This window comes from Propithecus coquereli, unplaced genomic scaffold, assembly GCF_000956105.1.
Source record: "Propithecus coquereli isolate 6110/MARCELLA unplaced genomic scaffold, Pcoq_1.0 Scaffold26, whole genome shotgun sequence".
Classification (NCBI taxonomy): domain Eukaryota; kingdom Metazoa; phylum Chordata; class Mammalia; order Primates; family Indriidae; genus Propithecus; species Propithecus coquereli.
The window spans coordinates 3645182-3717270 of NW_012148174.1; the positions used below are offsets into that span (position 1 = coordinate 3645182).

The window sequence follows — 72089 nt, forward strand, 5'->3', positions numbered from 1 at the left end:
TTTTAGAAAATGCCATTTTATAATACGGAAGGAAAGTAAAGGAATATTCGCTGATCACTGTTACTCGTGTTGCTTAATTCTCACAGCAGCCGCTGTGGTTGGTATCATTGGATTTGGGCTACTCATTTCGACCCTTAAAATTTCAACCCAAGTAGTGCCTTCAGCACTCCAATGCCACACATAGCGTTATAAAAAGCTGTTCGTGAAAGCATTTGTTTTAACTGCAGTTCTGGTAATTAAGTTATTTAGAAACAACAGATTTGGAGACTCTTAACGCAACTCAGAGAAATTTTCCGCTGCATTCAGGCAAAGCTTAGAGCAGCAACAGGAAGACTGAGAGCCTTGAGGCTGTGTTGACAGTCGTTGTGGCTCGTACTAAATTGAATTTTTTACTTTATCCTTTATTTTATAAAGAGCCTTTGGCTAGTTCTCTCATCCTAACAACCCCGCTTTAACCTTTCCTCCCCTTCAACCTTCTGCTCTCTCTCCTTTCCTTCAAAATCAAACTTCTGAGAAAAAACAATCTTCTCTTAGGGTCCTCCTTTCTTATCTTTCCCTCCCCAACCCGCCGCAGTCTGGCTTCTGCTGCAACACTCTAATAAACTTATTCTGACAAAAGTCACCCATAATCTCCTAAAGCAATTTTATGGCCATTTTAAAGCTTTTTAATGGATAAATTTCAACCATACGTAAGATGGAACAACTAGTACAATGTGCTGTGTGTCCCACGTCCCAACCCCCAGCTTCAGCAATCGCCGACTCCTGGTCAGGCCACTTCGTCCCCTCCCATGGTATTTTGAAGCAAATTCCAGGCATTACGTCATTTCACCTTTAGCTATTTCAGTAGTTACCTTTAAAAGATAAGAACACTTTTTAAAAAAGCATAACCACAACATTAATCGCCATTTTCTGTTTCTTCTCCCACTCAACCTCTCTGCAGCCTTGGATAACACTGACGCTTTCTTTCTTTTTCAAAGGTTCTCCTCTCTTGTCTTCCTAGTTGATTCTTCCTCCTGGTTTTCTCCTGATAGTCCTCCTTCCTCTCCGATAACGCTTCCTCTGCTGAGCAAAAGACATAGCTGATAAAGAACTGTTGTCCAAAATATATAAAGAACTCTTAAAACTCGACAGAAAGAAAGTGAAAAAAACCTGATTTAAAAATGGTCCAAAGACATTCACAGACACCTCACCAGAGAAGGTATATAGATGGCAAATAAGCATGTGAAAAGATGCTCCACGTCATACGTCATCATTAAATTAAATTAAATTAAACAACGATGAGATATCCCCCTGCACCTGTTAGAATGGCCAAAATCCAGGACATTGACCACACTGGGAATGGCTGATTGAATATGGAGTTGGATGAGGAAGTAGGAGGTGTCACAGCATACAGCCAAGGAGTTGGTCAACTCAGTTCAAAAACAGAGTCTGGTAGTCTATGTAACTATAATAAGTTATATACGAAACGTTTTCTCAAATCTTTTATGACTGTTATTATCTCTATTTTTAAAGAGAGGAAACTGAGGCTCAAAGAGTTTCTGCACTGTCTATATGGTAGCCACTAGCCATATGTGGTTATTTATTTTTAAATTTAAATTGAATTAAATAAGACAAAAATCAAGTTCATCATTTACACTAGCCCACTGCAAGTGCTTAATAGCCTCCTGTGGTTAGTGGCTGCCGTCCCAGACAGCGCTGAGTTACAGCACATGTCCATCACTGCACACTTGCTATTGGACAGCCTGGCTTAAGTAACTCAGCCTAATTCTATGGCTGGTAAGTCATGGAGCTGTGGTTTGAGAGCAAATTTGTTTGACTGCAAAGCCTGCTCTTTCCACCAGCAAGAGAATAAGCACCAAGAGTACAGCCTGATTCAGAACTAAAGGTTTCCTAGACAGGAACTCACTAAGGATGGCTTGATCTGGCCGGAACAATCTGAGAATGCACATGAATGAGCTCAAGCCCTTAGGGGCCAAGTAGGTAGGTCTGGTTAAAATGAGAGCTGATGTTGTAGGAAACAAGCCATTACTAATTCGTTGAGTTGGTACAGTGAGGATATGATTCATAGTCCACTTTTGAGAGTGAGAGGGAACACTATAAATAATTACACCAGGCCGGGTACAGTGGCTTATACCTGTAATCCCAATGTCTTGGGAGGCTGAGGCAGGAGGATTGATTGCTTGAGACCAGGAGTTTGAGACCAGCCTGGGCAACATAGCGAGATCTCGTCTCTACAAAAAAAAAAAAAATCATTTAGGCATGGTGATATAAGCCTGTAGTCCCAGCTATTCAGGAGGCTGAGGCAGGAGGATCCCTTGAGCCCAGGGGTTTGAGGCTGCAGTGAGCTATGATTGTGCAACTGCACTCTAGCCAGGGTGACAGAGTGAGACCCTGTCTCAAAAAAAAAAAATTACACCAGACAACAGGCATAAAACCAAGGCGGTACTGAGACCACACGGTCACCCCCTTAATTAAGCATCATGTGTGCCATAAATATACAGCAGTCATTTTAAATTTACCTTCATTTTGCAACTCTTATGCATTAATAATTACTCTTTTAGAATAATTAGATTCTAAGGGAGTTAAAACATACGAGTACTTTATTGTTAAATGAATAATGAATAACTTTGCAAATTAAAGGTTAACAAAAGTCTTTCCTATCATTAAGCCCAAAATCATCTTCCAAAAGTGAGCAAGAAGATGTGCCACTGATAAATGATATTAAGATGAAAAGAAAATACATTATGATCTTAACTCAGCAATACCACCTGTGAGCTGAGTGATCTTAGATAACTCACTCAGCTCTTCGGTTCCTCAGTTTTCTCATCTGTAAAATTAATTTCCTATAGCTGCATAACAAATTACCCCAAATCTCAGGTGTGGTTTAGCTGCGTAGGTCTGGCTCAGGGTGAGCGAGTGTCTGGGTCATGGGGCAGATCTCCCGTGAGTGGCTTGGTGCCATTCTCGCAGCAGTGAGTGAGCTCTTGCTCTCTTGGGAATGGTTTAGTTTCCAAGAAACTAGTTCCCTAGAAACTATTTCCCAGACAACAGGCATAAAACTGCAAAGCCTGCTCCTTCCCAGCAAATTATTTAAGAGTCCGGCTTCCTTGGTTTCACGCTCTTGCTTTCTCTCCCTCCATGTGATCTCTTTGCACACGCCCACTCCTTCTGCTTTCCACCGGGCGTGGAAGTAGCCTGAGCCGTCACCGGTTGAAGCTGCCCAATCCTGGATTTTCTAGCCACCAGAGGCCAAATAAGCCTCTTTTCTGAATAAATTACCCAGTCTCAGATATTCTGTTATAGCGACGCAAAGTGGACTGAGACAAGGATACAGGAATGAAAGGAAAGAAGTAAACCTAGATAGTACTTGAACACATTCATTTAGTTGAAAAGTTAACTGAAAAAAATACCCCCCAAAAAAGACTCAGTGAAGACTGGGCCTGTCTCCTTGGAAGGGCCACCTTTTGAGTGAGCACACCTGGTTTGCAGCAAAGGCAAGAGGAGAACATGGCCTCCCAATTCCTAGTCCAGTGTTCATGCACCTCTCACCAGCAGGACAAACTTGACCCACTTGCTTAATCTCTGCTGCCTCAGTGTCCTCATCTACCGAATGGCAATAATATGAAAGCTTACTTTGTTAAGGTTATTGTGGAGATGAAATTGGACAAGGAGTTTAACATTCAAAAAAAGTTTCTTCTTTTTATTGTAGTATCCACCATTGCAAATATAAAAAGAGCAAACAGGATTCTTTCTTAGCAAGGACGTGTTTGGCCTGGCCTATTTCTAAGCTGTTATCAGCTCCTCTGTAGGGACAGATGAGCAAAGATCTTGCCCGGGGCTCTCACATGGAGTGGAGGCTTAAAGGGGAGGGTTAAGGTCAATGCAGAAAAACAAGTCTAGTGCAGGTCTTCAACACAAAGGAGCCTAAGAGAGTATCAGCAGGCATCTGGGGAAACAAAGAAAAGAGAAGCAAATTCAAGTAGGCAAAAAGGGGGTAGATTTGTACTCATTCCTAAGATCAGGTGTTACTCTCAGGGATGGTTTTTTACATATTCCCCATTCATGTTTTGTGGTAAAGTCCTGTTTTAAATTTTATTAAATGTATATTCTTCTTATTTTTACATAAATAAATGCAATGTGTCAAGATATTGATTTTATTTTTGAGTAGTAATTTTAAGAAGTGATTTCCAATTCTAAGTAGATGACATCCTGGAAAAGACAAAACTGTGGAGACAATGAAAACATCAGTGATTGTCATGAATAGGTAGAACACAGAGGATTTTTTTTGTTTGTTTGTTTGTTTTGTTTTGTTTTGTTTTTTGAGACAGTCTCTTCTCTTGCCTGGGCTAGAGTGCCATGGCGTCAGCCTAGCTCACAGCAACCTCTAACTCCTGGGCTCAAGCGATCCTCTTGCCTCAGCCTCCCAGGTAGCTGGGACTACAGGCACGCGCCACCATGCCCGGCTAATTTTTTCTATTTTTAGTTGTTTGGCCAATTTCTTTCTATTTTTAGTAGAGACAGGGGTCTCGCTCTTGCTCAGGCTGGTCTCGAACTCCTGAGCTCAAACGATCCACCTGCCTCGGCCTCCCAGAGTGCTAGGATTACAGGTGTGAGCCACTGCACCCGGCCTATCACAGAGGATTTTAAGGGCAGTAAAACTATACTGTAGAATACTAAAATGCTGGACACATGTCATTATACATTAGTCATAACCTGTAGAATGCACAACACCAAGTGACCCCTAATGTAAACTGTGGACTTCGGGTGATAATTGTGTGTTGCTGTAGATTCGTCAGTTATAACAAGTGCACCAATGTGATGCGAGAGGTTACTACCGGGGGAGGCTGCACATGTGTGGGAGCAGAGGGAACATGGGAGCTCTGTACTTTCTGTTCAATTTTGCTCTGTACCTAAAACTGCTCTAAAAAATGAAATCTATTTTTTTTAAATGTGATTTCTCTTTATAAACTTTTATTATGAAATTTTTCAACAGTACCAGAGTAGAACAGAATGAACCCATCAAGCCAATTTAATTATTACCAACACATGGCCAATCTCGTTTAATCTGTACACCCACTCACTTGCCTCCACCACCTCCACTGGATTATTTGGATGCAAATCCATTTTATCAAACCATTTCATCGAGTCATTTTCCTTTCAAGGAGCTGAGAAAGATTGTAACCAGGCGTTAGCCAGAGACTCTCTGTGATAGGTCTCCAAAGTCCTCTCCATCATCTTCATCATGCACATCATCTAAATAATTTCAATCCATAGCCAGTCACCCAAACTAATCATGTGAATTAGTTTGACATGAATTATTTTACTGTATTTCGCCTTTAGACTTCTTCCTGTTGTGTCTAAACATTTTTGGACCGTTTTTCCCTAAGTCCATAGTATTTCCATCTTTCCCAACCTCCAGATTTAATTTTATCCATACTCTATAAGCAAAATGTGTTTGTAAAAATTGGGAAATATCGTGACCTCCAACAAATAATCTACAAAAAAAGTTCTATAAAAAATAATAAAACACTTCAAAGGTATTATCTATGACCCTTTAACAAGCGTTAAGAAGTAAAGCTCATGCTTTCTATTATCGTGTCATCCTCTGGACCAGGACTTTGCTTCCTGGGCAGGGTTCTCACTGATTACTCAGCAAGCTGTTATGAAGCACAGCTTGGCCAACAATCCTGGAATGCCGAAGTCAGTGGCCTGAGCTTCCTCGGTGACTAGCTAAGTAACTTCACATGATACGCTTAGGAACGCTGACAACAATATCACTTGACGGACAAGGGCAGGGCTGGAGATTTCCTTTTCGATAAATATTATTGTAGGTCCTATTGCAATGGGCATCCCATTTAAGCATGGTGTCTTTAATACCAGGTTATCAGCACCACCTACCAAGACTCCACTAACACTACAGTAAAGACATTTAAAAACTATAAAGCCAAAATAATAAGGAAAATGGGAGATGGAAAACAAGAGAGAAAGAAAAGTGAAGAAGAGAGCAGATGAAATGTCAATAACATTTTGGAAGCCGGCAAGCAGATGGATGAATAATAACTGATGCAGTGGACCAGAGAAAACTGAAATTGAATTGGTACCAGGGAAAAACATCCATTAAAATTAGGATATTTTTTACCACAGACCACTTCGACCTCTTATCCCTTCCACTGACAGGCTTGGAAGTGCTGGACCCATCGGCAGGTGCATTGTTAGGAGCAAGGCTACAAACTGGAGGAGTGACTGAGAGTCTATTTAAGGAGCAGATATAATATAATTATATTAGTTACATACAACCGTATACAAGGAGTTCAAGATCCCCTTGTGCACCCTATGAAGCCAGGCTGATACCACTGCCCACTCTGCGCAGAAGACAGGCTGACCCTCTTTGAACTATGGAGTCCATCGACTTGGAGACATTAAACACAGCTGAAAGCGGTGATAAGAAACTGCAAAGGTGGCAAGCAAGTGTGAGAATCTACGTCCTCCAAAGTGAGACCCCCAGATCTACTCCCCGCACCGTCAACCTCCATTTGGCTTCCAGACATGAGAGAAGACGTAAAACCATACACAGAAGATTGGAGAATTTCTCTCTGGGGAAACTGACCAAATTAAGGTAAAAAAGGATATTGATATTCAGGGGCCTCCACTTGCTCATGCAGTGAGGAAGTCTACCGGGCACAGGGATTTTCAGTAGCTTTTCAGTGGCCACGTTCCTGGCTGCAGAGTTTCGGAGGCTGGTTCTCTGACTGTCCCAGAGATTTTTTTTTTTTTTTTTTAAACACCCAATAGACGTGCACAAACTTCTCTTCTGTTTAAACCAGCCAGAGGAAATTCTGTAGTTCATAACTAAGAATTACGTACAAGGGAAAATGGAATGGTAACCAGATACTGAAATTATCAGGCGCATTCATGTGTCCTCATATGCAAATAGCTGTAAGGTATATTGTTAAATGAAAAAAAGAAAAGATGCAGAATAACGTGTGGTATTCAAAAATAAATAAAAAATATAAGAAAGGTCGTTTGGTTCACTGAAATAAGCTCACTTGATAGGTCTTTAAAATATGCCATTGCTGTATATTGGGAGTCAGATTGTCACAGTGGAGATCACAAAGCCTTAGCATATGACAGGCTTGTGTTCAAACCCTGGTTTTGTTGATTACTAGTTATTAAGTCTTTGGCAAATCTCTCATCCTTACCTTCTTTGAAGCTCAGCTTAGGCATATGTAAAATAACGACAATATCTAGTGCTGCTGAAAGTGTTAAAAGAAATGTAGGCAAAGCTCTGAGCATAGTGTCTGGCCCACAGTAGGCTCTCAGTAAGTGGTGCCCCACCTAGCTACTGATGTGCTCCCCCTCTGATCGTGTAGGTGGAAAACCGCAAACCCCGCTTTGGTTGCATTGTCTGGTGCTTGAGGGAAGTAGAGGAAGTCTAGAATAGGGGATGGGACTGGTTGTCTACCCCGTAGCAAAGCAGATCAAAGAATAATTGCCAATTACATTCTGGGTTGTGAAACCTTAGCATTATGAAAAAAGAAACTCAGCTGGCATTTCATTCCTCCACTTCCCTCATCCCCAGAAAGATCTAGCAAATGCTCTATAAAAAATTGACACCCCCTTGGCTGGGCACTGTGGCTCATACCTGTAATCCTAGCACTTTGGGAGGCTGAGGTGGGAGGATCCCTTGAGCTCGGGAGTTCAAGACCAGCCAGGGCAACAGAGCTAGTCCCTGACTTCACACACACACACACACACAAAATTAGCCAGGCATGGTGTTGGGTGTCTATAGTCCTAGCTACTCTACTGAGGAGGCAGAGGCAGGAGGATCGCTTGAGCCCAGGAGTTCAAGGTTACAGTGAGCTATGATCACACCACTGCTCTCCAGCCTGGCCAACAGAGTGAGACTCTGTCTCTAAAAAAAATAAAATAAAATATAAATTGACACTCCCAACTGGCGGGGGGAAGGGGCCACTCAGGGAATGAGGATTGAACAGTTAAGCTGCCCAGGCTTGAAGCTGTGTGAGTCTGTAAGTGTCTCCGTGGGAGGGACGATGAGTGGGAGCTGGGAAACCAGCAACAAGCAGGTGGGTCACAGACACCACCAGACTCCCCAAAGCAGTCACAGATGTGACGCAGCCAGATCAAACCGGCTGCTTGAGGAATTGCGTCATAGAAGGATAGAACTGGGAGAAAAAATCCTGCCTGTAATCCAGTCCTAAAAAGTTGTGCTTGGGAAAATGCCTATGATGTACTATTAAGTAAAGGGGGAAAAAGATTAAAATGTGGTGTATGGATACAGCGTGTGTGTATGTGTGTATAATATACATACATAGTATGTGCATATATATGTGTGTATATATGGCATGTATACCAAAAAGACTAGAAGAAAGTATGCCGAAAGATCAGCCATGGTTAATCTGAGGTCGTGAGATTTGGGGGTGACTTATTTTACTTTTTATGCTTTTCTATATTTTCCAAACATTTGCCAGTGAGCATATGTTGTTTTTATAGCCAATATTCCCTACCTTTCCCTTTTCTAAGAGTTTTCCAAGAGCTCATGGAAGTCTAAATCCTGGAAAAAGAATATAACCATCCTACAGGGTAAGCATTAATACATAAAGCCCATAAAATTCACATCAGTTTTGGCCAGGAAAAAACAAAATCAAAGTAATAATCATCCTGACAACAGGAAAACAAATAACCCTCCGGCTGTGGCGTTCCTTTCATCTCATGGCTCCTGAGGCACTTGATTTGTGGGCTTTGGTTGTTGGCTTAGATAAGGATCTTTAAAGTTGTTTCTGGGTGAGTCTGGAGATCATGAGATTGAGCCAGCAGGGTAGTGGAAGTGGAACTCCAGAGTCCAACAATCCTTGTTTTTGTTCCTCCTTTACTCAGAAAGCTGATACCCTGAGGTCAGGCTTAAAAGAAAACTTTTGCTGATGCACATATTGAAACGAGCTTGGAGAAGTTAGGCTGTTATTATCTGCTTTGAACTTCCTCCTTGAAAGAAATACTGTTTGTACTTAAGGATTTTTCAGAGCAGTAAATTATTTGTGGCATTGTGAGCAGCTTGTGAAAACAGGAACGACATGTTTAAGCGATAACATCCTACTAGATGCAATTAAAATAACACCTTCTTTTCCCCTGCTCCTTGTCTGGGCATCTATAGAATTGCACGTGTTTCATAGATAAATGTTCAAAAATGTTTATGGCCCTATTATTTTAATAATTTAAAAATCAGGGGAAATCCCTAAATGTCTGTGATAGGGGAATGTTCCAAATTATGGTACATCCACCATGCATATATAATAATTTACAAGAATAAGGAATATATTTATAAACTAACACTAAAAGTGCTTCAAGTCATAATATTAAACAAAAAGTATGTTACAGGATGTTATATAGAATGTATACATGTGCATACATACTTATATAAGCATATAAGTGCATAGAAAAAGATCTTCAAGAAAGTTCAGCAAACAGTTAACAATAGTGCTTATTTCTAGGGAAAGAAGTATGTTTCCAGGAAGATGGAAAGTGGACTTTATATTACTATATACTCTAGATAATACTGTGTTAACTTTTTAACTTCATGTGTATTCATCTATCATTTGTAGCTATCTATCTACCTATATCTCACTTAAAGTGCCTAGCACTGTGTTTTGACATTGATGGTACTCAATAAATATTTGTAACAAATGTAACATAAACAGATGAGTTTCTATTGAATGAGAATAGACGTACTTTATTACTGTGGCTAAAGTACAATTTCCAAAAGGGTAAAATCACAAATCTCATACAAATATAAAATGGACACATATCAAAGACTGTATTTAATGCATTCATTAATGAGGGAGTCAGAGTTATTAAAGTTGGTTCAAATGGGATTTTGACTTAAAATGGTTTATATCAGACAAAATTCATCTACATTGCCATGAACAAGAACTATGGGCATCATTATCAGTTTTCCACAAATTACGTTTTTTTATTCCTACAGAGTTGTAAAATAGCCTGTTGGATCAAAGACAATCAAAGATGCATCCCCCAATTGGGTGCATGGTGGCAGCTACTTGGGAGGCTGAGGCAGGTGGCTCTCTGGAGCCCAGGAGTTTGAGGCTGCAGTGCCCTATAACCGCATCTGTGAATAGTCCCTGCACTCCAGCCTGGGTTACAGTGAAACCCCATCTCTGGAAAAGAAAAAGAAAAAAAAAAGCTCCATTCCCCCTATGGATTCAGATAATGCCCTGCAGGTCCACTAGGCATGCCTGAAGCCCACTGTAAGGATAGCCAGAAATCTCTTTTGCTCACTTCCAAAACTTTGTCAATTTTTCCTGACACTGCTATGTTAATATTCATTTATGTTCTTGGTGTTTTAAAATATTTATGAATCTTTTTTTAAATATTTGTCAATGATTCCACAGTTCTGAATAATTTTTTATTCACTTCTGCTCTTGACAAGATTGCAAAGTGACAAAATGATCTAAATTCGCTTTGCAAGTAAGGTAATGCAAAGCTTTACCTTATGAAATCTCAAAGTGTCCTTGCGTAAGATGTTTTCATTGCACCATTAACCTCTTCCTCAATCAGACTGAAAATAACCTGGCAAAACCTAATTAAAGTACATCATTTTGACATTTGTTCCCTAAGCACAACAGTAGAGTAGAGCACTCACTCTGCGTGGCACGTTGCTGACAAAAACACAAAACCTTCTGAGGCACAGAGGGGTTTACCTACTTGACTAAGGCCAGTAGGTGGCAGAGCTGGGACTTGAACCGGGCTGGCTTCAGCATTTATGTGCTTGTTATAACAGATTATCCCTTCTTAGAAGTTAACTTGTTTCTGCTACTATATATTTGCACGACATGGTAGACCAGGCAGAATTTGAAGTACAAAAATTGAGGTTTCAATCCCAAATTTCTGCTGTAAACTTTTACATCTGAGCCTCAGATCCTTTTTCTTGTAAAACGGGAATAATAATGTTTGTCATGGTCACCGTATAGATTGTTGCATAGATCAAATGAAATAACGAATGCCAAAGTGCTTTGGAGAGTTTTACGTAAAGAATTGTTACTTAAGCTCTGAATCCGTGTGCCAGTTAGGATATAGCTTCAGCTGTGTATGATGAAAATGTTGCTTAAAGTCAATTAGGTCATAGTTAGAAGGCAGCGGAGCTGTGCCTTGATCCCAGGGTTGTTGGTAGATAAATCCAATACTTCTTACTACCACACTGTCTCACTACGATACTTGAGAGTACATCATTGTTTTCCTGTGCAGTTTCGTTAAAAATAAGAATGTAAACATAAATTGTCCTCCAATATTTTTTCACAAAACGTTTCTCTGGTAGGCCTAAATTGGAAATTGCTTCCTCCAACTTACAAACAGAGCTGACAGAGGGCAACAGAGAAAGACAGGCCAAGCGACGAAAGCCATACCATCAGTATCTAAGCAACCGGAAACCCTTGGCTGAGGAAGATTCCTTCTTCCCCTGGCAAGCTGGGGACATTCCAGCCAGGCGCCTTTGAGCCTCTGTTGTGGAAAGCAGCTCTGATTCCCACACAGGCGGGGCATGATTGTCAGTCAGGGAACATTCTGAGGGCACGCAGGGAAGAGTGGTAACACGTCTCTCCCCCTCATACATTACTGCTTCAAGCAACATCTCTCCATCTTATACTCTCATTACTTTGGGCAAAACAGAAGGTAAAGAGAAACAGTCTAACTAAAACAAAAAGCATATAAATAATAAATGTTAGCACTCTCTCTCTTTCATCTCCCTAGCAAATCCCTCTCTGTGAGTGAGAAATAATTCCAAAACCACTAAAGTAGAAAATCCTAGAATCAACCAAGAAGTGTTGGCTGGGTGTCCCCTCTGTGATTAGGCCCATACATGATGCCCTTCAGCAGGTTACGTTCTGGTAAAATGAACAGGGCAGGCCTTAGAAACCATCGCACACCAGATTTTGTATCACCAAACAAAAATGCAGTAACTTTAGAGAACATAAGTTCCCTGAATGAAGAAAAATGAAAGGTAACAATAAGAAAAAAGAAAAAGAAGAAAAAAAGACATTGAAAAAGGCTGAGAACATAGAGTTCAGTAAACCAGTTGTGGTTGAGTATATTGTAATCTATCTTAAACACAGAAGTCATTTCTAGAGCCCCTTTGAATGCATATTAAAATCAATCTCTTTCTCATATAAAGTGAAAAATGAAGAAAAATGGGTACATATATAAGTCTAATACAGACTTTTTAAAATTAAACTGTAAACACTACATTCATGTGCTGCATAGTGACGTTTTGGTCAACAACGGACCACATGTACAACGGTGGCCCATAGATTATAATACCATATTTCTACTGTATTTTTTCTATGTTTAGATTTGTTTAGATACACAAATACCACTGTGTAACAACTGCCTACAGTATTCAGTAATCCGCTGTACAGGTTGGTAGCCTAGCAGCAAGCGATAGGCCATACCCTACAGCCCAGGTGTGTGGTAGGCTGCGCTATCCAGGTTTGTGTGAGTGCACTCTATGATGCTTGCCAAAGGACGACATTGTCTAACAACACATTTCTCAGTATATATCCCCATCATTAAGTGACACATGACTGTATGTATCCCTTGTTACGCTGTTCCTCTGACATCCATTCATTTCTCCATTCACTTCTTCCACAAACACTGTTGACCATATGAGTGTGGGGGCTGTCATTTTTGTTATTCTCCCTATAAAGAACAAATTATGATTTCTCTACATCTTTTTGAAAATGAGGCAACCCCAACTGAACCCACGGTTGTAAAGATTTGTTTGGTGAGGTAAAACGACGTCCTTGTATCCTGCTTTTCCATGCATCCCACTTTGACTTTTGCTTTTGCTTGTTACTAAATTTTCCGAAAACACGTTGCTTATTTTCACTGTATCAGTAATGACCCTGAGTAACTTATGCTGTTGATTTATTTCTATAAGAATGCTCTCCTGAACGTCGGCCTGTTTGAGTGTTTGTGTGAAGGCTTGCTGCTTTTTCTTTTTTCATTTGTCACCTTGTCAGAAATGATCAGGTGGCAGATACATGTCAAGAAAACTAATCACCTGCTAACAGGATTTGGACTGGTATTAAGGCGGATCCGGTGCCCTTCCTGTTCCAGCTTTAGCACCCAAGGTCCACGAGTGCTCAGACACCAGCTGGTCGGCCACTGCACCCCACGACGTCTCAGGCTCTCTTTGTCCCCTAGGTAGTACATTTTGTGACACTGAATACCGAGTTTCTGGGAGGCAGCGCTGGGGTGTGCGGCTGAAACTGTTGGCCAACCCGCCCCGACGCCCAGCAAGGCAAAAGCATCTCCTGCTTTCCAGGTGATGACACAGGGCTGGAATGCCGCGGAGCCTAGGAGTCGGTCCTGCCCGACGAGTTTCTGCTTCTGGCCGACTCTGAACCTGCGACACCACGCGGTGCGTCGACCTGCGGCGGCCGGGCCGTGGAGTCGTTTGCAGGAGTGTACCGGGGGCTGAGAGTATAGACCAGCTCCGCGTCGCGTCTACACGTTCCCACTTCTCACCTCGAAGCACCGCGCGAGTCCTTCTCCCGCCCTCGCTCCGCCCCGCCCCCACCTTTCGCCACAGCCCCCACCTGTGTGCGCGCAGGGGCGGGGCGGAGTCGCGGGGCTGGTGACGTCACCTCCCCGCGAGGGGGCGGGGCCGCGGAGCCGCAGAGCAGCGCAGAGGGGCGGGGCCTGCGGCGCGTGATCCGTCTGCGGGAGGCAGGAACCCGAGCGAGGTGGCGGCGCCTGGACCTGCCGACGCCCGAGTCCGCTCCGGGAGGCGGGGCGGGGAGTGGCCGGCCCGGGCCGCCGGCGCCCCCGCAGCGCTAAAGCGGGTCACGCGTCCTCCTCCCTCCCCGCCCCTGCGCCTCCTCCCGCCTGGGCCTCGGCGTGGAGACGCGCACCTGGCAACCGGCGGCCGCGCTCCGCCGCGCGCCCCGCGCCTGCCGGGACCCCGAGCTGCCCCTCGGCCGGAGCCGCGCTCGCTGGGGGCGGCCTCGAGCGCCCGCTCGTTGATGCCGTTTTGGGGGTGACCGGGCGGGCGGCGGCTCCATGCTGCGGGAGCGCTAGTGGCCGCGGCGCTGCCGGACGCCGAGTGCGCGGCTGCGGGGTGGCCGCGGGGCCCGCCGGCGAGACCCAGCCCGCGGCTGCGGCTTCGGGGCGCTGGAGGCCGCCACGGCGGCGCGGGAGCGAGAGATGCTGGAGCTGAGGCACCGAGGAGGCGGCCCCGGGGGAGCGGGGGCGCCGCCACCCCGCGAAGGAGAGGCGGCCGGCGGCGACCACGAAACCGAGAGCACCAGCGACAAAGTGAGTAGAGCCGCGGGAGGCGCGCGCTGGCGCCCGGGTTGCTTGCTGGCTTGGGCCGGGGCACCTGAGAGCGAGGGTGCGGCCCACAGAACGTCAGGTGAGGAGGGTGCGGGCTGTCACCTTGGGAAGGGTGTTTCCTCCTTCCCGAGCGGGGTCGAGAACTCCGACCCTAGCGACGGTGCGTTTCCCAGAGTGACGGCGACCGCCGCCCGGGGCAGCTGGGTGTTCACCTTGGCTGCAGTTTAGCCTCTTCCCACTTCAGCCCCTTTTTCAGGATCTGGGACCGACTGTGGAATCGGCACGAAACCTGCCACCCTAGGAGCTGCCACCTCTCGCCTCGGCTCAGTAGAAGGGACAAAGTTAGCGAGGACTAAACTTAAGACAGGCTATTTCGAGTCTAACCTGTTATTGGATCCTGGAGGCTCGGCTTCTCTCGCCGCCCCATCAGGACTTTCATTTCCTCTGTCCTTTTTCAGTACGATAGATTTTGGAGGTTTGAGGGTGTCGTGCACGTGACACACTTGTAATCTTCCAGCTGCTTTTGAGTACGAGGCAGACAGTGCAATTCTTCTGTCTACCAGTAGATTTCATTTAACGCGATACGTTAATTCATGAGGATATTTCACGCTCTTTTGTATAGATTAGCCTTGTTTCACATTTGAGAATAATCTAGAAAAAGAGTTCAGGCATATTCGGTAATACAGTGGTGCAAGGAAGAACTTCAGAAGAAACTTAGTTTTATGACCTTATGGACTGGGTGGTTTAGGAAATTGGGCCAGAGAATGGATTGTTTTCGAAAACTTTTTGTTTATAAAATTCCATTTTATTTGAGAAGCCCAGAACACTTCCCCTGTTTCTAGAAGCTTTCTTTTTTGGAAGCAGGTGTTGCAGTTTGACTTGCACACGTGAAGCGAATTGCCCAAGGTCGAGTGAGTGCCTTTGGAAACTAGAACCTGAGTTTCCTGATTCCCTTTCTTCTGGTTTATATCATTGCTTAGACTCACTGGCAGTTTTGATTTGCGGAGGGTTCCACCGGAAAGTTAAAGCTGATTAACTGTAACCCAAGTTACAAAGCCCTAATAGGAACATACCACCTGGTAGCATGAAATAATAAACCTAACAGTGATTTCAGGACTGGAACTTTATAATCTATGGGATAATGCTTTTTTTTTTTTCCTTTTAGCAGGTGGAATGCAATGAGTCTGTGATAGAACACATGTGTCAAGGAATTACACAAATTATAACAACTTCCAGCTGCTGAAGGTTGAAGTTACAAAGCTAGAAACAGTGGGCTGAGAATAGTCTTTGTGAAAACTGCCTTGGAAACTAGACCAAAAATAGAATTAATTAGATAGGGATTTGTTTTGTTTTGAACACTGGTATAGTTTGGAATCAAGGAAATACCAGCTTCTCTATGTTAACTTCCTTAACTTGACAAAGCTAACAAGCTTTTATTAAGAGGAAACCTGTTTAGGAAGCCATGTATAAAATAACCTTTGTTTTTTTTTTTGTTGTTGTTGTTGTTGTTTTTGAGACAGAATCTCACTCTTTTGCCCGGGCTAGAGTGAGTGCCGTGGCGTCAGCCTAGCTCACAGCAACCTCAAACTCCTGGGCTCAAGCTGTCCTCCTGCCTCAGCCTCCCGAGTAGCTGGGACTACAGGCATGCGCCACCATGCCCGGCTAATTTTTTCTTAGTTGTCCAATTAATTTCTTTCTATTTTTAGTAGAGACAGGGTCTCGCTCTTGGTCAGGCTGGTTTCGAACTCCTGAGCTCAAACAATCCGCCCGCCTGGGCCTCCCAGAGAGCTAGGATTACAGGTGTGAGCCATCGCCCCCGGCCTGTTTTTTTTTTTTTTGACATCATAATGTATTTAAAATGGAAACTACTACTGTGGTGTGATTTGACTCAGAACTGTTGCCTCTAGCTCTCTGGGACTGGCTTACCTCACTGCAGGTTTATTTATTAACGCTGTACTGTATTGGTTTTCATTAATACATGTCCAGCTGTGTTTTGTTTTCTGGAAGTAGATGTTGGTATATGTAACCTGTTTTGTTGAGATTTCTTAGACAGGGATGAACATATTCAACCATTATCTAAAGTATTGCTGTGCTTTTAGAGTTTATCACAAGGACCTCTTGACTTGGCAAGCTTGGAGATGTTGAACTCTATCCTCTGTCCTTTCTTATCAGGGTGTGTATTTGAATGCACCTGTATTTCCAGGTCAAGGGCTATTTTAAAATCAGTTTGCACTTTGGAGGGTGCTTAATATTTGGTCTGTTCAAACTCTTTGAAGTGCCTTCTCTGTTCAAGTTGCCGTCAAGGCAGAACTCTTGGGGAGTTAATGAAAGAGTGGAGGAGGTGTATTACATTCTGCAGTTATAATACACTCCCATGGATTGCTGTTCTGTAGTCTTTTTATAATGCTTTTATTAACATGACATTCCCAGTGCTCTGGACTGGAGGCTTATGCTGAGAGAAGGCTCTGTGCTCCAGAGAATCAGCAAGTGAAAAAAGTGCGTCTTACCTGCAGGGCAGTGTTCCCAGTTGTTAAATGCTGGAGTGGTACTTGAAAGATGACAAGGACCACCCCCTCAAGGGACCCTCCAGGAGACATGTATGAGTTAGATTTATTAGTAGTGTGTACAGGCTCATTTTTAGCACAGAGGGCGTAATTGGACTCTACCTAGAAATTACAGGAAAAGTTATAAATTGTAGACCAGGGTTGAAGTGGGAGTTAAAATATTCCTGGGGACTCACCAGGTGGACACGGGTTGGGGAAGGGCATTCTAGGCCAAGGACCCGGGGGGCTTTTTCTTGAGTCAGCACTCCAGGTTCTGGGCTGGAGATGCAGCGGGGAGATAAATGAGGATCCTGAGAGCTGGAGGAGGAGGGATTGCTAGAGGATATTGTCAGTAGTACTTAGGAATAAGGGCTGGGACTTAGAACACCGAGTTTAGCAGAAGATCTTAGTAGAAGCCAGGTGTTAAGTGGAGGAAATTGAGAGATGAAATGCTGGTAGTTATTGTCAAAGTGGCAGTGAAAGGTAGGAAGTACAGGATGGCAGCTAGAGAGGACGGGGGAGGAAGTGGAGATTTTTCTTTTCAAGGGAGGGGATTTACGTATTTGTATGAGAGTCAAATGAGTGAAGGTGCCGACAAGGATGGGCAGGCCCTAGAAAAAAATCAAACGCAGGGTAGGGAATATCAGTTATTGGGGTGTGCAAGGAAGGAAAAGAGGCATGTATGCCCCTTCCTTAAGAAGAGAAGGAATGGAGGGTGGCTATGGAAACATTTTGAAAAGCAGAAGAGGGAAGAGCAAAGTGTTCGACTAGTGCCTTTGATTTTCTCAGTAAAGTGGTACCAATGAGCTTCGAGGAATCTTAGAAACAATTTAACCCAGTTCTTATATATGTAGTTAAGAATAATAAACTTGCTCTAAATTATAATTGTTTTGTGCAAAATGAGCCTAGAGCAAGTGGCAGAACCGTCTCTGCGCAGTCACAGGCTGGGACTGTTCTGGTACATCATACCAAGTATGACTGGCACCTGTTTGGAGTGTCATTTTTAGGGAATATAATATGAAATGAACAAGAGGCAGCCTTATAGAACTATATAGAATTATCAAACTCAGTGGAGACTCAGTTGAACATAAATTTGTTGAGTCCCAAGTTAGCATAGTTCTTAACTCAGTCATGGCCATAATAATCGATACTTGTAGAGTAACTTAGAATTCACGCGGAATACTTTTGCATCCATCTTTATTTGCTTTTCCCAATGACTGTCTGTATTAGGTCTATCCTCATTTAATAGCTGAGAAGAAAGGCGATGGGAGTGACTTAGGCCTGGTGAATGCCAGAGGTCAAGGGTGTATAAGGAGTCAGAGTGAGCTAGGCCAGGACTGACGTGGCTGACAACGGTGTAGGGTGGGCAGGGAAGTGGGGTAGCGAAGCTCTGATGGATTGAGGGGGATGAGCATTGACAGGGAAAGCTAGGACCCGACTCATGCAGAGGCCAAGCGAAAACTTCCCCTTCACCCACTGAAAGTTCACCGAAAAATCAGCTGACAATAGGAAGCGTAAGAGGGAAAATGGCATACAAATGTATTAATGTGCATGGGCGGGGGACCCCTACCTCGCAAGGGGGTAGGGAAGCTTATATGCCCTTTTGAGGTTACAGAAAGAGTGGGGGTTCTGAGCATGGCCCAAGCCAGGTTATGGTACATCTGGTTATAGTGGCACGACGAGTTATGGGAGGGAGAGGAGAGGAGGTTTGGCTCACACAGGTGGTCTTGATATGGAGACGAAACCTCACAGGTGGGAGCCCTCAGAGGGAATAGCTGTGTGAGGAAAGTAGGTCATTTAGGAAATTATGAACATATTTCCTGAGGCTTGGTTTCATTGTTTGCATTCAGTAAATGCTTGTTGGGTGTCAGTTATAAGCAAAATGCTATTTGACCAGTCACCTTTTTTGTAGCTCTTTATACTCTTTGAGAAAAGAGGTAGTACCAGGATTTGTTTGTTATTCAACTAATTGTAGAATATACTAATATCTTGAATCGTGGCCTTTCACTGCATGGAATAATGGTGATAAAGTAATTTATTATTGTAAAATAATTTGCAACTTGCAAAATACTAGCTTATACCTAATAGCAATTTGAATCTCTTAATAATTGTGTGGGCAAGGGAGATAGTCTTAGTTTACACCTGAGAAAATTAAAATTCGACGACCTTAAATGCCCTGCTCAGGATCACACAATATTTACAGCTGGGGTATACCCTAAACTTTCTGACTGAAAAATTTAAAGGATAATTTAGGTCTGTGGCCCTAAATTTATAAAATCAATTAAAACATTTACTTAAGAAATGTTTTACTCTGTTATTTGTGTGATTTTGGACTTTTTCCTTTCTGAATCTATGAAATGTTGGCATTGGACTAGAAACTTTTAGCTGAAAACCTGTAATTCCATAATTTCAGGCACCTGGATTTAAAACAAAAAATGTTTCGAGTCTTTCCTTGCCTCCTTTATGATTGATTAGGAGAAGAAATTATTAGCTTTTATTTCATTTTATAGCTGTTCACCTTTTGATTTGGTTGGGAAATGTTCCAGAACTTATTTAATGAAAATGACATCACATTTTTGAAGTAACTCCAGGAATGGAGAGGAACTAATTTTGTTACAACCAATTGGTTTTTGATCATTCCTGAGGTATGTCAGGGTCACCATCTTTCTAAACGTTTGCATATTTTCTTATCCGCAAAGAGAAGTCAGAGTTATTTTTCCTGTCATGTCATTGAATGTTTGCTTAACACTTTGTCAGAACTGCTAAGCTTTTCAACTGTCTCTTAAAATATGAAATTGAAAGGCACAGGATGGGGAAAACAAGAGTCCAGTTCAGTGCAAAGAGCTCACACCTATGGAAGTTTTTGCAAAGATGTTTTTTTTGCAGGAAAGCAGTGTTGCTTTTCTGCTTCCTGACCGTGGCCGCAATTCCCTTCATTTGCTGGGACCCGAGGCCAGATGTTTAATAGCTTTATGTAAGGCTGATCCAGGCAATCTGACTTCGTCATCTTGCTGGCCCAGGTGGAACCAAACACCTTGGCAATTAAGGTTGGGCTCACTGCCACCTTCCTGTCCCAAGCAGGTTGTTTCCAAAACTGTTGTGGGGCTGTGGGGCAGTAAATATTAAGCCTATCTGGGACTTAACGTTTTGTCTCAATGTATAAAAATCCAGATCTGGGAAACCAAATTAGACTCATGTCTCTTTCAAGGTTATGGTTTTCTTTCCACCCACTTACTGTGCTTGTACTTGAACTGTCTCGGGGTTGAGGCTTTGAACAACTCTGTGGGACACTATGTAGACTTCAACGTAGACAGTGTCCCCTGGAATTCTGCCTATGGCAGTCCTATTTATTATAATTTATACTGCTCTTAATAAATATGGAATTGCTACAAAAAGATGATACGAGGAACACCTGGGCACCTACTAGCTACTGACCTGGCTGGCTTATGCTCGAAGAGGTAATCACAACTTGTATTTTATATTTTTCATTTCCTCCTTTCTCTTGGTAAGTTTACAGCATATGTTTGTGTCCTTGAACAGTTTGTTTAGAGGAGTGAAAAATGGCTTCCGTACACCCTTCTAGGTTTTTTTGGCTGGGCTACAAATTAAATTGACATAAGATAATTAACAAGAGAAAAACCACATTTAATTATGTATCTATGCATGGGAGTCCCACAAAACATGATACTCAAAGAAGGGCCAGATGATTGGAGTTTGTATAGCATTCTGAGCTGCCGAAAGGAGGGGGGCATAGGGCTTCTGTGGGGTGGTGGCTGCAGGGAGTTATGGGAGAGTAAGGGGAGGAGGTGCATGGTGAATAAAGGTTGTCTTGTTACGCAGGTAAAATCTCTCAGGTAATAAACGTTGTCTGGAGCAGACTTCTTCCTTGTACAGATAATTTACTAATGTACATTTCCTTTGTAGATATCAATTTCTTTTACAAAAGAACAGCTTTTCAGCGATATTCCTGTGTCTGCAGTTTCTCAGAATTATAAGCTCAAAATATGCCAAAGCAGTATATTTTGGAGTGGCCTATTTGGATTTCCTACAGTCATATTTTGAGGGGGTGTGTCCTGAGCCCCAGAATTAGTTTTTAAATTTTTCCTAGCTTTTTATCATAACTTTTAAATAATATAGTAAGGTTAAAAGGTTAGCACAATGATCATCAGTATATCCAGCACTTAAATTTAACAGTTGTTGAGATTTTGGTAAATTTGCCTTATCCTACTGTGTATGTACGTTTGTCCTTCCGTAGTAGGAAATACAGAAGGAGACTGCAGGTTTGAGGTCGAAGGGAGGCAAGTCAGTTTGCTTGAATTTCAGGTGATGCCTGTGGAAAACCCACCTGGAGATGGCGTACTGGGAGCCAGGGATGCAGGTGTAGGGGGAGTCATTGGGGGGGGATGGGAAGGGAAGCTACGGGGGTGTGAGATTACCTGGCGGTGGGGGGAGAACCCAGGATGGAGATTTGAGGATCATCCTGTTTAAATTAAAAGCTTGAGAAGAAGTTCCTAATTTTTAGGTTCTCTCAAACATTTTAAATACCTTCATTCAGCATACACAATGCCACATGGCTCTTACTTGATCATTAGAAGTGTGACACGTGCTTCCTCTTTCCCCAGTCTCTCCAGTCTCTCTCCTTTGCCCTTTCAAGCCTGGCGTCTTTGTTGCAGAGTCTGTGCAGGAAATGCAGAAAAACAAGGGTCCCTTCTGATTCTGGTAGTCGCATAACATGGCTCTGAAGTGATACTATTTAGGAATTATCTTTTATTCTTTAATTATTTGAATGAAATTGAAGAAGCCTAGTAAAATTTTAAGTTTTTATTTTATATCCTTTAGAAGTTTTAGAGAAACCTCTTTATATCCTTTAGAGGTTTTAGAGAATTTCTTGCTGTGCTCAGAAACCTCTAAAGGATATAAAACAGAGATCAGAAACTTAACTAATGTAAATTAAAGCAGAACAGCTTTGTCGAGGGTGGGGTCGGAGGGAGGGTTATGACAGATCGCCATTATTGCCAAGTGGACTTTGAAGTGGCTTTCAGAAAACTTTTGTAAGCGAGGAAACTGCTGCCCGAGTTTCCTCGAAGTTAAGTGATTTGCGCTTTGTCACACTGCTAGCTAGGGCGGAGGTGGGATTAGTACTGCTGACTCCTGATTCCTCGACTCCGGCTCTCTCCGTAACACGGTGATGTCGCCTTGCAGAACCACTTCATTCGTCACCATCTCCACTGCCACCCATACCACCCCGCTCAACACTCTGGGTTATCGAAGGTGAAAAGAAAGTGGCAGGGAAAAAAAAGTGATGCATTCCATTGTTCCAGATCCGTGGTCCCCAAACCACGGGCCATGGACTGGTACCGGTCTGTAGCCTGTTAGTAATAGGGCCACACGGCAGGAGCTAAGTGGCGGGTGAGTGAGTGAAGCTTCGTCTGTATTTCCAGCCGCTCCCCGTTGCTCACATCACCGCATAAGCTCCGCCTCCTGAGTGATCAGCGGCGGCATCAGATTCTCATAGGAGCACGAACCCTGCTGTAAACTGCGCATGCAGGGATCTAGGTTGCGGCTCCACATGAGCATCTAATGCCTGATGGGAGGTGGAGCTGGGGCGGTGATGCTAGTGCTGGGGAGCGGCTGCAAATACAGATCGTCCTTAGCAGAGAGGTCTGACTGTACAATAGATTCAGTGCGCTTGAATCATCCCAATACCATCCCTCCCCCTAGCCTGTGGAAAAGTCATTTTCCATGAAACGGTTCCTGGTGCCAAAAAGGTTGGGGACCGTTGTTCCAGATGTCAAAGCCCTCTGGCATGTCAGACTGACAGCAAGTACCCTGATACTCTCTGAAGGGATGTTCTGTCTGGTGGTTTATTAGTCAACATCTATTTACACTGCTTCAGGGACAACTGACTCTCAGTGTCACAGTGGGAATTCAGCATGTCTCTTTCATTTGTCGTTTTTGGTGCAGTGACATTTAATTTCATAATTGTGTAATAAAAAAGTTATTAAACTAAAATCTATGATTTCTTTATGAAACTGAAAATGCTCCCCAAAGGATAAATTTTATTTGGTAAGCCACTTAATGAGGAATTAGAAGACTTAATTCAATCATGCTAATAGCTTACCACTTATGGAATTTACTAAGTCATTGGCCTTATATTAAATGCTTCATTTTATGAATGAAAAAACAGTTAAAAGGGGTGATGACATTTGCCAAAGTTTTGGAACTAATAAAGACTGAGTTTGGGTTGAGATTCTTCAGTATTCCAAATTCCTAGGGTTATTCCTAGCCCAGTGTTGTACTCAGTGCTTCGTCTGCTTGTATTTCTTCTATGCTGGTTCAGCTCCCTTGCTCCGGTTTCTCCTCTGTAAAACGCTCTCCTAAGGTGTCTGTGTAGCACTCTTTAGTAAAGGTTACCAGGGTGGAGTTGAGGGAATGGAGGCGAGGGGAGGACACGGGAGTAGAAACTGTTATATTACAGCAGAATGAACAATTTCAAGCTGAGCATTATTTGACATTTCTGTTCTTAAAATTGCCGTGACCACCCTTGTCTAAAAGCCTGGCGCTCCCTGCCACCCCCAGCGTACACACACAGCTCTGGGACATGCACTTTTAGAAGTCAGTTTGGGTTTTAAGTAACTTTTTAAAAAATCTCACCACCAAAGCAAATGCTTTTGATCATAGTTTACCTATTGATAAAATAGAAATATCTATTTGACCTGCTGCATTGGGATTTTCTCTCAAGGATCTACTAAAAATGATGGAAGTTCATGCTTAAAAGTATTAATATATATAAAATGCTATGTTCATGTAAGATATTACTCTTATTGATGTTTTGATAGTAAACAAATCAAAATAACGCTGTGAACAGCTGATCAGAATCTACATGGAAATAACACCATGTTGTCCCAGTTAAGTAGCAAAACAATACATAATTGATTTTTTGGGTAACTCTGATTTTGAAAATATGAGCTCCTTTTTTGTCTTTGGTTTAAAGTGATCCCTTATGTATATAACTTTTAGCAAAGATAAACTTTCCTAACAAAAGTATAACAGTGCTTGGATATTCAAGGTGAGTTAATAGTTGTTTCTTTTTTCAGATTATGTAACTGAAATTTAACACACTGAACAATAAGTAAATGCCTTGGCGAACATGTGCTTTTTTAAACAATATTTTGCAAAGTGATTTATCTCTTTTTTTCATTTCAGGAAACAGATATTGATGACAGATATGGAGATTTGGATTCCAGAACAGATTCTGATATTCCAGAAATTCCACCATCCTCAGATAGAACCCCCGAGATTCTCAAGAAAGCTCTATCTGGTTTATCTTCAAGGTATGATTGGATGAAGACGAATATACGTAGGTGCATGAGATAAGCTTTAAGGTTATCCTTGTCCATGTCATGAATTTGACTTTTTATAAGTTTTAGAATTGTGGGAGAGAAGGCTTTCAATTTTTGACCACCTAACATATGAGTCACAGTCCTAAGTGCTTGATATGTCTTCTTCTGAATCTTTAAAACCTTGTGCAGTTTGAGAAAACCAAGTCTGGGAGGTTAACTGGTGAAAGTTGCAGAGCTAGTGAGATACGGACCTGGGATTCTTGCCTTGGGCTGTCAGGTTCTGAAGCCAGTGATCTACTTACCTGTCAGGTTGCCTTTTCTGGTGTTGGAACACCTAATAAAGAAAATTCCATATTCTCTGTTCCCTGTCTTTCAAATGCCAGACAGAAATAGGCAATTTGTTTCTTTTAACCGAGTTTAAAATTATTGTCTAAAACTGCACAACCTGTTACCGTTTTCTATTTGTGCTGTATTTTTAAATGCTTAATTGACCACAAAATTTCAGCTAAGTTTATAGTACCCTCCACTGTATGCTTTAATGGTATGACTTATAAAACTTACAAACGCAAAATAGATGTAAGCTGTTGTCTAGATTAATGTGTGAGGTGTTACATACTGGTATACAACAGTTTTCACTGTGACACACAGTAAGAGCAATCCACGGGGTGGCTTTGGTGTGATGGCCTGGAGCCAGCATGTTCGTCATAGCAAGGTAAACGAAGTTGAGGACTTTGAATCTGGAACCAGACTGTCCTCCGTTTTTTAGTGCATTGCTCCCCCCCCCACACACACATCATGCTCTGTTTTGAATTCAGTGCTTCTCTCCCCAAAAGATGATTTTTGGTTACAATGTCTGTGGATATATATATTATATTTGAATATGTGTTAATTTTTTATGTGCTTAACTTTGTATTAGATATTCTTGGGAGATTTAGAAGAGAGTCATTGAAAATAAGGGAATTAAGTCTTTAATCTTGTTTGGAGAGGGGAATTTTTCTGAGAGAAAAAATATCTATATAATAAAAACCAGATAGAATATGCTTTTCAAGGCCAGGTGCAGTGGCTCATGCCTGTAATCCTAGCACTTTGGGAGGCTGAGGTGAGAGGATCACTTGAGGCCAGGAGTTTGAGACCACCCTGGGCAACATAGTGAGACTCCACCTCTACAAAAAGTTTTTTTTAAAAAAATTAGCCAGGCATGGTGACACATGCCTGTAGTTTCAGCTATTTGAGAGGCTGAGGCAGGAGGATCGCTTGAGCCCAAGAGTTCAAAGTTACAGTGAACTGTGACTGTGCCACTGCACTCCAGCCTGGTGACAGAGTGAGACCCTGTCTCTTAAAAAAAATAAAACAGCATTCTTCAAGGGCTCAGTTTTCGGTTACCATGGAATTTTGGGATGATATGAAGTGAGTAGCTTCCCTGTTTAAAACCTCAGGTTCTCGGCCACTACCATTCTCTGAAGCTCAAAGCCAGCCATGAGGGTACACCTGGTCATTGGCAGCACTCACCTGGGGAATGATTTCTGATGCTTGTTTTGTGTGCTCTTCTTCAGAGGAGCTTCTTGATAATTCTGAGACTGAGAGTCAGTTATACAGAGGGGCTAAATATCCTTATGGATTTTATATAGACAGGACAGGATCATTATCCTGTTGACTGTGGTCCTTTATTTTTCTCTGATGAGGCTTGTGATCTAGCCTAGTTTCCTAATCCATTCATTAACCCACAAACAGTTATATCTATAAAGCTAAATGGAACCTTTCAGCCATAGCACTTGTTTTTTTTTTTTTTTTTTTTTGGAGACAGGGTCTGGCTCTGTCACCCAGGCTGGAGTGCAGTGACACAGTCATAGCTCACTGCAACCTTGAAGTCCTGGGCTTAAGCAATCCTCTTGTCTCAGCTATAGGCATGTATCTAGGACTCCAGGCATGTGCCGTCACACCCGGCTTACTTAAAAAAAATTTTTTGGTAGAGATTGGGTCTCACTGTGTTGCTAAGGCTCGACTCCAACTCCTGGCTTCAAGCGATCCTCCGACCTCAGCCTCCCAAAGCACTGGTATTACAGACATGAGCCACTGTGCCTGACGGCCATAGCATTTTTGACTCTCCACCCATTTTTAGTTCAGCCTCTAAGCTTGTAGTCTCACAAGAAATTTATGAGTCTGCATAGTTTGTTAAACAGTAAAGGGAAATAAAGTTGGGTGAGTTCAATTTGACTACCTCATGAAAAACTGTGGAAGCTGAAGAAAAGTTTATGGACTTAATGCTTTGGCATTTTAGATCTTTCAGTGCAGAGATGACATGATAAAAAGGGTATCTGAAGAAGGGTAGTTAAAGTATCTAAACTATATAGGAGAGTGGTTGAAAGCAAGGAATGTAGTCAGTATTTCATAAACGGATGAAAACAGCTGATATTTCTGTCATAAGAGAATGAGGACCTGTGCTTAGAATACAGTACATGTATGTTACTAGACTTTAAACTGAATCAAAATCTCTTACAATTTAAATGCTATCATTTGAATTAATAAAAATCAGATAAGTCTTAAAAACAGCAACAATTTTAGATTAAGAAATCATCATCCATGTACAGGAGCATTCAGAAATCACCATCTGTGTGTTTGAATCATTCTGGATTTTTTCCTACAATGGCTGCCAGCATTGTTTATGACACATCACACAAGCAGGGACACTGTTTGCAGCTGCGCTGGGGATGAAGTGTGCGGCCCCTGGTGTGTGTGTGGAGTGGGGACATCCCAGGCCCTTGCAGACGAGAGTCGAGGGAGATCAGTTCTCAGCACGGCAGGAGCCAGCAGGGTGTACCTGTGGGGAAGCTGTGCTCTACGGAGCGGGGAGAGGTATAAGGATAAGAAAATACTTTTCTACCCAAGATTCTGCCCCTAACCAAGGAGAGCAGGTAGCACACTTTGAGCGCAGTGCAAGGAAGGGTCCTTCCGTGTGTCCTTATCCTCGGTGACCCACCTCTGGGATCACTGGTACCCTGCTCCTTTATTTCTCCGGAATCACTGTGATTTCCCGTTTTAGTTCTGTCCTGTCTTTCATCACTTTTTCTCACCGCCAGGCCATGCTGTCTGCACCGTCTTCCTGGTGGGATGCCTGGCTTTCACACTCACCTTGACCCCCTCACTCCCTAACCTCATGATTCGTCCCCACTCACGTTCAACAAAAATAACATTTAATTTCTCTCTCCGTGAGTGAATGTTGTTTGTTCTTATTATAAAAAGTGAAGTAGGAGAGCCTTAAAGTATACTTAGGAAAAATTCGTAAGTCCGGCAACTCAATACTGAAACCATCACAAAAACTTTAAAAAACACGTTAAACACTAACTTTGCAAACATTTTCTTTGTAGATGGAAAAACTGGTGGATTCGTGGAATTCTTACTCTAACTATGATTTCCTTGTTTTTCCTGATCATCTATATGGGATCCTTCATGCTGATGCTCCTGGTAAGTGTTTGACGTTTCCCTAAGTGTCTCTTGGTTTGTTTTTCATCATGTATCTATGATTGAAGTAATTTAACCATGTCACAAAAAAGAATGATGGTAATTCAAGACTGGGTAACAGCAAATTTAGTTTCTTTAAAAGCGTCTCCTAGTTCATGGAATGATCTGAACGAATCTTTTCTGTTTGCAAAATGACTGTTCAACGTGTTGGTTCAGCAGAGGCCAGGTTTGCAAGATACATACGTGTCTATGTGTCCGACTTTGTGCCAAGCGTTAGATGTGACAGATACACACAGCTGCAACATGTATGGCCACTGGCTAGATCCCTGATTTCGAGGAGCTCAGTGAAATGGCAGAAACATGCAAGTAGCCATAAGAATAACTCGTGCGGTCAATGAGTGGGAGGCATCCTGCGATGGAACACGTTAGAGAGCACGGTGGAGAAGCACCGAGTCCAGTCTGTGGGAGAGGTGAGGGGCTTCCCGAAGAGATGGGCCAAAGCTGAGTCCTGAAGACGGGAGAGGGACATGTCATGGGCCAGGCACGGAGTAGTGAGAGAACGTGTTCAGTGGAGGATCTGCAGGTGGTACATGCGGAGGGGTCGAGGGATGACGCTGGGGAGGCGAGTAGAAGCCATTCTGGGAGTTTTGGGTTTTGTTTGTGGGAAGCCCAACAAGTCATGAAGCTAAACAAGTATTTTAAGGTCTTAACTCATCTAACAAGTGCTTCCAGGGTGCCAGGTATATGCGAGGCATTACATTGGTCCTGCGGTATGAGATGGTGGTGCTGAGAAAAACGTCCCCGTCTCTGCCTTCATGGAGCTTAGTGTTTACACCTTAAAGAATTTATCACATATATACAGTCATTGCCACCTAATGACATTTTGGTCAGTATTGGACCACATATGACGGTGGTCCCATACGATTATAATGGAGCTGAAGAATTCCTACCACCTAGTGATTTGCGTTCCATTTGTGGGCCGTATTCAGGGCAGTCACGTGCCGCGCGAGTTTGTAGCCTGGAAGCAATAGTCTGTGCATACGCCACACAGACTGGGTGTGTAGCAGGCTGTGCATCTGGGTTTGTGTAAGTGCGCCCTGTGATCACACAACGATGACATTGCCTAACGATACCTATTTCAGAAATTCTCCCCGTGGTTAAGCAACACACGACCACATACATAATTACAAACTGGTGAGCGTTTGTAAGAAAGGGTAACGGGAGCCAAGAGGGAGCCAGGGGCTTTCCAGGGCCTCGTGCCAAGCATGTGAGCTGTGGTCTGAAGGTTAAGTAGGCGACTCTGAGGTGCAGGGAGCAGCTTGGGGGAAGGGTCATCACAGGCAGAGGATTTCTGTGTACAGAAGCTTTGATATGTGAGGAAGTGTGACACATTCGAAGCCCAGAGTGTTGGGAGTGAGAAGTAGAAATGCCTTTGCTCAACAAATTTATCAAGCACTTAACAGAGTGCGAGCGTGGTTTGGCCTGCTCTGAGAGGTGTGCGGCGTGTCTCGCGTTTCATTGTCATTGTTACCATTGTTTTTCTTCATCCCTTCTCAGTTAATTCAGCCTCCGCTTATGTGCTCACCTCCTTGACCTCTGACTGCTCTCGCCCGCTAGAGATGTGTTTGCCCATCTCACTGGTCTCCCTCTCCCACGCTCAATTCTGTTCACAGCTCATGAACTTGCGAGCAATATGATATGATTTTCCTCTTGTTTCATGAAAGAGTAAGTTTTGAAGTGAAATTAGACACGATTAAATAAAATTCCATCAACTCCTGAAACCACCTTAAAGTGGCTCTTATAAGCACCGCAGAGCCTCTGTCATTTTCTTTTTGTCCTGTCATTCATTTTGTACTTCCTTGGGGATATCAAGACAATGAAAATGAGTAAGGAATTACTTTCTTTGTTCTGTTAATTTGCCAACATCTTAAAGTGCTTTTTCTTACTTGGAAAACGGACAGGACAGACGTAACGTGAGGACAGAGGATGCAGGTTCTGGAAGCCAGGTGACAGTTCCAGGTGTGGTTCCAGAGAAGGGCCCCCAGCTCCCAGCCGTCTGTCTCTGAACCTGCTGAGAGCCAAAGCGACCACCATGGGCCCCGGGCGCCAGCGTTTCAGAAGCAGTTTTGTGCAGAGCACTTTGCAGTGCTGTGTGCGAGCCAGCAGGAAGCTCAGGGCGGCCTTGTGGATGGAGGGACCTTTGGGTGGGACCTTGAGCAATCCGTCGGGTGGAGGGAGCACAGTGACCAAAGGTCCCAGCGGCTAGGTGTGTCAGGAAAAGGTGTTCTTCCTTGAGCACAGGGACTTGAACCTGGAAAAATAATTAGGGATCAGATTCTGGAGGGCCTTGCAGTGCTATGAGAAGTTTGGGTTTTGTTTGGAAAGCAGTGAGGAGCCATTGAAACTGTCGGGGATCGTTTGAGTTATTATTCCCCTTTAGAAGAAAGTTCTGACGTAAGATACAGCAAACCACCAGTATCCTAGGTATACTGGCTTAGGCTGGTTTTGTGGGCTCCCCTGTGAATAAGTTACATTTTTCTCCAAACTAAACTGTTGAGTATGATAACTAGGGCAGGAATTTGTGGATAAAGACTATTTTTTAACCACTCTGTTATGACAAAATTCAAAATGCTTTTAAAGGTATGCATGCATACATTTGGATTCTGATTTTTTTAAAGAGAATCTTAAGCATGCTTAAAGTACTTGGGCTTTTAAAATTTTTTTCTACTATGAAAGGAAATAAGATTTTATTACCAGTTGTTTGCTTTGATTGGTGAGTTTAATCAGAGAAGAAAATAAGAATATTAAAGATCTAAAGTAGATTTGAATTGTTATTGCTCAAGTTTATTGTATGTACATGTGCATACATATGTTATATTTACATGATATTTATCTTAAGGGAATATGTATGATACACATAGTCGGTACTCAACTGGTATTACTTTTATGTATTTTAAAGTCTTACTGTGTTCATATTCCTAACTAGATCATTTATATTTTGAGAAGTACACATTATGCCTAGTTTGCATTTGCCGTATAATGTTAGCACTCAAAAATGACTAATTCAAGATAGCTTTATTAAAAACTTCTAGGAAATGATAGCTACTGTTTTAAGATGGAATGCCATACTCATGTTCCCTAAAAGGAACCCTTTTCCTTTAACCTTCTATTTATAGTTCTTTAATTGTATTCACAGCTTGAAATGACACTTTCTAAGTGATGGGGTTACTAAAGTGTATTTTGATTTAAAGGTAGATATGAACATACAGAAGATATTGAAAGTTTTTTTCCCCTGCCTTCTTGGAAACTGCTATAATAATCAAGTTTTAAGTCATCTTATATAATTCATTTTTAAATAGTGTTTAATTTTTTCCTATTGTGAGAATTGTATAAGTGTATTAAAATTTGGAAGATAATTTTTAAAAATCACCCCAACCCTATTATTAACTACCAAACCCCAGTTAATACTGCTATTTGATATATTTCCTTTCATCCTTTTTTTGTTTCAATTTATATTTTTAAAATCATAGTCATAATAATAATGTGACTAAAATTTTGTGGACTGCTTTTTAAGGTAATATCACATCAGAAATTTGTATGCGTGATGGTATGAGCCTGTAGTCCCACCTACTCTAGGAACAGAGACGGGAGAATCACTCGAGCCCAGGAGTTCAACTACAGCCTAGACAACATAGACCCCATCTCTTTAAAAAACAAAAAAAACTAAAGTAAGTTTTGTGATGTTCTGTGGTCTTTATGACCATCAGCTTTAACAGAGTGATCTCCTTGATGGAATGTAGTGCATCAAAGGTTATTTAAATCATTGTGTTATTTTTTAGACATTCAGGTTATGTTCTGATTTTTCTTTATTGTGAATAACACTATCCTGAACATATTAAAGCATAAATATGCTCTAATTTTGTATGCAGGATTATTTTCTTAGATATCCAAAGTGAAAATAGACACTTATCTGGATAACTCATAGGTACCATAGTTCATACTCATCATGTCCAAATCTGAACTTTGATTCCATTCCCCAGCCATCCTGCATAAATTGTTTGTTAAAGTCACATAAAAATATAGAGATCATTCTCCATGCAGAACATTTTATTTGGGAATATATGTTTTAAAGAAACAATTGCAATTCGAGGCATACACACAGACAGGGTGGTCTTGGGTATGTCTAAAGAACAAAGAGAAGGGCAGGAGTTTTATCAGAAAGAGAAATGCTGCTTATTATTTTGAATGAAGGACCGTTGGCACTAGCCAAGTTTTCGGGAGCTGGCCAGCTCTGACTGGTGACAGTCACGGCTCGGTGTTTCAGCGGCTACTGGGTGGAACTGGTCTGAGGGTCGTGGCAGGTGTGTCCGCTGCTGGGCTTGCGGGTCATCCTGGCAGCAGGTGCTTTGTGCCCCGAGTGCTTTTCCTCCTGGACCTTCGACTGTGGCTTAGTTGGGTGCGACAAGAATGACCCAATGCGTGTCATCCCTGTCACACAGTCTGTTTCACCAAGGCTTCCTTGGAGTTATGCCACGTTCCCTTTCTCTGCCTGAGCCCCCCACTTTCCTTAACCCCAAATCCGGTCGATTCTGCCTCCTCAGTATCTCTCATACCTTGTCTTCCACCCTCTGCCCCGCCAGGCACTCGTCCTCAGCTGTCGTCTTGCCTGCCCCACTGTGTCTACTCCTGCCACCTCCCCAGCCCATCTTTCCACCTCTGCGCTCTCCAACACTCACGTCCAATCCTGTCCTTCCAAGTCCTCTGTGTGGTCCGTCCTGCTGTTTGCTAGGATTCCAGGACCAGGCGTGTGTGTCTCCTCTTCTCACCCCAACCTGTGTGCTCCAGTGACTCTGAACTGCTGCGGCTCCCTTAACATGCCGCCTCCCCTCCGCAGAGCGCCTCTATCCGCTGCAGGCCTTCCCACCCCTGCGGCCTCTGTCTGCTTCTGCATCCGCCCATTTGGCTGCTGCCTCCGCCTGGCGTTGCAGTTGTGTGTTTCCTCTCCAGTAGACCGTGCCTCTCTGAGGACAGATGCCTTGTGTTGTCTCTCTAAGTCCTCAGTAACTAGCGAAGAGTAGCTACTTAGGGATTGGTGGTTGTTTTTAAGGCTCTTGAAACCTTAACTGTGCCAGTGTACATTGCTACCAATATTGACAGCATGGAGTATCGAGTTCTGTGGAATCACCCAGTCCTGGAAGATACACATAATAGTTTAAGGATTTTGACTCTAGTGTTTTGAATTTCCTGTTTTCTATTTTCCCAGGAGTTCCATATTTATTCTCTTCGCAAGCTTTCATCAGTGAGCATATAAATATACATATGTGCTATTAAAAATTCTTTTTTTCTCTCCAGTCAGTAAAATACCATGTTGTGCTAATGGGTGCTCTCTAGCAATTGTGTTCACAGACATTGCATTAGTCATTGGGTGTTTTAAAAGCCCTTTGGTTCTATAAATAGCATGGCTTTGCCACTTAACATTGAGCACTGTCCCCATTCTGTGATTGTCTACAAAGATCATTTAAACAACAGCATTTAAGTTTCCTCTTGTCTTTATATGACAGTGCATTTGTGACTTTTTCCTATACGTACTGTTTATGGTAGTTTGGTGTAATTTTTTATCATGTGGCTAAGGGGACACATTTACTTTTTTAGGTATGTGATTGGACATATATTAATAATAGATATAATGGAAAAAATAGCTTAAGAATATCCTGAATGGTAGGCTTGGGAAAGCTAATTTGTGAAAATCTTAAAAAGAAATCCTACTTTAAATGAAAGTATTTTCAGACAGAGTCTGGTAAGCTTTTTCTGTAAAGGATCAGATAGTAATATTTTAGGTGTTAAGGATCTGCATATGTTCCTGTCACATAATCTTAGATTTTTTTCTAACTCTTTAAAAATATAAAAATCCATTCTTAGCTTGAGTGCTCTAAAAACCAAACCTTTGGGGATGCTCTCTAGAGGTGGAAAAAGTCAGTCTGCCATATTTATAAAGATTTTGACCTCTTAGTTCATGATGGTAAGTGTTCAACTTGTCTCATTTACTCTTTGGGTCTTCGAATTAACTTAAGCCAAACACTGGATATGATGCTACATCCTGAGAAATTGCCTTCACCCAGGTCGGTGGGTACAGCAGCGTGAAGGACTGCTAAATAGAACATCAAGAAGGGATTCATAAATATAAGCCCGTTTAATAGGCATGTGTTTGGGACCCTGTGTAAAGAGAACTGCATAAACGCCGTGGACCGGCCAAAGTGGCTGCAGGTGTGGAAGCTGCTGGTAATTTGCCGAATCAGCACAGCTTAGATCCACCAGAGAGCACCTGGCTCTGGGAGAGTGGGCAGAGCCGGTGGGATGAAAAGGCCATGCCCAAGCCCTGGGTGACTGGGTAGAAGATGCTTTAACTATTTGGTTGCAAATAAATACATACACTACGAGCAAAATTTCACACGTGATCGTTTTCCTAGGATTTCTCCAGAGACATAATGGACAAATTTGGAGAGAGATTCTGTCTTGAGAAGGACGATCTCAAGACATGCAGCAGTGATGGGGGTAAAGTTTGGTCGGCTGTGACCAGCCAGACTCCACCCCTCACACATTGAACTCCAGTGCCACCTCTTTGGGAAGGATCTTTCCAACCTTTCTGAAAAAGACAGCGTTTGCTTGCCCCTTTGGGGCATAGTATTTGATCTTAAAGATATTGAGTATTTCATTTTTGCTCCTGGCCTTTAGAATCATTAAAAATTGGTAGATTAAGGTTTTTAAAATACATATAACAAGCAGCTGCTTTATTAAATGATTAGGTACAAATGTAAACATTGAGAAATGTATTAATATGTTAATGTTTTCTCTTGGTTTCAGGTTCTGAGCATCCAAGTGAAATGCTTCCATGAAATTATCACTATAGGTTACAGAGTCTATCGTTCCTATGATCTACCATGGTTTAGAACACTAAGCTGGTAAGTAAGCTTGAAGCTGTTTTGGATACGAAAATCTGGTTTATTTCTAAAGCTTATAAAGGAAACATCCTGCTCAGTCAGTATCCACCCAGTTTATCAGATAGATTGATTTTGGAGAAAGATAAATTTAAAAAATGTAGTTGAATATCACCTTTATCTTTCCCACTCCAGCACTCTTTTCACATCTCATATTTCAGTCTTGTAGAGATATCTAATTTATGTTGAATGTTATACCATTCTTGTCCTTTTAAAGAAAACTAAACATTGTATTGGACAATTTTTATATCCTTTATAATTATGATTTTAGCAAACATTTACTAACGATCTTTTGCTTTTTTTTCTTTTCTTTTTTTTTTTTTTTTTTTTTGAGAGTCTCACTGTGTTGCCCGGGCTAGAGTGCCGTGGCGTCATCCTAGTTCACAGCAACCTCCAACTCCTGGCCTCCAGAGGTCCTCCTGCCTGTATAATCTTTTGCTTTATTTCCCCTCAGTTGACATGAGAACACACAAAATATTGTATATATACACGTGCTTGTAGTTAGTAAGAAGAAAATCACCAAATGATTTTAACATTTAAAGTTTTACATCTTTTCAAAACGTTTCAGGTATAATTTATAGCTATCAAGGCCTTGTCCCGGAAACATGATAATATTATAGTTTATATTTAACCTAAGTGGCCAGCCTTTTAATATAGTTGCTTTAATTAGTATCAGCAAGGAGACAGTGTCTTATTAACAGGTAGAGTTCAGAATAGTCAAAAAGAAGTTTCTTGATTTGGGGGAGAGCTGATTTTTCTTCGAGCAGGTTTCTTTATGAGTGGTAAAGTATACAAGAAATGTTAGGTAGATAAATAATTGGAGAATAATTAAGTGCCAAACCATGCAGGATTGATTCTGAGTGTAGAAAAGGAAAGATAAATCAGGCTGGGCACCAGTGATTGCACAAGCCTTCATAGAAGAGGTGAGAGAAAAGCTGATTATTTAAATAGGCAGACTTTGGGTAGAGAAGTGGATTCTAGCTAGAGAAGCAGCACCCGTCAGTTTCTGGATGTGGGACAGGTGTACCATGTACTACAGATGGTGAGACGTTCCTGACCCTCTAGAGCAGAAGGCATTTATTAGAGAGTAGTGGGCAGAAAGTTAGATTGGTGAGCTAGGTTAGGCCTTGACTGCATTAGAGGAGTCAAAGACAGTCTCCACTGTAAGAAAACAGAAAAATGGTAAGGCAGTTGATGGAAATGAGAACACTTGCCCTGTACTTTGGAACATTGGGTATAATTGCATCAGTGAGAACCAGAGGGAAACCCACCCTCTTCCTCTTTTATGGCTCCCCCAGCTAGCTAGGACTCGAGGATGAGGCACTGAGGAGCTGTAAGGCAGTGTTTCTCAGCCTTTTTCCTGGCTCGTACAAGCTGTCATCAGCAAAATTTTGGTGGGTTCACCTCTTCCTTGAGGGTGAGGGATGTCTTGGTGGAGGGACAGGTGAGATTTTTACCTGTTGCAAGCTCCCTGCTCCCCCTGCAGAGTCACTGCTCAACTGGAGCACATCTGGAGCATTAGAAGACGGGAGAAACATGCTACTATGTGCAGGGCAGTGGGGAGATAGTTGGAATTACCTCTTCCTTCTTTCCCTCTTCATCATCTTTAGGGCAGGTGGGGATTGGTCTCAGGACCTATACTATTAAAAAGCGTTAGAGTCATGAGTAGTTGGGAGTTATTTTCCATTGTAATAGCGTGTGTGTGTATGTGTGTGTGTATATACACATGTACACACCAAAGGTGAGGATTGTGTGTGTGTGGAGTATTTTCAACGTTGTTTCTTAATTATCTCTGGCATTAGGTTTTGAGCTAAATAAAGGCATGAACTATATTCAGTAAATTCTTGTTAATCAGCAAGTTTAAAATTAAGTTTAAAACAGAAAAATAATATTTTGGTGGAATATATCTTGAGTTGGTCTTCTGAACTTGGTTTTGATCTTTGTGTCATTAAAATGTAGGGAATAATTCTGTTGAGTTTGAGGGGAAGGAAAGCTTCAAATATAAAGCTAATTGTTTTTAAATTATAGGTACTTTCTATTGTGTGTGAACTACTTTTTCTATGGAGAGACTGTAGCTGATTATTTTGCTACATTTGTTCAAAGAGAAGAACAACTTCAGTTCCTCATTCGCTATCATAGATTTATATCATTTGCCCTCTATCTGGCAGGTAAGTTAAAGAAAATATTTTCTATTGATATGTAGCTAACTTATTTTCCATGTTTATTTTTATTTAAATTCATAACATCCTTTATTTGTTACATTTTATTCCGGCCCCTCTTTTTTTTTCACGTATAAAGCTGTTTCTTTCATCACGGTCTTAGATATTAATAGCAATTATTTCCTAATGGTGGTTAAAAATAGTACTTAATAATAGTCCCTCCATATATTTGAAAATTTTCTTTGTAAGTTGTAATAAAGAAACTTAAACACATAGTGATTATTCACCAGATGTAATTTACAAAGAAACTTTCACATGTATGTTGCTTTATTTGTCCCTGGAAAATAGAGCTTTTTCATGTAGAATTAATCAGAGTAATTAGTTTTCTTGCCATGATTTATTATATACAACTTTGTTTATAGTATGTTGTGCCACATGCTTTTATGATTTGAGATTAAAAATTATATTTTTAGAGTAATGTTAGAATAAAGTGATTTCTTTTCCATAAAATTTTACCAATCATAAAAAAAAAAATCTCTAAGAAATTGATTTTGAAATGTACTTTTTATTAATAAAAGCCAGATTGCTGGCCGGGCGTGGTGGCTGTGGGAGGCTGAGGCAGGAGGATCGCTTGAGCCCAGGAGTTGGAGGTTGTAGCAAGCTATGATGACACCACTGCACTCTACCCAGGGCGACAGAGTGAGACTCTGTACCCTTCCCCCCCCCCCCCAAAAAAAAACGAGATTGCCGCTTATTATTTGAGTTAATGTTGGCATATTTAATTAAATTATCTGTGCCTCAGTTTCTTTGTAAAGCACTTAGAGCAATACCTGGAACTATTTCAACATTCGTTATCAGTTGTTTTTGAAGAGTAAAACACTTGACTCTGGTTCTGCGTTTATCAAAACACCTTTGTGGCATTTTTTTCATGGTAGGAATTTTGAATATTTTCTCTCACCCAAACCAGTAAGCTTGATTTATTTTGATAATTGTAAGGTGGATTCTGGATGAATTCTTTCCTGTTATGGGAGAGAAGACTATAGTAGCTTCTCAGTTTATGTTTAGATGGGCAAGATTTCTTTTCTGGCATTTTGAGTTTTAATAATAATACTGACAAGAAAGGGGGTCTGTGGTGTCTTCTGTTATTGAACCCAACAATTTTACTTTATTTCATGTGCTTATTTTCGTAATTATGTAGAAACAATTGTGATTAATTAAAATGTAAGTCATTTGTATCATTAATATATATGGTACATTAGTTTTAAAAATCATTTTCAAAAGAATTACAAAGAGCAACCCTTTATTCCACCACTTTCAGATTTTTTCTGCTTTTCTAATATAGCTATCTTTTAACTCATTTTAGGCATTATCTATTGACAGCTTCTTATAACCTCTCACTTCTCCATACTCAGATTCAATAGACATTACCTGCATAATAGTTGTTATTAATTTTTGTATTATGTAAGGATTGAAAACATTCTGTAGATACACTTGATGCATTGGTGCAACAACTAAATTTTATTTAATTGAAATTCAGTATCTGTTTTCCATGTCCGTGTATTAGCCAGAGACTCATTCGTTGGATTAGTACAAGGGATGCTCATTGGCTGCGTGCCATGGAATCAGGCACTTTGGAGAGTCCAAGATTGTTTCTCTCAAGAAACTTAAAATGCTTAATTTAAGATGATAGAGAGATGGCATCCGACTAAGTAACTAACAGAGGCCTAGATATGCTACAGGAAATCGGCTTTCTTGGGCTCAGGGAATCTCACACTTTGTGCCAAATCGCACTACAAGCACGTTTTTTGTTCTTGGACAGGTTTCTGCATGTTTGTGCTGAGCTTGGTGAAGAAACATTATCGTCTGCAGTTTTATATGGTGTGTATTAACCATTATTCTGTGGTCATTATATGTAATAAAAACCTAATATGCTAGTTCATGTCTTGCCTAAATATGAGGGGTATTTCAATTTCAGATGACCATTAAATATAAAACATTGAAGTTGAAAAGTTTGTGGGGATTTTTAAATTTTAACTATTTTCAAAGCTTCCTGAAACCTTTTTGTTTGAATACTTTTAAATGCTGTAAAGTTAAAATATTTGGATTCCTTAAATTTATAGAAATTTGAAGAGTTTCATAGTCTCCTGGGCAGTTCCTAAATATGGGAAACATCTACTACGTTCTGTGGAAAGTAACTGCGTTTACTTGCTCTTAGCACGAGCGTAAAGGGAGCAGGGCATGTATTTTTTGGTAGTTATGGTTAATCATAGAATCGTGTAATTCTTCTTGGCACAAGGTATTTTGTTCAGCATACCAAAGTCTATGTTTTATGAACTTTATCACTGTACATAATGAACTTTTCTTATTTTCTTAAGCTGTAGTTAGTTAGAAGAATGGACACTGTAATGTAGGATTTAGTAAGGCTCGTTTTGGAAGTGCAGTGTATATTCTTCATGCTTTTCTTTCCTCCATCAGGACGTTCTGCTGAGCATTAGTGCTGGGAAATTGTAGCTGTTTCTTACATTTCTAATTTCAGAGGGTCTGAAAATGAAGAGTAAAATTTTTAGTGAAAATCTAGAAATAATCAAGACAAACTAGAAATAGAATCTCCTATGAGAATATAAATTGTGCCTAGTGGAAAAAAATTATGTATGCATTTCGAAGCAACCAGGTAAAAGAGAATTGGATCTTTTCAGCAGATAAAAATAAAATGAAACAAAACAACCAATATAATACATGGTTTGCTGCCATGGGAAGCAGATTTATTAAGAATAAATCAAAATCCCAATTATAAAAAGGCATTTTATAAAGTTCAATAAAAATTATAAGCCTAGTATATGGAAACTTTAGCTTCTTTTTGTTTACATTCCACTGAGACTGGTTATGTTAAAAGTCACTAAAGTGGCCATCTCAGGCTATATGGCGTTGATGACACACAAAGATCTTTGAAAATTTGAAATTGAATACTGTTGTTGAACGGACCTGTCACAGGCAGTTGAACCCTGTTGGTTTGAATCATTTGAAGTTAGAAATATTAATCTTTACGAGAAAAAGTTACCATAATAAACTCTGAAAGAAAAATAATTTTTAGCATTTTTCATAACTGCAGAATGCAGCCAGAGTAAAGTATTCTCTAAATGCTGTAACAACACCATATATTTCTCATTATCATTTAAATCTAATGAATCAAGATTATGGTCTATGTGTGTGTTTTTTAATTTAGTAGTATATCTATTATTAGCATTCTGCTTGTATATAAGTTAAGATTACTTCGTTAAATGTTTTCATTATTTTAAGGTTCCAATAGGTAAAAAAATGAATATAATTTACTAACAGCATTTATTTCATATGACCTTGCCTTACAAATTTTGACCAAAAGTCAGGGTAGAAATTTGTGTTCCAAAGTCACTATTGCTTTTTCGGCTACACGAATGAGTTGTGTTTACTAATTTTTGTGTTGTTGGGCTGTTAACAGTTCGCATGGACTCATGTCACTTTACTGATAACCGTTACTCAGTCACACCTTGTCATCCAAAATCTGTTTGAAGGCATGATATGGTAAGGGAGCAGTATTATGCTGCTTTATACTTATGTCGTAGCACTTTTAAAGCTCTTTAACGTTGGACAGTGTCTTAACAAATTTCTACTAAAACGTGCTGTTTGTTGTTCCTGTATTCCATTAAAACGTCTTACTGAGTTCTGCTTACTGTTTGACAACTAAAGACAGAAATGCTTCATTAACAAGTAGAAACTTTTTATTTGAGTTCCAAATAAAGCGCATAAAATTCCCCATATGATCCTCAAATAATTAATTACATTTTCGGGTGTTAATAAACTTCAATGTGACTTTTTACAAAGGATAGACTTTAAAGATATTAAGATACTATATACATGGAATACAAAGGAATATGGAAGTTTGCTGGCCAGTGAACAGTGACCTGGAAATACATTTTTCTCTAGGTGAAAGTTGGGTAGGTTCTGCTTCTCTTTCATGCAGGAGTAGGTTTCCAGATTTCAGATGTACGGAGTTACCTGCTCTGTAGCAGTAGCTTGCATATTCAGAAAGCATTTTTATTGGTTAAAAATTATAAAACTTAAAAATTAGATGGAATGGAGAAAAAGCTTAAGATTAAAAAGAATCTGACCATATTTTTCCCACATTGATTTTAAACTGATTAATTAAAGTCTTACAGTTGATGGGTTTTATCAAGATAAATTTTATTCCCTTGACAGGCTTATGCTTTTTACCAAGGGATATGTGTGTTTGTGCAAACAATTGCAATCACTTTAATACTATCTTCCATATATTGCACGAACTTTTTTTTTTTTTTTTTTTTTTTTTTTTGAGACAGAGTCTCACTGTGTTGCCCAGGCTAGAGTGCCGTGGCATCAGCCTAGCTCACAGCAAACTCAAACCCCTGGGCTCAAGCGATCCTCCTGCCTCAGCCTCCCAAGTAGCTGGGACTACAGGCATGCGCCACCATGCCCGGCTAATTTTTTCTATATATTTTTAGTTGTCCTTCTAATTTCTTTCTTATTTTAGTAGAGACGGGGTCTCGCTCTTGCTCAGGCTGGTTTCGAACTCCTGAACTCAAACAATCCGCCCGCCTCGGCCTCCCAGAGAGCTAGGATTACAGGCGTGAGCCACCACGCCTGGCCACAAACTTTTAATTAATGGGAACAGTTACTGAAGTAAGTAGGTTCTGTATTAGTAGAGTTTAATGCAGTCATAGCTAAGATAGAATTAAAATTAATAAAAGGCTGCTTTTCTTAAGATAATCTTTTAGTCTGTGTTTTTAAAATTATTGTTATAACTTGCTCCTCATAAAACTAAAATTTCAGCTGGACATGAGTAGCTTGTACCTGTAATAGCAGCTGCTTGAAAGGTTGAGGCTGGAGGATTGTTCAAGACTGACCTGGGTAGCATAGTGAGACCCTGTCTCTAAAAAAATTTTTAAAAATTAGCCAGGCACAGTGGCGCAAGCTTGTAATGTCCGAGCTACTCAAGAGGCTGAGGTGGGAGGATCACTGTGGCCAGGATTTCAAGGCTGCAGTGAGCTATGGTAGCACCACTGCACTCAAGCCTGGGCAGCTAGAGCAAGACTCTGCCTCTAAAAGAAGTTTAAAAAAAAAAACAAAAAAAACTTAAAATTTAAATTAGGAAATAGACATCAATTATAGAAAGATATTGAGATAGTTGTCAATTATAGAAATTGATAGTTGAATATTTTCCTTATCAATATTCTCCTAGTATATTTGTTTATTTATAGATTTTGCTCTGCTTCAATTGCTAAATGGGCAAACTTGGTTGGCGTTTATTCTTTCTATATTCTACTGGTTTATTATGAGTTATAACCTATATGAACATTTGCAACTTAATCATATGAACTTCTTTTTTTTTTTTTAACAGGTTCCTTGTTCCAATATCAAGTGTTATCTGCAATGACATAACTGCTTACCTTTTTGGATTTTTTTTTGGGAGAACTCCACTAATTAAGGTAATAGAAAAATATGGTGGAATGGAGACGATATTAAAGTGATTTCCAATTATTTACGCACGTGCACACACACCCCCTTTAGTAAACCTGTCGGGAATAAAATTTATCTTGGTAAAATCCATCAACTATAAAAGACATTAATTAATCAGTTTAAAATTAACATGGGAAAAATATGGTCAGATTTTTTTTTAATCTTAAGCTTTTTCTCCATTCCAACTAGTTTTTAAGTTTTATAATTTTTAATAAAAACGCTTTCTGAATATGCAAGCCACTGCTATCAAGCCGGTAACTCCATACATCCGAAGGTTACCGTAATCTTAAAGATCAGCCACTAGAGAACATTTCCAACATCTTGGTGCTATTGCACATTTTTGATTCCTGAGGTCCTTTGATTTTCCTTAGCTGCGCTTCACGATGCAGTGTGGGGGACAGTGAGCCGCTCCCAAGAATTCCATCTGGTTCTTGATCAGACGGTTTGTGGCTCCTCCATAAGGGCCTGACTCCATCGGCTTGTGAAGTGTTAGCGCATCTTCCTGCTGGTTCCTGGTGTCCGCCATTGGTGCAGTTCTTCATTCTCCTCCCCGCAGCCATGCAGACAAGCCTTCCCTTGACTCTGCTCCACCGCCAGGCTGTCCCCTTCTGCCCCGCCCGTACCAGACTTGCTGAGAGAGTAAATTATTCCATCTTCACATATTCATGTCTATTTGCAAGACTTTTGTATCCAAATTCATTTCAATAAAAGATTCGGGGGCCCTCCAGTACATGCTGATGAAACGCAGGTAATAAGGAAAGGTTAAGACAAGGGAAAGGGAAACACGCAGGTGCAGATCATGTTGTTTTGCCTTAAAGTTGGTTCTGTTTATGGGCAGCGGAGGCAGAGACGGAAACGAACTAAATTACGCAGTTCTCGTTTTGGGGAAAAAGAAACCAATTCTTCGTGAAAATCAAACCATTTTCTAGAGCTGATTTCTTAGAAAAGCTTTTCATGCTGGGTCTTCAGATAGGATTCACTCAGTTCACACACCGGGCAAAGTCTTTTATAACATTCTCACGAATACATTACTTGGCTGCTTTGATGTTAGTATTTGAAGGCAGTTTTAGAGGGACTGAGATAGCCGTTCAGGTGTAAAACCTTCTGCCTGTTCGGAGTGGTGAGAGAGAAGCCGTGCGTTCCCAGAAGAATCCATAGACTGCCTTTCCTTCAAAAAATCTTCCTTAAACTTCCCCCCCTTGGGGAGGAGCCGCAGAGAGCCCTGGCTGAGCTGCAGGGATAGTTGCAAGCAAGCTGTGTATTTTTTAAAACATTTCTAAAGCTGCTCCAGAGCAAGCGATTAAGTATTCAGGAGTTCTACTCAGGCTGAGACGTTTTTGGCTTAGGAAGCCTTCCGAAGGGCTGTTGTAGCTGTAGGAGAATCTCAGTGACTGCTTCTGAAGAAAGCTTTCCAGCGAATTTACCAGGCTGGATTAGTTGCATAATGTACCTTAAGATAATTGAACAATTAAGCTCTAACTCAGTATGATATGAATCAATTTCATTTGATAAGCTATCTTTAAAATAATCAACAGACACTTTTGAATTTGAGTCTGCTCTTTCTTCATGGCGATAATACCAGATTATCTGAGGAGAAGGTATATCTGTCCCTTTTCTGTGGCAGAGTTGTTATCAGATTTCTCAAGAAACCATTTCTGCCAACCATTTGGTTTTGGGCTTTATGAACATCAGGACAAGAGGTCCGTAAAGAGCTGTTGTGGCTTAGTGTGTGGCCCATTTTGGCTTCTGTCCACAGTCACTGGTCTGATGACCAAAGCCCCATGTACATGGTCATCCTTATCCTGTGTGCACCTGCGGGCAGTTAGCACCTTCCACTCCTGAGTCTTTCCCTCCTGCCCCCAGCACCACTAGGTTCCAGATTTCCTTCCAGATTTCTCTCTGAATGCCCCATTGACTGAGAAAAAATAGCCCGACTCTGAAACAAATAGTGTCTATTCTTAGCAGCACAACATGTTCCTTTCTTCCTGGAGACAGACATGGATTATGCAAAAGAGAGAAGGATATGTGGCTACTTAAGGAGCAAATACAGTATTTGGGGGCTGTGGGGTATTTCACCGTTTCAGAAAGAAGTCCGTGTACAGCATGTTAGGAATATGTGAAGACCTGGTGTGCTGCGGTGTCCGTGTTTTGTTGTATTCATTCTGTTTTGGGTCAATAGCAGGTCATTACTGGCCATGTGTACTTGGAATGTATATATCTCATCCTTATTCCAAGAACTTACACTATCTATTATGGGACGTTATATAAGCATAAAAGTCATGGGCGGTCGATTATTTGAGTATAGAGTTTATAGTTCTTTGAAAGAAAAAAACAAATCGTGGCTATTTAAGAGGAACAAACACATATTGACAGCATGTCAAATGTTTGAGTGCCTGCTGTGTGTTTAAATGCTACCGGAGAGATTTACCAGTAAATCAGGATCATAGAATGAAGGGAAAGGGTTTTAAGCTATTGCAATAGGGAAAAAGCAGAATGACGGACGAGGTATTGCGGGAACTCCTTAAACACAGTTTGCATGTGTATTGTATGCTTTGTGAGTGCAGTAATGCTTTTCAATTTTATTTGGCCTTTTTTTAGTTGTCTCCTAAAAAGACTTGGGAAGGATTCATTGGCGGTTTCTTTTCCACAGTCGTGTTTGGATTCACTGTGAGTTTTACTAGGATTTTTATTTTATGTATATTTTGGAAAACAACGCCAAGTTTATTAGTCTATTATAAACCTAAATATTAGACCACAACATGCGAATAATGTGTTATATTTATTGAGACCTACTAAACAGAACCTATTCTGTATCTCCGTCACTCTTAGCCCGGCTGTGTCTCGAATCACCTGGGAGCGTAAACAAAATCTGTGTCTCAGCCTTATCCCAGGCCAGGTAACTCCCCAGGTAATTCTAATGTACAGCCGGGCTTGAGGCCCACTGTTGTGCTGTTGTGTTTTAGTCATTTCTCACAGCTGTTCTGCCTCTGCGGGGAGGACACAAGCACTGGGGCAGGTGGTGGCTTTGAGTAATGGCAGAGAATGCAAACGATGCTGACGGGTTCTACCTTCTTGACACGTGGTGGCCACTTGGCTCAGTGAGTGGTTACTGCCATGATCACAACTTGCAGGAAGATTCTATTAATTGTAAATAATTAATGTTCACTTTTAGCTGTGAATAATGGATATTCAAGTTTTAAAAATTAGTTTACAGTTATGGAATTTAGTTTTTTGTTAAAAGTTGCCTAGTTAGAATTAGTAAGGGTGCAGTAAAATGGCTGAATGTAAGATAAATATACAAAAGAAATTACTGTTAGAAGGTTTAATTTTTTAACAGTCTAGTTTCTGACAGTTGTAGTTACATTCTGTAACCAAATCTAGAGTAACTGGTAACAATGTGAAGCTTTGAGAGAGAGCAAACATACAAATAAATGGAACAGTGCCATGATCCTAAGTGGGAAAACCACCATAATTCCTCCATTTAACTTACAAGTTTAGTTCATTCTCAGTGAAAATTCCAATAAAATTTGATAAAGTTACTCCAAAGTTTTTGTGGTAGACTATTGATGACATAACAAGTGATGAATGGAATGAAAAAGGATCCAACCACATCTAGTGTTTTTACATTACAAAATAAGAATGATTAAAACATTATTAAATTAAGTCATACTTTAAGATTTTGGTATTATTAAAGATTAATTTGGAAATAGTACAGGAATAACCATGTTATTGGAAGAAAATAGCTACCCCATAAGAATGTAATGCATGACAAAATAATGAGGGAAATGATACATATTTTCAAATAAATGGTTATGAAGAAACTGTTTGAAAGCAAAATAAGTTTATATCCATTCCTAGAATTATATTTGGATTTTAGCCATTCTTTTTTTTTTTTTTGAGACAGAGTCTCACTGTGTTGCCCAGGCTAGAGTGCCGTGGCGTCAGCCTAGCTCACAGCAACCTCAAACTCCTGGGCTCAAGCGATCCTCCTGCCTCAGCCTCCCGAGTAGCTGGGACTACAGGCATGTGCCACCATGCCCGGCTAATTTTTTCTATATATTTTTAGTTGTCCAATTAATTTCTTTCTAATTTTAGTAGAGACAGGGTCTCGCTCTTGCTCAGGCTGATTTCGAACTCCTGAGCTCAAACAATCCGCCTGCCTCGGCCTCCCAGAGAGCTAGGATTACAGGCGTGAGCCACCGCGCCTGGCCGAGAACAGCTAGTTTTAAAAACTAGTAATGTGGCCAAGGAAAGTAATGTGGTCAAAGTTTTGTGGATTGGCTAAGAGCAATGGTGTTTTTCACCTGTACTATTTTGTGTTAATACTATTTTTTCAGTAATTTTGAATCACTGGTTAATTAACTGATGAAATTAATATAAACTTGTTTGCAATAAACTTACATCTTTGACTCTCCTGTGTAATTGTGGTCATACAGAGGTTGAAATCTCATTGATTTCAAAAACTCTTTCATTTTCTAAAGGTCTTTGAAGTCTTTTGCCGGGACAGTTATGACCATCTAACTTTGAAAATACATAGCAGAATGTTAATACAAAGAAGTTCTGGTATTCTGTCTCTGGCCTCTCTGATACATAACTTAGAACATGTATATTTGCTTTGTTATTCAGGCTGCCTACGTGTTATCCAAATACCAGTACTTCGTCTGCCCCGTGGAATACCGAAGTGATGTCAACTCCTTCGTCACGGAATGTGAGCCCTCAGAACTTTTCCGGCTTCAGAGTTATTCACTTCCACCCTTTCTAAAGGCAGTGTTGAGATGGGTAAGAGTAAACATGGTTAGGGATCTTCCGCTCCGACCATTAAGCCTTCTGTAAAAGTGGGATTCATGTTTAACTGATTTGTATAAAATCTTTCACTCTTTAATGTAGCAGTAGTTTGAGTTTATTGTCAATATTATATTCTATCTCCTTGTGATTTCTCTCTCTTGAACATAAAATGAGTGTTACTATTGCGAATCAGTTGTGTACTAGGAATTTACTTGCCTAATGGTTTAAATGCTGATGGTAACTTATTTTGTATTTGTTTTGAAGACTTTTTTTCAATTATTTCATAGGTTTTTACAAATCAAATGGATTAGAATGAGTTTTGCATGTTAATGGTATGAGTTAACTTGGTTTAAAACTTAATTAAAATGCACCAGTTCGAAGAGCCCTTGATTTTTAGAGGACATTTATTAGTACAGAAAGCTGCTGCTTCTAAAAATTAGTTTCCTTCCAAAAGGACATTGCTGCCATTTAAAGGTATCTTTGAGGTCTCTCACTGAGGAGTGTTGACATGCTTCCCAGTAGAACCCTCTGGAACCCTCTTGATCCATGTCATCAGGACTGGTGGGTGTTGGTTAAAGTGGGGAATGAAATAATAATGTGTGTGTGTCTTTGCACGCACACACATGCACGTGTTTGTGTCTGAAACATCTTATTTTTAACTAAAATACATAATTTTTGTTAAGCAGATAAATCAACAAACAATCTTTGTCCTTGAGTGCTCAATAAATGGACTCCAAGAATTTTTCAAGGTCTAAGCCGTCTGTTACCTGCTATAAAACTTTTGATGCTGCCAATCTTTGATTAGGAGCAAGTCTGTTGCTTTGAGAACAGGTCCATATATTGGTGTTCTTGGACATCTTTTTTGAACCACACCTATTATGCACTGCCTATAATTTGCAGTTTCAGGTTATTTTAAAAGGAGCAAGAACTAAGAATTTACAAAATAATTTGACTACAGAATGCCTCTCAATTTTTATGTTCTTCTCCCCAAACCTTTCGTAATTGTCTCGCCGATTCCCATCTTGGTCGTTGTCTTTATGCAGCTTACCTCTGTGTGTCTCCCACAGCATTCAGCTTACTTTTAAGAGAAAAGGCCAGTTTTCCCTTATTTGATCATATAAAATGAAAGTGAAATATAGTACAGTATTAAAATAAATTATATAATTACAAATAAAAGTATTACTACTGGTAAAAAGAAAAACACAATCACATTTAGAAATTAACTGAGTCTTAGTAAACCTACAACTGAGTTGTAGAAGTTCCCAGACAAACCAGAAGGTAGCCCCCAGCTGCAAGATTTCGGGGTGCCGGGCGCCTCGAGTACACTTAGGGAATGGAGAGCGCTGGCCGGTAGAGGGCGATTCAGACGGCTCCCCACGTATTCTTCTCCCACGGCTCTTCAAGTTTGTGAAATAAACAACAATGCGGTGTCTACTTTGGCTTGCTGTTCGTGTCGTGGTTCTTAGATCAGCGGGCATGCTCAAATGCAATTGTGATGACGTTGGCCCCACCTCTCCCCTTCTCTTTCCTCCTCAGGAAACGGTGAGCTTGTACCCTTTCCAGATACACAGCATTGCCCTTTCAACGTTCGCATCTTTAATTGGCCCATTTGGAGGCTTCTTTGCCAGTGGATTCAAAAGGGCTTTCAAAATCAAGGTGCGTGTTTCGATTCTTTGTTACGTTAGTAGAGAACGTAATTAGAGAATGTAGCCTATTTGGAATTTGGTTCACTCTTGGTCTACATTAAACCCTTAAGCAAAACTTTTTTCAGCCTTTCAGAAGGGCTGCCTGGCTGATCCGAGCGTATTCTTTCTTGTTAGGTTTTGGTCGGGCCGTGTTAATACAGTTTTAAAGTGTTGTGTCGTCTCTTTTATAGAAATGGGATATGTACCTCAGTGTTGGGACAGACGCAGAATCTCTGCCTTTTCAAGTGCTCATTCCAAGAATCCAGCCACGAATTAATTGTCTGGTGTTTATGGTTTGGCCACAGCCTCACGTGAAGGGGGAATGGGGCAGAGCCTTCGGGTTTGTGACTGTTCATTCTGTTAGGTCAGGAGTCGTCAGACGCTTTCTGCACAGGGCGAGTAATAAGCTCATCAGGCTCTGCGGACCACAGGGTCTGTCACGGCCTCTTGGCTCTAGACCGTGCCGTTGTGGTGTGAAGGCCCCACCCACAGGCAGTGTCAGTGCATGGGCCCGGCTGGGTTTACAGAAAACTTAATTTACAAGAACAAGCTGTGGGCGGGAGTTGGTCTGCAGAACGGAGTTTGCTGATCCTTGTTCCAGAGATGTGAAATCATCTCTGTGTTTTAAGTCAGATCATCACAAAGCGACGCGTTATCTCAGCAGTTTTCTCTCAGCCTCCCTCACGTGGCTTTGCTGAATTAAGGTGGAATGTTGGCCATCAGAGAGGCTGTTGAAAGTGGGGAGGTCGAGGAAGGCCTCTCTGAGGAGGTGGCATTTGAGCAGCGTTCTGAGAAAAGAAGGGAAGTAAGTGCTGCAGAGAAATGTAAGGGAGAGAATTCCAGAGAGTGCAGAGGAGGGAGGGGCTCGGCGTGTTGGCCCGGGGCGGCCGGGTTTGGGGGAGGCCAGGGAAATAGGTGAGCTCGGGGAGCTCCCGCCCGGGGCAGGCACTGCGTCAGGTGGGCGCACTGCACAAAAGCTTACAAGGCGCTGTCCCTGTTCTCTCGCCACCTACTCGGGGAGAGGAGACACATCCACAGAGAGCTACAGCGGCTGCTGTGCGGGACGAGCATCTTGTGAAGGTTGCTGACAGCTGAGTGGCGTTGAGTTGCCGCGGCTTTCTTAAGGCTTCAGTTAGTAGAGAAGAGAAGGGAGGAAGTGGGTAGGCAAAAAACAACCAAAGAATCTTTCAATAATTTCAAACAGAGAAACGTTACATTTACAATGGTATTTTTTTTTAATGGTCTCCAGTCCAAGGTTTCTTGTTGAATGGTGGGATTCTTTGCATGTCTGGAACGCAGAAGCGATTGCTGTTGCGTGTTAGATGTTTCTAGGTTGCCAGAGTGAACTAGAAGAGCAGTTAGTCCCGTCCATTCCCTGGGCACTCCGACGTGTGAATCTGTCCGCGCAGAGTCGGTTTGCAGAGGCTCACGACACAGTCCCTCAATTTGGCCCCTTAATGAACAGACAGGTCCCAAGTGAGCTGGCTGTGTTGATTTTCTTTTTACTCCAACACTTAAAAAAAATATTCATCATATTAGTAAAATGTTTATTTCAAGGTAAGAACTATTAGGATCAACATGAGTTAGAACCAGTTGTACATCTGTCTGCCACACTAAAGTAGCTACCCAAGTAGCTTCTGGTTGAACAGAAGGGTAGGCTGTAACAAATCTAGATTAGTAATAGCTGATAGAATTTTTATTTAGGAAAAATTTTATTAACTAAAAACAGTGCTAGATTTAATTAATGTTTGAATGGTGTAGGGCAATCCGGAAATCATTTTACAGTGGGCACATATTTAGAAAATACGGTTTGAATCTGTCAGATGTGTTCTGGTAAGTTTATAGTTACTGAAAAGAACCCAGTAGTAAAGTATTTTCCTTACAGAGTCTATGATGCCAAGGAGACACAGATAGGAATTTCGTAGCAGGTGGTTTTTTGAAAATTTGCTAATATATTTGTTTGTTTCTAAAGGATTTTGCAAACACCATTCCTGGCCATGGTGGGATAATGGACAGATTCGATTGTCAGTATTTGATGGCAACTTTTGTACACGTGTACATCACAAGTTTTATAAGGTACTTTTACATTTAAAACAAATTTTTAGATGTTTTCTTTGAGTTCTCATTTCTATTGACGTTAGTTTGAATAAGTTAACTTTTTCTGTCAGTGGTACTTTATAATATCAAAGGGAATGGCCCCTGGAGTTGTAGCCCGAGCAGTATGGTTAAATTACAATTGTTTTACATACATTTGAGCAACTTACAAAAAACAGCGGTATATGTCATGGTCCTTAACAGGAGATGGTATTGGATTTGAAACATGAGGATATTTAACTTCCCAACTGTGGGCATTGCAGGAATCGTGAATACTTAAGAGTTAAGAAGGAGGAGAACATCATCCACCCAGTCCACCAATTATTACTCAAGTGCCTGTGACATATGGTAGAATGTTCTAGGCATGAATGTAGCAGAGAACAAACCAAACTAAGTCTCTGCCTTCGGAACTTCTTGTTGGGAGGTTGGAGGGAGAAGGTCGGAAACAGACAATGAACAGTTACATACAGTTTGTTAGATGGTTGTAAGGGCCACGGAGAAAAATAAAGCAGTCTGGGCGTCATGGCTGTGTGTGCAGGGGGTGGCTGGTGGGTGGGTGGACGGGTGTTGCTATTTTATATAGGGTGGTTTATTCTTGTTATTAAACCTTAATGTTTTGGATCTACCCCACGGTGCTAGTTTGGGTTGTGAAGGCTGATCACGTCACCCACATGGGAGCTCTATTTCCCGTGGCCTCTGCTGGGGGCCTGTAGCCAGAACACTTACTAATAGCATCTGAGCCATAGAAAACATGGATTTCTTTCATAGTGTTATTTGGAGGAAACACATTTTTAGAAATCCCTAAATGCACATTTTAAATATATACTCATAGCGGTGTGAGAATTTTTGTATTAATTTTATTGGATCGGGGGACAGTCTTGCTAGGAGTTCCTCAATTTCATTAATCTTTTCGAAGAATCAGCTTGTGGCTTTGTTAATTGTCTCTACTGTATATTTGCTACTTTGATTTCCACTCTCACCTTTCATTCCTTTATCTTCTTTTTGTAGGTTTGATTTGCTGTTCCTTTTCTAGCTTCTTGAGATAAAGCTTAGGTTGTTGATGTTCTTGTCTAATATATCCACTTGTGACTATAAATTTCCTCTTCAATATCACTTTATCCTCATCCTACAAGTAATGATACTTGTATTTTCATTATTCAGTTACAAATATTTTCCTATTTCCAGTATTGTATCTGCTTTAACAAATGGGTTATTTAGAAGTATATTGATTAGTTTCCAAACAAATGGAGATTTTTCTCATTTTCCTTCCTTTGTTGAGATTTCCATGTGGGTCAGAAATCACACTCTTCATGGTTTCAGTATTTAATAGTTTTTGAGACTCAGCTTGTAGCCTCACACGCTGTCTCTTCTGGCACGTATTCCACGTGTACGTGCAGCAGACGCGCGTTCTGTGGTTGGGTACAGTGTCGCATACGTCAGTCAGGTGAAGTTTAATTAGATCTTCTGGACTAATTTTGTTTTTGTTTTTCTTGGTTTTTGTTTTTTCGGGGGTTTGCTTGTTCTATCAGTTGCAAAGAGTGCTTTGTAAATTGTAAATTCATCCATTTTTGTTTCTAGTTCTGTTAGTTTTGCTTTATGTATTTTGAGATTGTGTTAGGTATTTACAAATTGAGGCTCGTCACACCTCTTTGTCGAGTTGGCCCTTCTGTCGTTCTGTAACGTCCGTCTTTACTGCCTGCCTTAAAGCCTGCTTTGTCGGATGTTAGAATAGCTACGTCCACTTCCTTTTGGTTAGTGTTTGCATAGTATTTCTTTTTCTCTCCTTTTATTTTTAGTATTTCTTTATCCTTACAATTAATGTGTTTCTCTTTTCTCTTCTAATAAGCATATGGCTGGTTTTTTCTTTGTTTTTTTTTATAACCCCATTGACAATCTTTGTCTTTTTAATTAAAGTATTTAACCTATTTGAGTATTTATTTATTGATATATTTGGAGATTAGTAATTAGTGGTTAAATCTTTAGAACTTCATTTTCAGAAGAAGACAGCTTTTTAGGGCATTAACTCATACTCTTTCTTTTTTTAAAATTTGCTACTCTCTCAGTAGAGGGAAGTCCTGCCGAGCCACGTTGTCCCTTTTGGAAGCAAACGTTTAGACTGTTAGAAGTGCAGTGGCAATGCCAGGATGTCGCTAACTGGGAGCATCTGCTGATGCAATTTTGCATTTCGCTGAACTTGCTAAAATGGCCTTCCTTTTCTCCGTGGTCCCTGCTCTGGGCTCATGCTGTGAAGTTGCTGAGTCTTTTGAAGAAATGTAATGAGACCAGCCCTGTCCCGACTTGAGTGTTAGGGGCATGTGGCCAGTTTTCTGGCAGATGAGCCACATGCATTAAGGTGACCCAGGGGATGGTAATCTGGGCTCTTGTGCAATTTTTTAAGTCAAAGATTTGCAGAGTAAATAGCTCCTCTACTCATGCTCACTGCGCTATCACTGTATGGCAGGTATTTCTTTGTTGCTGGGATTTCTACTTCCTGTAATTCTATTTGAACGGTCTGTTGTAAATCATAAATTTCTTTAACCATGGAAACATCTTTCTCAGAATTCTGTGCCATTCCCTGTATATTACTTACATCTTGCTTTATCCTATTGGATTTTAAAGCAGATCTGCTTTGATTTTGTATATTGGGGTTTACATAAGACTTCCTTTTGTTTTCGAGACAGGATCTCGTTCTGTTGCCCAGGCTAGGGTACAGTGGTGCCGTCGTAGCTCACTGCAGCCTCAATCTCTTAGGCTCCAGCCATCCTCCTGCCTCAGCCTCCCTAGTAGCTGGGACTACAGGAGTGCCACCATACCTGGTCAGTTTTTTTATTTTTAGCAGAGATGGGGTCTTGCTATGTTGCTCAGGCTGGTCTTAAACTCCTGACCTCAAGCAATGCTCCCACCTGAACCCGCCGAAGTGCTAGGATTACAGGCGTGAGCTACCACTCCTGGCCCTAAGACTTTCTTTGAACAAAGGTTATGGCACCTGGTATATATCGCAGATAGGGACTTTGGTGCTAGGCTCAGTGTGTGTTTGTCTCTTGTGTTCTGTCTCTTGAACATTCATAGTTTCCTGGGGCTATTTCTTTAACAAAGTACCTTCCATCATCTGAAGTTTCTTTGAAGCTAAACATTTACATTATATTTTCATGCCCCTTTTGGTTTATACTTACAGAATAGTTTTTGTGTCTTGTCCAATCTCAGGACTTGTTATTTATCCCCACTTTTAACTCAGGTTGTCCGTTTGAGAATTTTCACGGAGCTTAGTTTACACGTCCTAAATTGCCTCGTACTGTCCTTGGGTTTTGTGTTTGTGCCTGCTTTCCACACCTGTGCTCCGTGCTTCTCAAAGCAGAATAATTCTGGGTTTTTATCCCCTTGACACAAACATTGGACATTAAAGTGAGCTCTTATGAAGAGCTCTTTCGATTCTGTAAAGATTGGTACTCCACACTTAAAGGAATAGTTTATTTTAAATTGGGGAGATACACTTCATTCAGCCCTGTTCAAGTAGCATGAACTTTGTCTTCTCTGCCTTACCATCAGGGGTCCAAATCCCAGCAAAGTGCTGCAGCAGTTGTTGGTGCTTCAACCAGAGCAGCAGCTAAATATATATAAAACCCTGAAGACTCATCTCATTGAGAAAGGAATCCTGCAGCCCACCCTGAAGGTATAGCTGGATCTAGAGGGGAAGCACTGGCAAGAAGGAACTCTCCAGAGCAGCACTGACAGATGCAGTTTTGATTGTACAGAAAAACGGTTGAACATGTAATAGATTGAAGTTTGTTCAGACACGAATGTTTCTCTCTGAAATTACTGTGAATATTTAACAAACACTCGGTCTCAGTTATGAAATAAGTAGCCAGTTGCCAGCAGCATATCCTGTACTTCTTCTGGAGTGTGTTTTCTGATGTGAACTTCCTTCCTCTTACTTGCTGGGTCTCATAGTTTAAAAGACTTGTATTTTAAAGAGTCAAGCACTATCAAATGAGTAAGTCGAGGATGTCTTAAAATCGCACCTGGCAGCGTGCCCGTTTGCACAAATATTTACGTTCGCACTTGGAGCTGCTCCTAATCGTAGCAAAATGTTTTATGCAAGGCACAACAGGAAGTCACTTCTGCGCTTCCTCCTCACATAGTCTGAAGTATTTTCTAAAGGGCTTAGTTGGATCAAAAAAATAAAAAAAGATTGTCCACTTTTCAAAGCAGTAATCATTTGCCAGGGGAAAACACTCTTTTTTAGGTAGGTTCAGAGTCCAGGAGATACTGTCCTCAAGGTATAGGGGAAAAGAAAAAAAAATTCAGGAGAGGGAGGCTGAAGTTTCTGCCATTTATTGGTTAGAGCAGGCATCAAACCCTACTTCTGATAAAATTGTTTGGAAAAACACAACCTTGCAAAAACTCATCCAGAGAAACAAAGAATTCTGCTACGAATAACACCATGAACAGGTCCTGCACAGATCTCCGCAGAGGACGGGAGCTCAGGAGGCAGCCTCAGACAAGGACACGTGGCATGGGTCTCCTCTCCCTGCCTCCCCGAGAACCAGCTTCCATGAGTTCTGCAGCCACGAGAACACACAGGCCGCCGCGCAGGGTCGCGAGTGGAGGGGCGGCTGAAGCAGGGCAGGGGGTGCCGGGTGGGGTAAGAGTGTCCCGCCCCCGCGTCCCGGCTGCCTCACTCCAGCGCAGCCCACTGGAGACTCACTGGCAAGAAGGAAGATCTGCCTGGAGACCCAGTCCCAGCGCAGCCTCCTGGTCACAGCTAGCCTCTGTCCTGTTGCTTGTTTGCATCATGCCATACAATCCGAGGACATCAGCTGGTGATTTTTTCTTCTAAGAATGGAAATCAAGCAGAAGTGATTCCTGCCAAGAACAAAAAGCACACGAATGCCATACCTTTCCTTTCCTTTGGTGACTGGACACTGTAACCAGGTGAGAGTAAAGTTCTCATCCGTGGACGTGAGCGAGCAGTTGCCGTGTGCCCCCCGCGGCCGCAGTGACTGCTGAGCAGCCGGCACCGAACCTTGAGAATCCGCCCAGTGCTTCTGGTGAAACGTTCAGACGGGAGAAGTAGATATATTTTAAAGAATGTTTTGCCAATGAAAAGAGTAAATATTTTTGTTTAAATCAGCAACAAATTTCTATTATTTTATATTTCCGTCCGGCCACTACACCTAAAACAAAAGATTGCAAGCGTGCCGGGTTCCACTCCCGCAGCCTCGCCGCGCGTCCTCTGCGACTACGGCGGACGCAGGTGCGCTCGATACCGACGCCCCGCTTCGCGGTCTGGCCTGCGCTCGCCTGGTTCCTCGCCGCCGGGTGTGCTCAGCGTGTTTCACACTATCCCTGAAAATCTAGAACTGGCACTGGAAATGCCATAGGAGGGAATGATCGCTTTTAAAAGCAGGCCACCTACGAGTCAATTTTCAACATATCTCATTTTTTCCTTGCCTCATGAGCAGCTTCAGATGTTGATCATAGAGGAATTTAGGACACCAAAGTTTAAAAAATGAGAATTTTGTGATAGGAACTTACGTTAAAAATTTAGTAGTCTGCACAAGTAAGAACTCCTTGGAGATTCACAGATCCCTCTACATTTTTATTTAAAGTAATTGGTTAGGCATTGAGGCACAGAATTACAAGAGAGCACTACTGAATACATGTATTATAAAATCAATATTATAAACAAAATAGGTTAGAAATATTTGGTGTCACAAATACCTTTTCTCAAATATACTTTCTAAAAGTGGGTGTACATTATATGTAAAAAAGTAAATTCTTAATTTTAACAGAGCTCTAAAGATCTTTTTAGTGTACTTTTATAGCATGTATATTAAAATAGAATATATTTTAGCAAAAGGTTGCCATAAAACCCTGACTTTGATCACTTTTATATTTGCACTGTGAGGAGGGCTTAAATTCCAATTAGCAGCGTGGTGGTGGAGAAATGAAAAACCAGGAACCTCTTTCACAGCACTGACTAATGTTGCAACTCTGCTGGTTCTGGAGGTACTCTCGTGGTACCGATTGCTTGACTTTTTAACACGCCGGATGCGAATGGTTCCTCGGCGCTTTTCCCTTGTGATGGTGCACATGCTTTTGCTACCTGAGAGTAGAAAGACCACATACACCTCTCTTTTCATTTGTAGTGTGTCTCGGTTTGCACTTTGGTCAGAACAGAGATGGAGTCTCCGTGTTCAAAAAAGAAAAGCAGGAACAGTCTATATATACTGTATATGGGTGATAGTTTATGATATGTGTCAATCAGTTCTCTGAATGTTTTACTGAAACTGAGATAGGAAAATAAAACTGAAACACATCATATTTTGACTTTGTGCCATTTTATCATTGGAGAAGAAACATTCATGCATTCGGGCAACTGGTGTTTACAAAGTAACGACAGACGCACGTAAGTATCCTGTCGTGTATCTTCCACCACCGACGCCTACCGTGACATCTTCAGGGATGGAGACAGGTAAGTTCTGGTGGCGACTGAGCATCCATGTGTGCCGAGAGGTGCTGTCCTGTGAAGGTAAGAGTACTGAACTTCTGGGATGTTAGCGCAGTTTGTGATTGCACGTTTATTTTTGTCAATCTCCGAATCACGTCCGGCGCTCGCCAGAGCCGGGAGGTAGGTGGAGGCTGGGGGACGTCTGTTCCGGTTGCGCGATGCCTGCGTGCTGCGGCCCCTTGGGCTTCTGAACAAACGCACGGGCTTGGGGTCTGAAGACCCAGCTGCGCACCGTCCACCTGCCTTGGACAGCCCCTACTCCCTGGCCGGGAGTTTTCAGCTTTTTTTCTGCGTAGCTCTCGGGCGGCCCTCGCTACTCCTGGCAAGTAGGGTGGTTGCAAGTATTCGGTGCGCACTCAGGTGCAAGTGCCCCGATTTGTCCAGCGTCGCATATCGGATTAGTAATCCTCATTCCTTCCTCCTCCCTGTCGCCTGTGTGCAGTGGGAAGTGACAGGTGGTCGGTAGGACTGAGCAGAAAGGTAACCGTCCCTTTGGCCATGTCTGCTTCAGGTGGCGGTAACCTAAGTGTGCCTTGAATGGCAGCCAGCCCGTTCATCCACTTCAGCAAACCTGGAACGTCTGCCTTACACTCAGCACTGTGCTTTGTTCTGGCACCAAGAAAAACGTTAGAACTGGTGGTTTTCTGCCCCGTGACAGGACTGACAGATACAGAGGTAAACACCGTACGAGGTGGATGTTGATCAGGGTGATGACAGACACGCAAACCAGGTGCGTGGGAAAGCGGGAGACGAGACCACCCTCCGACCTGCTCTCGGGACCTGTCCGTCCTGAGCATGGTCCGCAGCCGCATCTGTCCACCCCGCCTGCAGCTTACAAGGCTAAAATTCACTCACCGAGGGGCTGTATTTGGGAATCTGTGTGTAGTAGCTGCAGATAAAGTGCAGGTCTAGACAATTTAACCAAAAATCAGAAGCTTGTCCCACCTTCATCCTGTCGTCTTCCTGTACAGAAATGGAGAACCTTCTTAAATCATTAGGTAAACCCTGAGAGTCATTCAGTGAAAGATGAGTGGAACATTTCCTGACGATGGCAGAGTGAGTTTGCAGACAGTGGAGTGAATCCAGTCTGGTTCTCTAAGGTGTACGAAGGCCATGGGCTGGAATAGCAAGGGCCTTGTCGCCCAGAGGGAGAAAATCACTGAGGCACAGTGCACTGTAAGGATCGTGTTGTCTTGAGAGTGAAAGCTCAAGCTGCTCTCTGTCAACTTGTACCGTCAGCGGGGTCTGGGGTTCGGGGCTCACACGCTCAGAGCCTCCTTTCTGCTCTGCCTTCAACTCGAGTTGAAGGGATCCAAGAATGTGTGATTTCAAACTTCAGGTGGGGCCTAAGAAAGTGCTAAGTTTGGGGAACATTCTTGAATAATTTATTATATTTTTTCAGCCTTAGTAAGTTTCAAAAACTTGTGAAGAAAAGGAAACAGAGGCTTCAGCTAGTCCAGGTAAGACAGACACACTTGGATTGTCAGAAATTCTATTTGTTTTCTCTTTTTTTTCCGAACAGCTTTATTGAGATATAATTTACACACCGTAACATTGTATAACCATCACCAAATCCAGCGTGAGAACATTTCTGTGTTCTACCAGAAGGGTACCCGGCACCCACTGGCAGTTAATCCCCACTCCAACCCCCGGCCTTGGGCAGCCACTGAGCTGCTGTCTATGAATTTGCCTTTTCTGCATAGAAATGGAATCATACAATGTATAGTGTTTTGCATCTGGCATAATGTTTTTGCACGTATCAGTGCTTCCTCTCCCTTTTTTTTTTTTTATTAATACCGTATTTTCCTAACCCGTATACCAGTTGATGGACATTTGGGTTATTTCCAGTTTTTTTTGGCTCTTACGAAAAAGGTTGCTGTGAATATGTGTAGACACACACGTCTCTGTGAGGCCATGTCTTCATTTCTCTTGGGTAGATGGCTGGGGGTGGACTGCTGGGTTGTGTGTTTATGTTTAACTTTTAAAGAAATAACCAAAGTGTTTTCTAAAGCGGCTACACAGTCTTGCATTCTTGCTTGCAATGTGGAAAGGTCCTAGTTTTTCTTCATCCTCACCCAAACCTGATACCGTCCTTTAAATTACAGACATTCTGGCTGGCGTGGAGAGGTATCATTGTGGTTTTAATTTGCATTTCCCTAACGGTTGATGGTGTTGAGCATTTTCGTGTGTGCCTGTTTGCCATTTGTAAATCTTCTTTGATGAAATCTCTATTTATATCTTTTTCTAGAGACAGGGTCTCACTGTATTGCCCGAGCTGGAGTGCAGTGACAGTTCACAGACAGGATCACAGCTCACTGCAGCCTTGAACTCTGGGGCTCAAGTGATCCTCCTGCCTCAGCTTCCTGAGTAACTGGAACTACAGGCGCGTGTCACCGTGCCTGGCTTCTATTCATATCTTTTGCCTGTTTTTAAATGGCATTTTTTTTTCTTCTTACTGAGTTGTAAGAGATCTTTATATTTTCTGGATACAAGTCCCTTATCAGATAGGTGATTTGCAAATATTTTCTCTTGGACTTTGGCTTGTCTTGTTTTGTTATTTTCTTAATGGTATCTTTTGAAGTTTAAAACCTTTTAATTTTGACGATGTCCAGTTAATCAGTTGTGACTACTGAGGCTCCTGCAGGCAGCCTCAGGGTGGGCCTGTCGTGTGTGTGTCGCCCAGGCCCCTGTGGGGCTCTGCATGTGTGCGGTCTCCTTCTGGAATGTGCTTGGCCCAGCCACACAATTCCAGGTTTGTGGGGCTGTTCGCCCTCCCTGTGACCCTCTGCTGAGATTGTCACTTGCACTGACTTCACTGGGTGCAGGCATTGCCCACTGTTTCAAACTGATTGAGTCCTCTATGACCGCCGGAGTTTTCCTCGTGGTCTGTCCTGCCCTGGATAAGCCCCAACAGCAGCTGGGCTGGGACTCCACGAACTCCTGCCGTGCTAGTTTTCTAAGCACAGTTGCTTTTCTTGCTGTTGTGTGCCTTTGTTCGATTGCCAGAGTGCTGAAAGACCAAGTGTGTCCAGCTTTATAGATGCTTTTTGGAGAGAGGATTGGCCACCCTCTGCTTACCCATAGCTGGAAGTCCCACCGTGACAGGTCTATTTTATAGTAGGAAGAGAAGGGACAACTTAGTCCATGTGTGACAATCTGAGCTGAGGAGTAGTGACCAAGTGCATACATTAATATTAAAAAATAAAACTGGTGCCAAAAGAACTTCTCTTTCATTATAGGTAGTGCTTGTTGGCCTCCTGAAAGGGTGATTGAGTTCTAAGAGCTTTCAAGAATTTCAGGAGGGTAAGTTGCTTTGAATACAATATATACTGTTAAGAATGTTCACTACCAGCCACCCCAGAACCACGTCATTCACTAAGTGCTAGCTAGTGTATGTCCACGAAACGTGGTATGGAACCTCGTCTCAACAAGACATCATTTTAGTACCTAAAATAATTAAACACACCCCCTGCCCTGAAAAGAATTTGCAGATTAGGTGGGGAGACGTCGTAGAAGGGGCTGTGATTGTGGTCCAGTCAGCAAGGCCCCTGACCTTGACCGGAGCTGGCAGTGAGGAGAGGTGGTGGGGAAGCCCAGGCAGGACCAGAGACCCCGGTGCGTCCAAGGATGCTAGGACAGGCCATCAGCACCGCCCACCTCCTTACCAGATACCTTCGTGAAAGTATAGTGGAAAGTGGCCTGTTCCCCAAAGAGACTTAGTTTTGATGAGTTTGAAGGCGGCACAAAGAGGGAGTGTGGGTTGGTTGGTACTGTTCCTGAGAGTAAAAACTGCATATATTGCTGGTGGCAATGTAAAGTGATGCGACAGTTTTGGAAAGCAGTCTGACAGCTCCTCAAAATGTAAACATGGAGTTGCTGTATGATCCAGCAATTCTGCTCTTTGGTATCGTTAGGAAAAACCCTAATTGTTTTCTCCCATTCTCTCAACACAACACAGAAGACTTCTGTGACCAACTGTAGGGGGTGGGTTTCTCCCCACCACCAAACAAGCAGTCAGCTCTGCAGTGGACACCAGCTGGTGTCAATTCCAACACCATCTCCCTGGAGATAGTGTCAGATCCCACAGGTCGGGGGCTCAGTGCCCTAAACTACCCCCCACTTCAGACACAAGTTGCAAGTCCAGGCCTGTGGAACTTCTGACGGATTGGCTTCGAGTTGGGGTTCCCATGACCCCGTGTTTGGGTTTGATTAATTTGCTAGAGCAGCTTAGAGAACTCAGGGAGACACATTTGCTGGTTTATTATAGAGAACATTACAAAGGATACAGACGAGGAGATGCTTCGGGCGAGGTACAGGGGACGGGCTCACAGCTTCCATGCCCTTCCCTGTGCCAACACTCCCGGTGTCTGGCTCTCCGAACCCTGTCCTCTTGGGCCTTTTGTGGCGACTTCATTGGTGACCGTGTAGAGATGTGTGGACAGAAGGTGTGGTCCAAAGCCAGCAAGGCTTGTCTGTCCAGATTCTTCTTGGTCTCTGTGTGACATTTCCTTTCTCCAGGGTGTGGGGCAGGACCCCTCTGGAATGAGGGTCTTATAACCCACCGTCAGATTAGAGTCCAGCCGTGGGCAGGTGAAAGGAGGACAGGAGAAGGTCAGAGACAGACTCTGTTTACAGTAACAAGGGCTGTGGGAGTTAGGAGCCAGGAACTGTAGACAAAAACCTATGTATAAATATCATAATATTCCAGGTATATACCCAAGAGAAATGAATACATTTGTCCACACAAAAACTTGTACATGAATGTTCATAGCAGCAGCATTCACAACAGTAAAGTGGGAACAGCCTAAATGTTCACCAGGTGGTGGATGGGTAAAAGAATGTGGTATATCCATAAAGCAGACTACTGCATGGAAATGAAGAGGAATGGAATCCTGATACGTGCTACGGTATGAACGAACCTCAGAAATGTTAAGTGCAGTAAGCCAGAGACCACACCTTGCGTGATTCTGTTATATGAGGTGTCCCGAATAGATCTATGGACAGTAGATCAGTGGTTGCCAGGGGAGGGGGATGGGGCATAACTGCTAATGGTGAGGGGTTTCTTTTCAGGTGATGAAAATGTTCTCAGATTGTGATGATGGGTCCATAACTCCGTAAATACACCAAAACACACTGAAATGTAGACTTTAACCTGATGTTTACAGTATGTTAATTATATCTCAAGTGGAGAATCTGTAATGGTGGAGCATGGCTGGCAGGCAGTGGGGAGGGGGATTCTGGACCTGGGTGAGGCAAAGGCTGCCAGCTGAGCCCCAATGGGAGCCCCACACTGGGTCCAGCCGCCCCTCGTGGATCTGTCTGCCAGGCAGGGTTGAGGGGTCACCCTGGAATATTTCATTCCACCTTTCCGATTAGGCTGACTAGGAGGAGGAAAGCTTGCTTCTCTGGCATTGGCGCAAGGACCCTGTGGCAGTGCCTTGCAACTCTCACTAGGGTTTGGTCTTAAACAGTCAAACCCAAGTGTTCAGGCATATATGATATATGAAAACTCAAATTCAACACAAGGAAGGATGATTTAAGATTTTTTGTTTATTTCAGCATATTATGGAGGTACAAATGTTGAGGTTATGTATATTGCCCTTGCCTTACCCGAGTCAGAGCTTCAATCATGCCCATCCTCCAGACAGTGCGCACCGCACCCATTATGTGTGTATATACCCATCCCCTCTGCCTGACACCTGATGAATGTTATTCCTATATGTGCACTTAGGTGTTGATCAGTTAAAACCAATTTGCTGGTGAGTACATGTGGTGCTTATTTTTCCATTCTTGGGATACTTAGTAGAATGGGCTCCAGTTCTATCCAGGATAATACAAGAGGTGCTAGAGGTTTTTATAATATTCATAGATATTTTGTATCTCCGTGGCATCAGTTGTTAATTTCTCCTTTTTCATTCCTGATGGAGCTTACTAGAGTTCTTTCTTTTTTGCTTTTCATTAATCTAGCCAAAGGTGTGTCAATGTTTTTTCAAAGAACCAACTTTTTTTTTATTAATCTTCCAGATAGTTTTTTTGTTATTAATTTCATGTCTGCTCATCCTTTTCCAGTTCTTTGAGATGATTGTGATCTGTCTTTTGTATGTAGGCATTTATGGAAATCATCATTCAGCAGAAGGTTGTTTAGTTTCCATGACTTTGTGTAGAGATGAGAGTTTCTGTTGGAGTTGATTTCTAATTTTATTCCACTGTGGTCTGAGAAGATGCAAGGTATAATTTCTATTTTTGAGACATGCTTTGTGGCCTAGGATATGGTCAATCTTAGAGAATGTCCCAAGAGCTGATGAGAAAAATGTCAGTGAGGCCCATTTGTTCTAGGGTTCTGTTTAAGTCCATTGTTTCTTTGTTAATTTTACATTTGGAGGATCTGTCCTGTGCTGTCAGCGGGATGTTGAGTCTCTGGTTATTGTGGTGTTGCTGTTTATATCAACTAGAATTTGCTTTATGAATCTGGGTGCACCTGCATTGGGTGTATAAATATTTAGAATTGTTACGTCGTCTTGTTGAACTGTACCCTTCACCATTATATAGTGACCATCTTTGTCTTTAAATCAACAAAAGTAATGAAAGACAAAGTTATCTGAAATCAGAACCTCCACGCCAGCCTTCTTTTGGCTTCCATTTGCTTGAAATACTGTTTTCCACTCCTTCACCTTGAGTCTGAATGCATCCTTGCAGGTTAGATAGCAGATACTGGGCTTTTGTGTATTTATCCATTTGGCCAGCCTGTGTCTCTTTAGCGGGCAGTTCAAGCCATTCACATTTATTGAGAGAATTGATAAGTGGGGCAAATTACTGTTCATCCTGTTGAGTTGAACTTTGTTTTCTCTCTGAGACATTGTGGTGACTGGCCTTTGACCTTTAGCTTTTGGGGTTTTTTACATTCGTGAGTTATTTATTGTACTGATCCGTGTGTAACACTGTTTTGAGTACTTCCTGGAGGGCATGTCTTTGTCTTAAGCAAAGACTGAGGGAATTCATCATCTGAGAAGGTCTTTATTTCTCCTTCGTATACAAAACTTAGTTTTGCAGGGTACAAGATTCTAGGCTGCGTATTATTCTGTTTGAGAAGAGTGAGAATGGGGCCCCAGTTTCTTCTTGCTTGTAAGGTTGCAGTTGAGAAGTCTGGTGATACTCAGGTGGGCTTTCTTTTGTATGTTACCTGCTTCTTTTGCCTTACAGCTCATTAGGGGGGCCTCTTGGGTGATTATTTTGGTCAGTCTGATGACTGTGTGTCGGGGTGTCTTCCTGTTTGTGATGAATCTCCCAGGAGTCCTTTGAGCTGCTTGTACGTGGATATCTAGATTTTTAGCAAGGCCTGGGAAATTTTTCCTCTATTATATCCTCAAACAGCTTATCCAACTCTTGTGTATTTGCTTCTTCACATAATCCCACATTTCTTACAGGCTTTTCTCTTTTATTTCTCTGCTCTATCTCTGTGACTGACTTATTTAATTGAAAGGTGTTATCTTCAATCCCTGAGATTCTTTCTTCTGTTTGATCTACCCTTTCTTGAGGCTTTCCACTGTGTTTTGTAGTTCCTTGAATAAATTCATTTCCAGGAGTTCGGTTTGATTTTTCTTTAATATTTCAATTTCTTTAGTGAATTTTTCTTCCACGTCCTGGATTGTTGTGGTTTCCTTGTGTTAGTTATCCATTCTTTCTTGCCTATCATCGAGTTTTCTTACAATTCATGTTCAAAATTCTTCTGTCATTTTAGTGTTCTGAATTTGGTTAATGTCCATTGCTAGAGAGCTGGTGTTCCCCTGGGAGGGTATGCTTTCCATTTGATTCTTCATACTTCCAGAGCTCTTTTGCTGAATGCTCCCCACTTTTTGGTTTTCGTTGGGAAAATAACATGCTCTGTTTAGGGTGTGCGCCAGTAGGTACTGTTCCGGAGCAAGGCAGATTGCAGATGCTTACCAGCCTGGATGTGTGTGTTTCTATGGTTGCTTGATCTGCACTTGGGGGAGGCACCAATACGTCGTTCAGGGTTCTTCTACCAGAGTTGGGCGGCTGCTCCTGAGGGGAGGGGTCAGTTGGTGCACCTGCTGTGGTCTCGTGCCAGGATTTTCCTTCCCTCACCACAGACCCCACTGTCGGCAGCTGACTGGACATGGAAATCCAGCCCCAGCATCGTGATCCTACTGGATGACCTAAGCTGGGCTGAGGAGCAGTGTCACTGGGCTGTCAACCATTGATCTGTGCCAAGGCCCCGCAGATTGATTTAAGATTTCTACAAAAACAGATTGCGTTGACATTGAGGGCAAGTCAAGGTCTGCTTCTAATTCCTTCACTCAGTAAATTTATTGAGCAGCTATTCTGCCAGGCACGTTCTAGAACTCCATGCAGCACTGAACGAAACAACAGACAGAAATCTCAGCCATCACCTAGCTTACACTCTGCTGGAGAGACAGCACAAGGAAACACTGTATAGCATGTGGAAGGCGCTCTAGGAAGAATAAAGCACAGAGGGTGATTGTGGGGAAGCGTGGGGCAGGGGAACTGCAACTGCACAGACTGTAGGTTGGTCAGGGAAGGCATCACTTAGAAGGCGACATCTGAGGAAAGACCTGAAGGTGAGGGAGGAAGAGGAGCATGACTGGGGTAGGATGTTTGTGGGCGGAGGGCACAGGCCGTGTTGTGGAAGCCGCACATCAAGGATACAGAAGCCCTGCAAGGAGTGACAGGATCTGGCATCGCGCCAGGCTCACTGGTGCTGCCGCGCTGAGTCTCCAATATGGGAGGCAATGTCAGATGGACAAAAATCACGACATCCAATCCTAAAAGTAAGGGTGGGAACGGTGTTAAGGAGAATTCACTCAGTATATCACACCAACTATAGAGTCTGGGCAGGAGTATCCACATTGCAAAGAGTAAAGAAAATATGGTACATATACACAATGGAATACTACTCAGCCCCAAAAAGAATGAAACCCTGCCATTCGCAACAACATGGATGGAACTGCAAAGCCAAGCACAGAAAAGTAAATTTCACACGTTCTCACTCCTATGTAGGAGGTCAACATTAAAACAATCTCACGGAGACCGAGAATAGAATGATGGTTACCAGAGGCTGGGAAGGGTGGGGATGGTTAATAGGTACAAAAATATAGTTAGGTAATTAGATGCAATGAACAATATTTGAGAGCACAACAAAGTGACTAAGGGTACACTTTAACTGATAGGAGCATTCCAATTGCACTCTAACACACAGAAATGATAAATGCCCGAGGTGACAGCTGCCCCATTACCCGAGAACCCAGTAGGGGACACCCAGGAACAGGAGAGAATTTCCTGGGTAGGCTTTGTATCGTATAACTTAGTAAGAATAAAAGATTATGCATTGTATACCTGAATCAAAACCTCACATGTACCCTGTAAGTATATACAAATATGTACTCATAATAATTAAAAATTAAAATTTTGAAAAGGCAGAAGAGGAAAATCAAGACATCCAAACAAAAGAAAGGCAGGAAAAAAGTTTGCAAAAGTCCAAGAACCCAGTAGGGAACACCCCAGGGGACAGAAGAGAATTTTCCTGGGAAGGCTTTGTATCATATAACTTAGTAAGAAGGGGAATCCAATAAAAGATCAAAGATGAGGTGATAAAATAACAATGATATGAAAATGAAGACTGAGCTAAAAAAAAAAAAAAAAAAGCTGTGGAACAGAGTATTACTCTTACTGAATTAGAAACAGTAAGGAATGGAATAGACTTCCTAAAAATTCAATTACAAATGCCTACACAAAGGCAAACCTCTTGTTCATAGGCTAGAAAGTTCTAGGAGAGGGTAGTTATGTCAAGGCCCAGCTGAACACAGAAATTGCTACCTTACAAGGAAACATCCATGCTCACAGATCTGAACTGGAACCGCAAGCACACGTGATGACACTGCTTGAGCAGAACTGTTTCCTCCTTCCTCTTGGCACAGGGGCCAGCAGAGCCAGACTGATCCTCAAGTTTATAACCGAAGCCTGTTTGTTTAACCTTTGCTCCATGGTGCTATTTTTCCAGAGTCAGTTTGCAAAGGAGTGGCTTCCGTTTGTGAAGATAGTGTTTTTAGGATGGAGCTTTTGTTTGAAATTGATAGTGCTTGAGAACAAGATCATGAATAAGTTGTTTTTCTTTTACATACTCTGTCCTCTGCACTGGAATGCAGCTTGCAACTTTCCTTTGCCTTGTGGAGCAGCAACTGTGACAGCTGAAGGCCAAGGCCAAAGTTCTCGATAAAGCAGGACGTGATTATGCACGGATGGCACTGAGATAAAGTACGCTTGTAGTGCGGTCACCTAAAAGAGAAAATACGAGGTTGGGAGCTGCTTATAAAGAGCACTGGCCTGGGGGCCGAGCTGTGGATTCTACTTACCAAGAGCCTGGCTTTGGGAACGCCAGACACCACCGTGAGCCCTTCCCTCTGGTGTCAGGAGAGTTTGGGCTTCATGACGTCTAAGAGCTCTTCCCACCATAACCTCCTGCCTGCCGTGTATCTGACAAATTCCCTGCCAGTGGCTTTCGCGTAGCAGTCATAAAATGTTTTAGTGCATTGTCCCTTTTATATTCAAATTTCCAAATTAAAACTATAATGTATTAAGAACACACTTATAAAGCACTACCTTGCCTATACATATTACTGGATTGAATCCTTGTAATAATTCTTTGTGGGCAGATAATCATAACACAAACTTTCACATAAGGAAATGACATGGAGAGGTTGTCATTTGCCCAAGATCACAGAGTGGTAGAACAAGAACTCAGACCGACTCTCCTAACCAGTATATTATACTAGTTAGAACTGTACTTAACAGTTTTACATTAAAATTTTAGAGTTTTGACTAGAATAACGTGATTTCTAAAAGTCCTTATTAGAAACGCTTAACTTGAGATTGCGTGCTCGCTACTTTACAATTTAAGAAGCATCACTTCATGCCTCTTCGCCTTGGACCAGGGGTTCTCCAAGTCCGGTCTCCAGACCCTAAGGAGTCCTGAGACCCTTTCAGAGGGTCTACACGTTTATTTTTACACTATTACTAAAATGTCATTTGCCTTTTTCATTGCATTGATGTTTGCACGAGGTGAAAAAGCACAGGTGGGTACAGCTGTTGGAACCTCAGTACGGAATTAAGACAGTGGCACCAAACTCCTAGCAGTAGGGACCGTACCAGGCACTTGCAGTAAAAAAAGTGCCTGTTTGACTTAATTTCTACCGCTTCTCCAAGGACATTCTTACTACTTGTATTAAATCTTGACCCTAAAGTAACGTGCCACAAAATGAGAAGTGCCCACAAGGCGCCTGCGTACTTGAGCATGCGGTTGTCTCAAACAGCAGCTCCTGTGTGACCGTGAACACCTTTTTAACTGAAAGAGCAAGTGACAAACTACATCCTGTGACAAAAGTGTTCTTGAAAATTAACGAAGTGGCCTGTCACTTCAAAGAAACCAGCAGGCAGTATTTATTGCCAATGATAAAATTTTAGGTTTTAAGCAAAAATTAGAATTTTTAGAAAACTTGCATCTGCCACCACGACTTACAATTTCCTGAGACTGCCGGTGGTATTTTAACATCATATATGCTTATGTGATTTTTGGTGTTATACTATGTAATAAAATACATCAGCGTTTGAAAGATCTACACACACTGCAGAAGTCGTAGTGCCACAGCAGTGAACCGATATATATTTATTCTGTCTCTGATGCTTGAATCAGGATTTTTTTTTAAAAAAAATATTTTCTAAATAATGCATGTTATAAAATCATGGCTGGGTAAGAGAGACACTCAAAGTGCAAGACAGACCAATGGATCTTAACGTGATAATAACTGCAGATTCTATTTAGTAATCAATCTTTAAGAAATAAGCTATTAAAACTATTACTTTCAAGAAACAATTGTCTGCAAAAGCTATCGAATATTCTCCCTTTTTTCAAGTACATACCTGTGAGAGGCTGGATTTTCTTCAGATGCTGCAACCAAAACAAAGTATCACAACAGACCGAATGCAGAAGCATCTGTGCAAATCCACCTGTCTTCTATTAAGCCAAACATTCAAGAGATTTGCAAAATTGTAAAACAAATCCACTTACCTAAATTTTTTGGGGGGAGGGGTTTAGGAAAAGTTTTAAAATAGAAATATGCAATTTAGATTAACATATCATGGTCTTATTTTAAAAGGAGTTTTTTATATATTTAATACTGTTTTAATGTCTAGTACAATGACTATATATGCAAAATCTATTTGGGGTCTTTGAAAACTTTTAAGGGTCAAAGAGTCCTAAGACCAAGAAGTTTAAAGCAGCAGTATCTTAGGCCCTCCCATCCTCAAAAGCTGGTGTTTAAACGGGAAAACCTGTGCAAAGAGAACGTCAAAACAGGAGGCTTCTTAAATTCCCCAGCTGGTTAGAGTGGCAGCCTCAGTCTTGCTTCCTACTCGGGGCTCTCCAAAACACCATGCTGTCTCCGAGCGTGGCAGCTTGGCTCGGTGCCATCTCTAGCAAAAGTCTAAAGAAACAAATAAAAAAGAGCTTTGCAGTGGGTGGGGGAACGGAGAATTGATAAAGCAAAGAGATTAAGCCAGTGCTGGGCAACTTCCATCTAATGGGCGAAAGCGAGGCGTGGAGAGGGAATTTTGTTGAAGACGAGAAGCAAATGGTGGAAAGAGGACTCACCGATCATTTGCATGTGTGTTCTTTTAAACTCTGAAAGAACGTCTGCATTCGAGAATTCTGCAGTGTGACTGTAATCCTTCTCAAGGTCATCAGAACTACGAGTAACAATGCATTAAAGACATGGGAGCTGCCCTGGGCTTGCTTTCTTGCCACTCACTGTTTATTTTTATAGAAATTGCTGTTGTTTTAAAAGTTCTTGGCAGTCCTTTATCTTCTGCCTACCGTGGAGCTGGACCGACGGAAATCTCTAATGAGCACGATATCCTCAGATTTGGGGAGCTGCTGTCCCAGCTCAAATGGACTTAGTATCTGTAGCAAGAGGAAAAGTAAAATCATCAGAACAGCCTAAATAAACTTAAAAAGTGTTTTCGACACCCTCCTTTACCGGGAAGGCTATCTGAAAACCACAGAAGCTAAACGCCCCCCCTCCCCAAAACCCAAACAAGCTACTAAGAATAAAAATGGATTTGTGAGTTCTGAGACTCTCAGGCTGAAGGCTGAACTGGAAAGACCGGCGGCTGCTGTACTTCCAGAAGAGGGCGGGACAGTGCAGTAGCCCTGATGTGCTATCGTAGTGGGGTGGGATGTCCACGCGCACACACGCATGCACACATGCACACTGTTGCTTACTTTTCACAACAGGGTGCACAGGGAATAAGGCTCGGGAAAAATAAGCAAAAACAATGCAGGCAGGTCGTCTTCCATAGGTCACATGTGAGGGCCGTGTCTCCCAGAAGCCACTTGCTTCTCCCTGCTGCCACCCACGCACACTCATCACCCGGCAATCCAGCACAACTGGGAAGCTCAGAATGCAGAAAGCCCGGTTTTTAAGGATGGGTCAAACTAGAGTTGGAACTAGAACCCTGACAGCCAACATCTCTGCAGTCGTAAGCAGGTGCTTCTGAAAGAAACAGTCACAACTAGAAAAGAACTATACAAACTTTAGGAAATTATTAGACCTCAGTTTTTGTTTTTTTCCTTCCCTAAAGAACTGACTTAAAAACAACCTTTTTAATTTTTTTTTTGGTGGTAAATAGTAGGTATTTATTTGAAATGAAAAAAATTAAGTACCTGGACTATTGCATTTAATCATGTATTGTAATTGTGTTACTCTACCTTTTCGCATCAGAGACAGATACACAATGAACATTCAGGTATCACAGATTGCACACTAGATAGTAATTCTTCAGGCCTTTTACATAACCACCAAAAAACAGATATTGAATTCTGCAGTATAGTACAAAAGTCCACAATCAATCCAGTCTTAGCCAGTATCTTCAATTTACTTCTTTGCTGTACAAATAATTGGCCAATACTAGGGCTTACAAGTTAATAACAAGACAAAAAATATACATTGCACTGACACAAAAAGTCAGCTGTGTTAATAGTCATGCAACAAGTAACCAAACTTGCTGAAATTAAAAATACTTTCTAAAAACAGTTTTAACAGCATAAATATTTTATACACAGTTCATTTACCAAAACAAAATGTATTTAAATGATACAAAGCAAAAATAAGTTTCTACCAACTTTATACATAAGAAAGTGCAAAATAACTTATCTAGAGTGTTTTGCTATTATCCAGACGGACGGCTGCTATGGGCAGCTAGTCTCTTCTTCAAAGGCATGACATACAGTTGCACGCTACACACGGATGTTAGGATACACGGATGAATAAATGGATGGATGGAGGGATGGACAAACATACTACAAAGATCAGGCAGGAGCCCTGTGAGGTACTCTCAGAGAAAGAATACGGACCACACAAAGGTGGATGTACATGTTGAGAACGTGTTGGTAAATAAATTTACATGGAACACAGGAAAATAGCCGGAGAAACAATTAGTTTATGTACGTATCTGTGAGCGACTCTGTGATTTCTGCATTGGAAGCAAAAAAACCAAAAAACCCCCCAAAACCAAAAAGACCCAAAAGACAAAAAACAA

At 41.8% G+C, this 72089-nt stretch overlaps 1 protein-coding gene across 1 annotated transcript; it reads left to right on the forward strand.

Annotated features, from left to right (window-relative positions):
* The first annotated feature begins 14229 nt into the window (after positions 1 to 14229).
* CDS1 (CDP-diacylglycerol synthase (phosphatidate cytidylyltransferase) 1) lies at positions 14230 to 55121 on the forward strand. The gene is made up of 13 exons (XM_012647172.1): positions 14230 to 14340; positions 24108 to 24235; positions 27610 to 27706; positions 34565 to 34662; positions 36727 to 36866; positions 38677 to 38735; positions 40333 to 40415; positions 42268 to 42355; positions 44985 to 45053; positions 47013 to 47165; positions 48708 to 48827; positions 50829 to 50932; positions 54497 to 55121. Exons 1-13 carry the CDS (start codon positions 14230 to 14232, stop codon positions 54624 to 54626), a joined length of 1380 nt encoding a protein of 459 aa, XP_012502626.1. The 3' UTR covers positions 54627 to 55121.
* The last annotated feature ends 16968 nt before the right edge of the window (positions 55122 to 72089 follow it).

Bases quoted from the DNA above. Each gene is read 5' to 3' on its own strand.
- CDS1 (XM_012647172.1), top strand. From the start codon at position 14,230: ATGCTGGAGCTGAGGCACCGAGGAGGCGGCCCCGGGGGAGCGGGGGCG. The intron at 40,416-42,267 runs GTAAGGGAGCAG...TTTTTTTAACAG, and splicing joins CTGTTTGAAGGCATGATATG to GTTCCTTGTTCCAATATCAA. The intron at 47,166-48,707 runs GTAAGAGTAAAC...TTTCCTCCTCAG, and splicing joins TAAAGGCAGTGTTGAGATGG to GAAACGGTGAGCTTGTACCC.